Here is a 64,202-nt window from a genome sequence, read left to right on the forward strand (position 1 = left end):
GAGAGACAATACTCACTCACTCACTTTCAAGAACAATCGATGTTCCTTTCTGATCTGCTTCGTTAGTTTCACAACTGAATGTTCATCGCTCTCACTGAAGTTCCTTCCTTGGTTCATCGCTCTCACTCACCGACCCATTGAGAGACCCAACAACTGAAGTTCATCGCTCTCACTGAAGTTCCTTCCTTGGTTCATCGCTCTCACTCACTGACCCATTGCTTTCATTTCATCGCTGTGTTCATCGCTGAGAGACACAATCAATTCATCGTTGTGTTCATCGCTCACTGACCCATTGCTTTCATTTCATTCAAGACACAATCAATTTGGTAGAGTTTTCATCTTTCTTTAATTTCTGAGTTTCTTTCTTTCTTTAATTTCATCGCTTCCATTACTTATGCAATTTGTGTATTCATTGTTGATTTTCAGACTCTTTCATCCTTCTACTTTCTACCCTCTTCACTCACTCACTCTTACTTCCATTATTATTCATTACAATCCATTCATTCATTCATTATTCTATTTCATCCATTCATCGCAAATATGAACCATTTCACTACTAACAATCCATCATTCCCCGCTGGGCTTAGAGTACTTGCAATCGATCATGACACCTACGATTTCTACACTATTCACCACATTTGCAATCAATTACACTATCAAGGTACTTACTTTCTCACTCACTCACTCACACACCTTAATTATTATTCTAAACTACTTTTCATCTTTTTTTGTTCTAACTCTTAATATTTTTTTTTATTGCAGTTACATCATGTTCTACCATTTCTCAAGCAAAGCAGCTCTTGTCGACATCACATTTCGACATCATACTCGTCGAAACTCATATTCCACAGCAAGATACTTATGCACTTGTTCAACAAGTGACTTCACATTTGAAAATTCCGGTGATTAGTAAGTAGTTCTTCCTTAAACTCATATTGAAGTTGAAGTGATCGAATATTTGTTGTCAAACAGTCTAGTGACTAAAAATTTCACCCTTAAGATAGTTAAGTGGGCTTTGGGGTTCAAACTTCAACCCCAAAATATAAAATTTGATGCCCTTAAATATTTATTAAGTATTTAAATTTTGTTGGTTTTCAATGAGGTGAGAATTAAACCCAGAACCTATAGTATATTATCCAAATCTCTCACCACTAGACCAAATCTAGTGACTTTTATTAAGTATTTAAATGAAAATATATTAAGTAGTAAAATTTTTAAAAATATAGTATGTGTAAACCTGAAATCCACAATTTTTTTTTTCTTCAGTTCATCTATTACCCTGTTTTGCACCTAATGCTATAAGCAATAGATAAGTGCTATTTCAAGCGAACAAAATCATCACGAATTCATAGCGAAACATTCAGTACCGTCAGATTCTTATTTAGTCGAAAACATGGGTGGATGGATGAAAAGTTGAAAAAGCCAACTTGAGTTACACCACTATGTCGTGTTGTTTCACGACAACTTTTTCGCTACAAGTAGCATTAACCAAAGCGAAGAGAAGTGCTATTTCAAGCGAATAAAATCATCACGAATTCATAGCGAAACATTCAGAATCGTCAGATTCTTATTTAGTTGAAAACACGGGTGGATGGATGAAAAGTTGGAATAAGAGTATATAATAAACATTAAAAAAAAGCATAATAGAAAAATAAGGTGTAAAAATACATTTTTTTTAATTTTTAATTTTTTTCCTAAAACGACAAGTAATTTGAAACCGATGAAATAAAGTAGTAATAAAACGATATTTGTAGAAATAACAATAACTAACTAACATTAATAGTTAGCCTTTAGTACAAACAAACACTCTACATTTGGTAGTTATGTAGAGGGAGCTTAGGACTAAATTTGCTGTTTTTTTTTTTTTTTTTTTTGAGATGAGTGGTCACGCACATATTCAATTTCAAAATACATGTTGTATTATGTCATATATATATATATATATATATATATATAGAGTCAGGATCCGTTGACACCAACTAGTTTGACACCAAATGTTACACCTCTCAATAACATTTTAACCGATATAAATTTTATAAAATCCACCGTTGGATTGAAAGTTTACATCATATAGATCATTTGTGTAAAATTTCAGACAAATCCAAAATCATTTGATATGCTATTGAGACACATAAAGATTAACGGCATTTAAAAAAATACAAAAACCGTTAATTTTGATGTATCTCAATAACATATCAAATGATTTTGGATTTATTTGAAATTTTACACAAATGATCTATATGATGTAAACTTTCAATCCAACGGTGGATTTTATAAAATTTATATCGGTTAAAATGTTATTGAGAGGTGTAACATTTGGTGTCAAACTAGTTGGTGTCAACGGATCCTGACTCATATATATATATATCCCTTATTATAACTTTTAATTTTTTTTAAAGTATTCAATTTCAAAATACTTTTGTTTGATTGATAATTTCATTCTTATTAAAGAAATTATGTAGTATATTTAATATATTCACTTAATTTTATTATACATTAATATTTCAAAATTCTTCTTAAAGTAGTGTTTTATTTGAACAATAACACCAAATTTAGTAAATAAATAAGTGGTACTTTTTCCTTAAAAAAAATTAGCGGTTCTTTTCGTGAAAAAATATTTATATGATATATAGAGACATTTTATTAATTTTAAAAATAGAATAGTAGGTGCTTTATTAATATAATAACAATTAATTGAAATTTTAGTAAAAAAAACAATTAATTGAGATTTGAATATCTATAAAAAATTATTGTGACGATAATCCTATTCAAAATTATAAATTAGGAGGAAATATATTTTTTTTTATGAAAATAAATGTGTTCCTGAGTCCTAACATCGAGTTTTCCTTATAATTCTCTCTATCTTTAAAAACTGAGTTTTCCTTTAAAACATAAAATTTAGCTTAATAAAATTTTAATATTCCTATTTTTCACAAAACATAAAATTAGCTTAATAAAATTTTGGAATAAAACATAAAATCACTTATTTCCTTCATCAGGTTATCACTTTTTTATCACAATACCTCTCTTCTTCCATCTCCAATTTCATCTAGAATCAGTCCATCATTCATCACACACTTCACTTCTTGATGTCTCTTCAACAAACCAAACAAGTCCTTACTTTAAACCCTAAAAACAACACTCTTCTAGAATCTTGTATTCAAGAAAAACCCATTTCAAATTTCAAATTCTTCAACTTGATTCTCAATTCTCTCAATCACGGTTTTTGTTAACTACTTTGTGCTTTCTCACACTATGGTATTGTACTTTCAATATCAATAAGGAGTAGGAATTATGTGTATATATATTATTATGGCAATTGGTTTACATGGTTCGATTGTGACATAAACAGGAAGTGATGCAAATCCTGCTCCGATTGTTAACAACAATCCGACCCGACCCGATTTATGTCCCGCTTTCACGCGCATCACAGACAGCTGTTTAAATTCGCATCACAGCTGTCTGTTACCATTCATCATTTTCTGACCGTTGGGGAGAATGAAACCCTAATTCTTCTTATAAATACATACAAAGGCTTTTGCGCCGTTTTAATTTCATTCCTTAACTCTCACAATACTCACTTTCACAAAAATCGCTGTTCATCGCTGTTCATCTGCTTCGTTAGTTTCACTGAAGTTCATCGCTGTGTTCATCGCTCTCACCGAAGTTCCTTCCTTGGTTCATCGCTCTCTGACCCATTGCTTTCATTTCATTCAAGACTCAATCAATTTGGTAAAGTTTTCATCTTTCTTTAATTTCTGAGTTTCTTTCTTTCATTTCATCGCTTCGATTACTTATGCAATTTGTTTATTCATTGTTGATTTTCAGACTCATTCTTCCTTCTACTTTCTACCCTCTTCACTCACTCACTCTCTTACTTCCATTATTATTCATTACAATCCATTCATTCATTCATTATTCCATTTCATTCATTCATTCATCGCAAATATGAACCTTTTCACTACTAACAATCCATCATTCCCCGCTGGGCTTAGAGTACTTGCAGTCGATCATGACACCTACGATTTCTACACTATTCACCACATTTGCAATCAATTACACTATCAAGGTACTTACTTTCTCACTCACTCACTCACACACCTTAATTATTATTCTAAACTACTTTTCATCTTTTTTTGTTCTAACTCTTAATGTTTTTTTTTATTGCAGTTACATCATGTTTTACAATTTCTCAAGCAAAGCAGCTCTTGTCGACATCACATTTCGACATCATACTCGTCGAAACTCATATTCCACAGCAAGATACTTATGCATTTGTTCAACAAGTGACTTCACATTTGAAAATTCCAGTGATTAGTAAGTAGTTCTTCCTTAAACTCATCATTGGTTACACCTTTCCATTAATTAATTAACAAATGTGACTCACCCTGTTATTATTTTTATTTTGTAGTGATGTCGCTTGATAACCGAACCTGTTCTGTTATGGATTCCATTTCCAACGGGGCTTGTAGTTACTGGGCCAAACCACTGGATGAAAATCTATTCAAAAATATGTGGCAACATGTCGTGCGGCAACATCTAGTGCAAAAGGAAAGCGAGGCTAAAGGGCTTAAAAAGCGAGGAAGAGAACATCTAGTGCAAAAGGAAAGCGAGGCTAAAGGGCTTAAAAAGCGAGGAAGAGATGATGAGGTTCATGTTTCTAAACAACCTCCGGCAAAGAAAGCTCGTTTCTCTTGGACAGATGATTTGCACCAAAAATTTGTGTCGGTCGTGAATCATCTTGGGATTAAAAGTATGAATCTTTCCTCAGACTTTTTGTTTTTTGCATTTGTTTGTATTCTATTCTTCAAGAACTCAATAATGATAATCAACTTAATTATGTGCATCAGTTTTATGTTTGTTTTGTTCTGCTGCTTGTCGTATTTGTTGTTGTGTTTCTTTACTCTGTTTTTGGGTCTGTAACTTGCTCTTTGGTTAGAGCTCTAGCTCCACCTTTCATTGTTTTCCTGCTTCCCCCCTTTCTTGGCCCTTCATGTGCCTTGATCGGAGGCTTAATAAATTGTTTGCATTTCAAAAAACTTACTTATGTGCATCCTTTTCTTTCAGATGCAAAGCCTAAAAAAGTTCTGAAGATCATGGATTGTCCTGGCTTGGAATTACAGCATGTAGCTAGTCATTTGCAGGTTGGTTTTTATATTAGTTTCTTGTTTAAATTTCATACATTAGTGTTTTGTGTAATTTGAATCTGAAATTTATGAAGTGTTTTATCACTAACACTTCTGTACCTGTTATGTTGTTTTGCAGAAATATAAAATGTATTTAGATGGTGGGATAAAAAATTCAAAGATGAATCAGAAGAACAATGAAACACAAGCACAGGATCAAGAAATTGATGAAACCGAAGTATTTTTTAGCTTGACTGATTTTTTCCCCGATCTTAACGATGATGATATACACAATAACAACTATGCTGTTTCAGCTGAGAGCATTGATTCCCCTAGCACCTCTCTTCCACAGCTTGGGCAATATTCAATGACACCACCTGATCAATGTGACGATTCCGACATATTTTCTAATTTGACCGATTTATTCCCCAATCTTAACGATGAGATACACAATGGGATGTGGTGACTATAAAGAAGGCAACATTGAATATCTCATTCCACCTTCACGACATTTGTTTCTATTTTAGTCATAGTTAGTATATCAATTATGCTTTAGGCTTATGTTTTGTAACAAGGGCACTGTTATAAAAGGCCCATTTCTGTGTTTTGTTCATATTGAATCAATAAAAATATATTTTTTTTAATGCATTCCATTAAGAATTTTCAGCACCTTTTTCCATTCTGCAGAGTACTTTATTGATGGTTGATTGGTTGTGCTTTATTATAGTGTCAATTGATGGTTGATTGGTTCTGCTTTATTATAGTGTCAATTAATTGATTTAACCAACCAATTATTAACAATGTCATCCATATTCAGGTTGAGACTCTTTCAGCTTTTGCAGGTGTGTTAGTATACTTTCAGGTCCATTGTATTGTAGTATGTACCTGGGGCTGGTCCTGCTGATAGTTTCATTGGTAAGGCACCAGTGGTTGCAGTCGGAGAGGCCTGTGTGTGTATATTGGTCCGAGGCTGATTGTGTTCGGTGGTGCCACACTTACCCTGCACTTGAAGGCATCTATGTTGGAAATATGCTCAAACTTGAATGTAGTGACTAACGTCTTCTTATATGGACCTATTCGATGTTAATTTTTGTTCGAGATGAAAAGCAAGCATGGGCACACGCGGTTGCCATCGTATAGTCAACTGTAAATTCTGCATTCGGTTAAGTACAGATTTGCTTGGTTTTATTGTTTCAGGTTGATAAATGTAGCTTGGTTTTATTGCTTGGTTTTATTGTTTCAGGTTGATAAATAAGGTGTAAAAATACATTTTTTTTAATTTTTAATTTGAATAAAAATACAAAATTATCACGAGCATATTGTGTAAGTTAGACTTTGAGAAATTCAGTTTTGATTTGAATAAATTTTTGCCATCCGTCTTTTTCCTGTTTCATTTCGTACCAGTCATACGATTGTATTTTTGCTTTATTTTTCTGCTTGATTCATAATATATTGCTGTTATATTGTGGCCATCTTTATATATTGCCTTGTTTCATCAACTTGCTGGCCAATTGGTTGGTCTTTAGATCTGCAATCTGATAAATTAATCGTTTCTTTGATAGACTCATTATCTTGCCTCGCTTTTTTATGTTTCTTCATTTTTTTTAAACTTATAAGTGGAATATTAAGAGCTGGTTGTTTTTTGCAATTAGGTATAGCATGGCGATGGAAGTTACTCAGGCACTTTTAAATGCTCAATCCATTGATGGGACTGTACGTAAGCATGCTGAAGAAAGTCTGCGGCAATTTCAGGAGCAAAACCTTCCAGGTTTCTTGGTCTCTCTTTCTGGAGAGTTAGCAAGTGAAGATAAACCAGTTGATAGCCGAAAGTTGGCAGGTTTGATACTTAAAAATGCATTGGATGCCAAGGATGAAAACAGAAAGCGAGAATTGGTCCAGAGATGGTTGTCATTGGACTCTGCAGCAAAGGCCCAAGTTAAGGCATGCTTGCTGCAAACACTCTCTTCTCTTGTACTTGAGGCTCGGTCTACAGCAACTCAAGTTGTTGCCAAAATTGCTGGAATTGAGCTTCCTCAGAAACAGTGGCCTGAGCTGATAGGATCACTTTTATCAAATATTCATCAAATTCCTGCTCACGTCAAGCAAGCAACTTTGGAGACTCTGGGATATTTGTGTGAAGAGGTCTCTCATGAGGTTGTTGATCAAGACCAAGTAAATAAAATTCTTACTGCTGTAGTTCAAGGTATGAATTCATCTGAAAAGAACAATGACGTAAGACTTGCTGCTACCAGGGCATTATATAATGCTCTTGGATTCGCACAGGCTAATTTTAGCAATGATATGGAGCGTGAATATATCATGAGAGTTGTTTGTGAGACAACTATGTCTCCCGAAGTGAAAATATGACAGACAGCTTTTGAATGTTTGGTCTCAATTGCTGACATGTATTATGTAAAGCTGGCTCCTTACATCCAGGATATATATATATATATATATATATATATATATATATATATATATATATATATATATATATATATATATATATATATATATATATATTTACTTTCCTTGATTATTGCTTACGAACTATGCTCCAAACCTTTTGGATACTAGGGGTAGACTTCTTCCTCGATCATATGACGTGCTTGGTAATGCCTTAATCGTTTCTTTTTATCACTTTATTTCTTGTACATTTCTTTGGTTCACTTGTTTATGAAAATACTCGTGGGATTTTCCACTCCAATGCAGGTCTCTATACAACATTTATATTTCAAAAGCCTGACCCAGACATAACACCCCCAATTGCAACTCCAATAATGCAAGATACTAGTTATAATCTTGACGAGGTAATTAATGATTATTATGAGCTATTTTACCTCGATGTAGTACTACTTTTATGAGAATTTATATTTTGATCAGTTTTGGTTTTACTTTCCTAGAATCAAGAATGTATCAGGTGCCTGTTTCTTTTTATCATTTCCCTTAACCAGTCATATCATATGACATGTTTTTTAAACATTCTAGTCATTCACATCAGAATCTTAACATTCTAGTCGTTCACATTGTGGGCGACACTAAATATTGTTTAATTGTAAATAAACTAGTAAATCTTCCAATATATTGCTGAGTCATTTAAGAGAATAAGTGAAAAAGTCTGAACTCAGTGATAAATTTTGACAGATCAAAATAGTGGAAAAGTTTTTCTGAAGTGATATATAATAAGGTAAAAAGGCCATTATCAAATCATCAATCTAAAGTGGTTAACTTTAGGCTCCGCCCTTTTTCGTGTAACTAGCTTTCTTCGGGGAAAACCAAGCAACTAATAAGCTTGTTTCTTTAAGACTGACAATTCTGAAATTACTTCTCATTTGCCTGTTTGTGACGTTATAGAATTATTATACGCTAGTTTTGTGCAAATGCTTCTACCTGTTTCTTTTGTTTTGCAGAATTATTATTTTTTCAACTGTTTCATAAATGAAAAATTAAATTAGTTTGCGTCTAAATTATTTTAGTTTTTTGTGGATGGTACTCACTTGCATTTGCATGGTACATTTTTGACGGGGAATAATTTGGCGAGAGGATGAAATCAATAGACTTGGTGTAGTAGATCCTTCTATTGGGGTAGGCATTGGCAAGATAAGCGAGCAGAAAGGGATATTGGGCCCTGGTCCAGCAGAATTACGTTTTCCGGAAGTACTTTGACGTGGCTGTTCTAACGAAGCTATAGGTTACATTATAAAAAATGACGCTATAGGTTTTAGCTAGTTTTGCTGATTTAATGCTGTTAGTATTTTTCTGGCACCAGAAAAAGAGGAAGTTAGGCTCATACTTCTTCCCTTTGTTTTTCTAAGGTTTGGCATTTTATCTAAACATGTAGTCAATATTGAGAAGTTAAGTTATCTTATTTTGGCATATTTAGTCATATGCTTTTCTTTGGATCTTCTCTTACCTCGGTGTCGCAAACAGTATAATTAAAAGGAACAGAGGGAGTATCTTTTAAGATTGTTTTGTACAAACTGAAAGAGAATTTTGTTTAGTTATAGCCATTCTTAGTCATAGGAGAATCCTAACTATATTGTCGAGCAGCAGTACACTTTGATTTGTTGGAAGTCGCCGGAGTCAGGTTGGATTAAATTCAATTTCGATGGGTTAAGTCAGGGTGGAACGTGCGCACTGCGCAGGCTGTGGTGGTTTGTTGAGTGGAAGTGGTTTTTCAAAAAATAAATAGGCAATTGTAATGCCTATGTTGCTAGACTTTGGAGTTAATTCTTTATCAACTTTTCACTGGCTTATTCACCATAGAGGGTGCAAGGGAAATAATTTTTCACTGGATGGTTTGTAAGAGCATCTACTGTTTTCAATACACCGTTTTTATAATTGTAATTTATTTCTTTTAAACGGTCAAAGTTAGTAATTAGTTGAAAATTTTATATTTGGTTTTTTACCCAATGTCGATGATTTTGATGAACAATTTGTTGTAAAATAGATTCAATTTATATAGTTTGAAAACTTTTCTACTACTATTTTAGTTAGTGGAACATAATAAATTGTGTGTTCTGGTGCACCAGACCCACATTTTAGTTTGTGAAATCTCTTTCATTTTGAAAACCAGTTTGGTTCGAGTGATATAGAAATAGCTCGGTTTGGTTCAATGCATGTTAGAACGGTTCAGTCCGGTTCAAACAAAACCAATGAAATAAAAAACAGTTCGGTTCAGTTTTATGTATAGAACCGGTTCAACAGTTTAATGAACCAGTTTGGTTTGGTTCAAAAATTGAATGATGCTCTAACGAATTGAGAAAACAGTTCGCTTAGTTCGCATAAACTTTGTCTATCCCTACTCATTGCTATATAACACACAATGACACAAACAACATTTCTTGTCATGTCAACGGGATTGGAGTACTTCTTGTACTTTTCTTTATAGTTTTAATATATTTCGTCGTTCCCAAAAAAAAAAAGTGCAGTTCTTCCATAAAAGAGAGATTACAATAGTTGATATTTATAGAATGACAATTTTTTTGGCTGACAATTCGGAAGATATAGAGAAATAACCAATAATCATCGTGTGACCGTACTATACAATTTAACATATAATGATGCTCATAGATATGCACACCCTAAACACCATGTAGGAACTCTTCAAAGAGGAACTCTTCTAATAGCTTGAAACTCATCAAAAGAGAATCAACAATAAATATTCAAAAATAAAAGAAGAAAAAAATCCTCACTAGAAACACAATGTGATACTAAATTTGCATGATAATGAGTATGTAGTTATTTCTCCCATACTTCAAGTACCATTTCATTTGTTGATTCAGGAAGACGACGGTTGGTGTTTCAAGTCCTCATTCGAGTCCTTGACAAGGAGCTGAGAGCAGACTCCCTGGGAAATGGCCATAAGTTATTCCAAAGTGTTTATATATTCAGATTAAGATATTCATTGCCAACCCGAAAACTGCTACACTCTGCCAGAGTTTTTGCATTTAACTCCCTGCCATATTTGCAGACATAATTCAGACCCACAAGAAGCTCGGTGATTATTTCTTCTGTCTTTTCTTGATTTGCAAAGTAAAGGGTTTGTACTAGTAGCACATTCGTTCGCGAAACAAAGCTCTGCTGCTCAAAACTCCTCTCAGTTTGCCATCTTATCATGTTATGAGCAAGTGGTGCCAACCATTCCAATATGCTTGACATCGCTTCGTTCCATTCCCCTGCTAGACTCGGGTCATAGACTGATGACGATGCTATGGTCTTGGTAAAAGGCTTTAATTTGGCCTTGAGGGCAATTCTCACACGTCTTGGTAACATGTTGTACAGGTCATCTCTTGCATCAAGACCAATCAAGTGTGGAGAAGCTGCTAGCTTCTCAATCACAATGATAACATTTGCATAGTGCAGGGATAAAGCAGCAGCACCAAGGGTTTCAGGTGGAGGATTTAATAGCTTGCACAGGGATTTGAAGACCGATTGAGTATGATGAACTACTTTGCCAAGACCAAGAAGGTTTGAATTAGCTTCTCTCGGATTCTGAACTCCATAATGAACGCCACTTGCACTTGAATGACAGTCAATGACAGAGGAACTGTCCCAAGCCAGACATCCTTTGAAAGGTCCTACTTGAGTCATTCGATTATGTCTTGTGTGAGTTTCCTTCCCAGTTATGGCGGCAGAGTGTTTATAAAAGTTCAAAATCTTGCTCAATTTTTTTGTTCTAGTAAGTGGGACCGATTGATTCATGTTCCTTCCAAGGGGACCTGAGTAAAAATTGACATTTGTATGCTTTCCTAAAATTGGGCCTGACTTTGTAGATGAGTCACCAAGGGGACCTGAATGAGAAATGCTGGTTTTATTTGTTCTAGCCATTGGACCTGAATGAGAAATGTTGGTTTTATTTGTTCTAGCCATTGGACCTGAGTGAGAAATGCTGGTTTTATGTGTTCTAACAATTGGACCAGATCTAGCAGTAATAGTGTTAAGGGGTCCTGAAGAAAATCTGGCAATATTATTCTGTGATGATGGATGGAATGAAGATTGAAATAATGCAGAAACTGATTGACTTCTGGAAATGAAATCGTTATCTAAGACACTTGAGTTATTGGCTCCACCATCATCTACCATCTCTTGAATTCCGAATACATGGTTGATCTTACAGAATATTGTGAATAAAGATCTTGCCAAAAGATATATTGTGTAATCATATGTCTTGTTCCACAGAGACGCGTCCCGCAAGCTCTTCACCTCGTGCCTCTTCCATGCAACTTTCTTCTGATACTCACTTAGACTCACACCATCTGTCTCACCATTAGGCTTCACTCTTGCAAGAGTCTGCTCCAAATCAGTAAGCACCTCCATCTCTTGATACAAACTCGCATTAGTTGATATAAACTTTTCAAACTTTTTAATCTTTTTTTCCATCTTTTTGCAAGTGAATTCCCATCCATATGGATCCACACCGGTAGTGATAAACCCATAAAAGGTGTTTTCAAAACCTTTCAAAACTGGATCATTGCATTTCTTTGCAAGCCTAGCCACAGACTCGGCTACATGTGCCATATTTTCAACTATCTCCATACAAATCAATCGTTCAATGAAATGATCATCGTCTGAAACAAGCTTTCTTATGCCAATTGAATTTGCAATCTCCTCTCTCAACCTAACAATCTGTTTATCACTCAATGATTGCCATAAATTAACCAACTTGGACATCAAGCTTGCTATTTCAAATGCTAATACCCCAATCACCTCCTTCTCAGAATTAGCATCATGCTTCCGAGGAGTCCTCCACAGACTACGAAACCATGATTCCGTAACCATTGCTTATCTAGGAACAGCAAAAAAAAACTATGCTCTTTAAGGCAAGTTCTTCATAGCTCTGTAAATAGAACACAAAACAGGATTGTTAAGAAGGGTTATACATCTAATATAGATTTCAATGTGATATATCTCATAATAATATTAAAGAAGGTATTACAAACTACTTGTATGAAAAACCACATAATTGGGCTCAAGTGGTTAATGGACTCTAGTTAAGAACGAATCGTTCGGGAGAATCCAAGGTCGAATCTTGGCTTGAACAATCCTTGATCAGACTTTACTAACATCTCGGTCGAACTCTGGATTACCAGGACTCATTTCCCATAAAACCAGGGTCTTAAAAAAATAACTAGTTGCACGAAAGGAGACGGAATGAGTTTATAATGTCAATATACTTGTCAGTCAAAAAACAATCTAACAACTTATGCACTATCTTTTATTCTTTTACCATTTTGTCCTACACCAAAAAAAAGTGGAGTGAGTGGAATTGAACTTACATTGATTCACTTTGGCATGGTACATTCTGGTTAAGTCTTATTTTAGGCTGTGCAATATAGCATCATGATATCTTGTAGTCATGCAAGTTATTTGAATACTTTTAGTACAAAAGTAGATTATGTTATCTTCTTTCAAGTACAGACATAGATTTGGGAAATCAAAAGTATCTGTTTTGTTTCCTTTTTTACAGTTCAAATTTATTACACATAATAAGCATTTTGAATGAATGGATAGATGAGCCTTAGGTACACTAGTATCAAATCTTACAGATTACTGTTTTAGATATTACTTTGCCCAAATTTAGGATTATTCTGAAAATTATAGCAAAATCAAAATACTAAAATTTGAACTGAAAATAGCTCAATTTTAACTTCAAAATTTTAGATGAAAAGAGTTCTTAGACCAAAACATTACATTTAAGAAGACTTAATTTTATAAAAGAAAATATTCTTTATTATTTACCTTGGATCAATCATCAACAATAAACCACTAAAAACTGCCTCTGGTGGCTAAAAAAAAATTATGTAAATTCTTGTACAAGCAAAAAGTAATGCTCACATTTCTCCTTGTTACTATTTTTGGTTTGTCCTTGAGCTTTCTATTTTCTGATGGTAAAATTGCTTAATTAAGAAGCAACAAAGGAATACAAATTTTATCCACAAAATATTAATGAAGAATATATACTTAAAAAAGAAAGCTACATATCAAAAACCTAAATATTGATCCTATTCTACATTTTTCTGAATAAAAGCTCTAATGCAAATTCAAACTAAAATCACAACTAGACATGAAGGAAAAAAATTAAAAATTTACATGAATCTTAAAACCCCAGAGCTAAACCCAAATCTTAAAAACAAACCCAGATTCCAAAAACTTTATAAAAAACAAAAATTTAGAAACTTTTTGCATTGAAGATACTTTACAAGACATTATGATTATATGGGTCAAAAAGTTTGGCAGCAAAAAACTCAAATCTGAATAGCATAAAGTGATTATAAGAAGGAAAAGGCAAAAGGAGTGTGATAAAGCAGAAAACTCACCGATCAGAGAAAAGAAGAAGTGGCATAGTGGAAGATGAAGGGAATGAGATGGGAAGGTGCAAGAAGTGTTGGAGCACATGGAAATTGGAATGGAATGAATGAAAACAAAGTTGAGAAATTGTGAAGCAGAGAGAGAGAGAGAGAGAGTGAAAACCAAAATTTAATTATATTTTATTTTCAAATTAATAATACTCAACAATATTCCACAGCTCATTTTTTATTTTGTTTTTCAAGATTGGAATATTTTAAGATATAGCTAGCATTCTTTTTATAGTATTCTTTATCTTATATTTTTGAGAATTTTACTAAGGTTTCTTTTCTTAAAAGCATTATACAGTAGTTGATAGTTTTTTTTTTTTTTTTTTAAGAAATAAATAAGGTTTTAGGTTAATTTATAATTTCTCACTAACTTGACAAACCTATAAAATACATAAAAATTTATTTATTTATAAATAAGCCAATTCAAATGTGGCATATAAGTCTAATAACATATACTACATGTATGTTGCATAGGTGCGGGTACGGTACCGGTATCCGGTACTGGTACCGGTACATGGTACGGCATTTAAAAAAAATTAAAGTACGGGTACGCTCGTATAATTTTTTTTAATATAGTTATATAGTTAAAATAATAAAATTATATACTTAAAACAAATAATTAAACATAAAAAATAGCAATCTTTAAAAATAGTTATATTGTGGTTTACACGTTTAGGAAATTAGGAGTAGTAGTAAGACTATGCGGCTCTACTTTTAAAAATAAATAAAAAGGGAAGGAGACTGAATCGATTCTAATTTTAAACTAAAGTGAATCTTTATTAAAAAAAATAAACAAATAAAAAAAGAATGAGATTGAAAAGTGTTGCAAAAAAAAAAAATGAGAATAGTTTTTGATGAAATATGTACCACGTGTGTACCCTGAGAGTACCACGCGCGTACCCCGGAAGTACCATGCGTGTACCCGGATGAAAAAACAAAAAAAAAAAACTCGGTACTTTGAGGGTACGTACCATGGGAGTACCATACGCGTACTGGTACATACCCGGTACCGGTACTCTGTCTAAAACGGAGTACCCGTGCAACATAGGTAGTCACTCTAACCATTAATGAAGGATTTGGCTGTGTGTTTAAGGTAATGAATCGGGAAAAAATGTGAACCACCGTATGTGATGTTGGTTCAAGTAATAGAATAAAAAAAAAACTTACACAAGAAATTTGCCGAAGAAGAAGCACAAATATGAAGAGACAAAAAGAAGCAAAAACGAACAATGCAATAAGAGAATAAATCGGCAACAAGTAATCCTAAATTTGGCACCAATTGTTTATGAATGAATAGAAAAACAACCTAAATTTGTATGAAATAAGTGTTGTAATTTATTGGGTAGGACCATGTATTCTATTTCTCACTAAAAAATAAATAGCTTTTATAATTTTATGTAACTCGCGGGCCGATCCGTCTCACCTCGTACTCGCTCTGCTTTTTAAGTAAATTCAACGGGACAAGTCAATTAAAGGAGTCAAACTCAAAACTTAGACTCCACTCGCCAAAAATAACGAGATAAACGGGTTGGTCCGGCAGATTGGACCCATTTTACCATCTAATTTAAGTGAGTGTGACGAAGCACGTGACAAAATTTGAAGGAATATTTTATATTTTTCTATTAAAAACAAGGAAGGATTAATTTTACAAATGAAGTTGCATCAGAGGTGGTTAGTCCCGTCAGAATCATTAATGGAAACGACGCGGAATTGTGTCTTTTACTAATATACCCCTCCTTCATTTGCTCATTCATAATCATAGGGAGCGCAGTCAATAAAAGCCGTTAAACTAACATCCGGAACTCCGAACTCCGAAAAAAATAGTCTTTCTCTTTTAATTTTAATTTTTTGTGTGTTAAATACTCAATTCATAAGAAAATAGTTCGGCCCACGAACTTTAAATACTCAATTTAAAGTTCTGCGACGAGATAAGTAAAATTCGATAAAAATGGTTTCATCAATTTTTTTTTTTTAGTTTTAGTTGTTGCTATTTTTTTTTAGCCTGCTGGAAAAAAATTATTTTAGGATGAATGATCCTTTAGATCTTGTTTCTCTTAGTTAAATATATTTGTTTTAGTGTGGTTTTTTTTTATTTTTTATCTTAGTGTGATTTTTCTTCATTTTGGTGCGGTGTTTGCTTGTATTCAGGTTGAAACATTAATTTCAGCCAATAATTTTGGTGTCACATAGCTACAGCCTACAGATTTAGAAGCATGAATATTTCGATCAAAGATGATATGGAGGAGCATAAGATGTTTTCATAATCATTCAATTTTAATTTTAAACCAACAATTTAAAAACAACATAGAAGTGTGAATTAAAGTCATGTGCAGCAGTGTAAGGGACTTCAACCCTTTATGCAAGTGTTTGCTGGTATGGTTGTTTCTGGTATGAGAAAACTCAGTGTTTTATAGATTTTTCAACATAGATTTTTTTTTTTGACAATCAACATAGATTAAATGACCGTAGAAATTTCATATCTATTATAATTTGATAAAAAGAAAAAGCGTGAGCTAAAATATAAAATACTTTGAAGTAAAAAAAAAAAAAAAGCATACTATTATTATTAAAATTCTTATTATCATTATTATTAAAAATAAGGTATTAAGGATGAGATTCAAGATCGAGAAAGTTATTTTAAGTTTATGATCATGCACCATGAACTTAAACAAAAACAATAAAAATGAAATGGGAATTGGGGAAGAATGGAGCCTACTTATGTACTTGGTCAAATTCTCATGCTTTTCTTATGAGTGTTTATGTTTGTAATGATTGTTATCCTACAGCTGTGTTAGGATCACAATTTGATTAGATTTGACTAATTTGAAGGTTACTTAATTATTTTGTTGATTTTATTATTTATTTATTTTAGATCCCCAAAATTTATCTCAAAATGACCAACTCATTTCAATGTTCAGTATATTTTTTTCAATAGTATCATTCCTTGTATCGCCAACAATTCAATATCTTCCACATTTCATTTATAACAAAGGTGAATATGTCAATAATACATGATAAATGTACTTTTTTCTTTCTTTCTTGTTTACATGATAAATGTACTTTTGTAAAGGTATCTCTTTCGTTTGTATATATATATTTTTTTTTTAATTTGTGACACTAAGTTAGTTATATTGGGATTGACAAAGTATAAAATCATACATTTGTTTAATTGTTTTATGTTTTGCATTAAAACTTTCTCATGTGCAACAATTTTCACCAAAGCCACTAGATTTGGTCTAATAGTGAGGGGTTTGGGTACTACTATACTAGAGATCATGAGTTCGATCCTCAGCTCTATCGTAAACCAAAACAATTTCCACCCCTAAACTCGATCTCCTCTTATCTGTATATGTTTAGCTCTATCTCTCCCTCGACAATATAGTATCCTCAGCTTAATCCAACCGGACTCCGACGGCTTCCAACAAATCAAATTGTACTGCTGCTCGACAATATAGTTAGGATTCACCTATCACTAAGAATGGCTATAACTAAACAAAGTTCTCTTTCAGTTTGTACAAAACAATATTAAAAGTTAGGATTCTCCTATCGCTAATATTTTGGATCCCTGCTTTGGGCATGCAGCGACATTAAAACTCTTAGAGAGAGTTTGCCGCCCATTTGAGTTCCACAAGACTCAAGGGACTAGTCTCTGCAGTTGTGTGCAGATCATATTGGTTTTTATGCCATAAAAAAAAAAAAAACTTTGAGACATTCCCTCTGTTCCTTTTAATTATGCCGTTTGGGACACCGGGGCAAGAGAAGATCCGAAGAAAAGCATATGACTAAATCTGCCAAACTAGGATAACTTAACCTCTCAATATTGACTACATGTTAGATAAAATAACAAACCTTAGAAAAGCAAATGGAAGAAGTACGAGCCTAACTTCCTCTTGTTTGGGGTGCCAGAAAAATACTAACAGCATTAAATCAGCGAAACTAGCTAAAACCTATAGCGTCATTTTTTATAATGTAACCTATAGCTTCGTTAGAACAGCCATGTCAAAGTGCTTCTGGAAAACGTAATTCTGCTGGGCCAGGGCCCAATATCCCTTTCTGCTCGCTTATCTTGCCAATACCTACCCCAATAGAAGGATCTACTACAAAAAGTCCATTGATTTCATCCTCTCGCCAAATTATTCCCTGTCAAAAATGTACCATGCAAATGCAAGTGAGTACCATCCACAAAAAACTAAAATATTTTAGACGCAATAGAATTTAATTTTACATTTTATAAAACAATTGAAAAAACAGAAGCAACAGGTAGAAGCATTTGTGCAAAATTCGTAAAGTATAAGTAATTCTATAAAGTCACAGGAAGGCAAATGAGTAGTAATTTCAGAATTGTCAGTCTTAAAGAAAAAAGCTTATTAGTTGCTTGCTTTTCCCTGAAGAAAGCTAGTTACACGAAAGAGGGCGGAGCCTAAAGTTAACCACTTTAGATTGATGATTTTGATAATGGCCTTTTTAGCTTATTATATATCACTTCAGAAAAACTTTTCCACTATTTTGATCTAATTGTCAAAATTTATCAGAGTTCAGACTTTTTCACTTATTCTCTTAAATGACTCGCCAATATATTGGAAGATTTCCTAGTTTATTTACAATCAAACAATATTGAGTGCCGCCCATAATGTGAACGACTAGAATGTTAAGATTCTGATGTGAACGACTAGAATCTTTAAAAAACATGTCATATGATATGACTTGTTAAGGGAAATGATAAAAAGAAACAGGCACCTGATACATTCTTGATTCTAGGAAAGTAAAAACAAAACTGATCAAAATATAAATTCTTATAAAAGTAGTACTACATCGAGGTAAAATAGCTCATAATAATCATTAATTACCTCGTCAAGATTATAACTAGCATCTTGCAATATTGGAGTTGCAATTGGTGGCGTTATGTCTGGGTCAGGCTTTTGAAATATAAATGTTGTATAGAGACCTGCATTGGAGTGGAAAATCCCACGAGTATTTTCATAAACAAGTGAACCAAAGAAATGTACAAGAAATAAAGTGATAAAAAGAAACGATTAAGGCATTACCAAGCACGTCATATGATCGAGGAAGAAGTCTACCCCTAGTATCCAAAAGGTTTGGAGCATAGTTCGTAAGCAAGCCAGCCAATTGTGCTCTTGCAGCAACAATCAAGGAAAGTAAACTCAATAAAGTCTTGCAATTTACAAACTCCAAAATTGGTAATAATGCAAATTATATAATTGAAGGATTTAGCATAGAAGGATCAGTATCCTCCAGAGAAGGTGATACCAACCTGTTGTCATCATAAAATTCCGTTAAATTTTGGATCTCCACATACTCAAGTCCAGCTTCCCTAGCCAGCCTGTGTTTTATGAAGCAATAGATACATGAGATCTATTTTACAAGTCATGATGGAAGATACAAACCTAAACAATACAAGCAGACACCCATTCTTCAGAATTTTAAGTTTTGTTATCCATATCTTACAAAGTCAATTGCAGCACATTTGGAATTTCTTTATGTGAAATCTAAGAAAATCAAGCTTTATCATTTTATAAATCAGATTTGCTTGGTAACTATTTCACCAGAGTGGAATTTATAAAGTGCACTGGCCATGCCAGCAGATTAGAAGGATACCTGATTAAACTTGGAAAGTGAACCAAGCAATGGGTTTCAGCAGAGACATCATTAGCAAACTTCAGCTGATATTTCTTTCCAAATAATGGAAACCTGGAAATGTTATGAAGATTCAAATGAATAACAATAAACTGTAACTGAAAGCAAAGTATAAGCAACATGCAGTTAATACATTATGAAGATGTGTACTTTTCTTCTTCAACTTCAAAAGTAATCATGTAATTCTCTGTCCGGATGCTGCAGTTGGGAACAATGTTTGGCTTCATGCCGCTGCCTTTGTTGTGATAGGATTCAACATTCTTCTGATACTTTGCCCTACATGCGGATAATGTTAATATTGTTCGTTATATTCATGTGTAAAGATCTCATGCAGATTTTATATTAACTTTTGGAGAATAAATACTCAATTTGGTCCCTGAAATTGTAAGACCATATAAACCTAGCCCTCTACATTATCAGTATTCCAAAATGATCTCTAGAATTCCAATTTTGGAATATTGTTAATGTAGGGGACTAGTTTGATACAGTCCTACAATTTAAGGAACCAAATTGGGTATTTACTTAATTCTCAGAAAAATAATAATGAAGACAAAAGTAACAGAGCTCAACTGCAAAAGTGATGTGATGGGAGAATTCTAGTATGCAGAAAATAGAAAGAAAAAGTTACAAGTAGAAGCACAAGGAAAATTGCTTAAACACAACAAGATGATTCGCTCTAACACTGGACTTAATTTTATGTGGATTTCATCTGAAACCACTGGGCAGAAATAGATCTCGTTATTATTATGAAAAGCAGTCCACCTTAAAGACAGTCACTAACAGAAAACTCTAAACTAAGCTGAGGATCCATCTGGAGATCAGGTTTGACACTACTTTTTGAACATTATAGTTATAATAGGGTGAAAGACTGAGAAATTTAGGATACGGTGGTAAAAAAAGAAAAGGCATAGCTCAAAGATGTCATTCAGAAAAGAACTACTAGATTATTCCAAAAAAAAAAAAAGAACTACTATTCCCAAGACAAACAAAGCAAACACAAGGATTTTATCCAATCATGTATCAAATTTAAGGGATGAAACTGAATAAGAGGGACAATGTACTTGGACGTCTTCTATTCCCAAGACACGGTTTTTCAGAATAATGGAAACATTGTTCGTTGCAGTAACAATCTAAAAGCAGAAGAATCCAAGATAATTCAAATTCTAAATATTAAAGCAGACCTATACAGTGCCGTCGAAGTAGTTCATTCAAAATTGAGTGCACAACAACCCTTTTATTTGATGCATGCGATGTCATATGGGTAAACCCAACCCCAAATCTACAAAAACTTGTTTGGACACCATATGTTATGAATTTTCTTCCCCTAATGGAGAATACACACAAAAAAATATAGAGAACGTGGAACTAAACGGGTGAATAATATGCCTTTGACAATTGAGTCCCATACCATATAGTAGATGAGTCAGGAGTAATACCGAGAAAATATCCCCCTGGTTTCAGTAGAGATGACACGTTTAGAAGAAGTCTCCGCGCTTTCTCTTCAGTTTCAAAACACAACTGCATTAGAGATATTAATCAGAAGAGGACCAGCAAGCAAATCCGAGGGGACTAAATATCAAGAGAGCAAAAAAGTGTCAGAAATGATAATGACTGCAAGCAAATACTAGAATATCTCAAAAGGAGTTGTCGAGACACTACCTATCTGCATTTACTTACTCTATCCATATTTCTTAAGAAGACTTATCATGCAGAGTAAAAACAAAGGGTTATAAAATAAGACACTCTCAAAAAATGAATTAATAGAAAGTATGAGACCTGCAAATGCTGCAAACAGCAGACAAAATCAGCTGTATTGGTCTTCTCCTCCAAATGCACTTCTATATTTTCCTATCAAGAAAAATAAGTTAGTTATATACAAAACAGAATTTTATTGTATCAAATTCAGCGGTTTAAGGAGAGAAGACCCAAAAAATGAACGGCTCAACAGTGGAAAGGTGGTATCATAGGAAAACAAAATATTGGTTTAAATGAGATTTTGGTTTTAATCTCTGTAAGTATTTTTGTTCAAGTTCATTCCTTGCAAATTCAAAAACTATTGTTTTTAGTCCCTGAAGTCATATGTGGCTTAATATAATCATGCCATGTGGCCCGATAACCTGACATTATGGACTAAAAGCAAGAATTTTGAATCTGCATGGACTGAATCCAAACAAAAAACTAGCAGAGACTAAAACTGAAAAACGCTATAATTGTGAGGACTAAAATCATATTTAAACCGAAGCCATTAGGTTGGTCTAATGGTGAAAGGTCATGAGGTCCTAGCCCCTAGGTTCAATCCTCATTGGCTCCATTGTAAACCAAATAAAAAATAAAAAAATCATATTTAAACCTTTTGATTCATTTACATCAAATAAGCAACAAGTTCAATTTATAAAACCCTAAGTTGGTTAATGGTAATAGTTCCAAATAATACCAGCAACAGATTTTTAGCAAAAATGGTTAAAAATTGAGAATTTAACAGTGACTAACAGTTGAAGGGTCAAGCTGAAAGAAATCGGCAGAGTAAGATTTCCTATTGCTCTCCCAAGCTTGTCGAATTTGGTCTATCCCAGACGAAGAAACATCTGATACAAATACAATGCATTAATTAATTGAAGTTAAAGATAAATAATTGAATTGAATTGAAGAAGCATATGTTATGTTGTGTTACATACCGATACCAATGTAGTGGGCAATTTGGGCGTCGAGCCATTTATCAGCATCAGCGCCACCACCACAATACAACTCGCAAACGGTGGCGTAAGGGTGAGCGAATATCTTGATGAGAGACATTTTAGCAAAATCGTAGAGACGTTGATGGTTTGAATCGCTTTTCCCCACCAATTGATTACTCATCGTTCTCTTATTTTCAAGCTTGAATCTTGTTGGTGGAAGAATGCAAGTAGAGATGATTCGGAGAAGAAGAACAAGAAGAAGAGAAGAGAGAAGCTACCACCGTCTACCACCGCTATTGTCAAAAAATATTATGTTTATTTTTATTTTTTTTGGTGAGTAAAATATTATGTTTATATATTACTAGAACATCGACCCGTGCGGTGCACGGGTCTAATTAGCTATAAGATATATAATGATTAAATAATATATGATAATTCCAATAATGTAAGGTATATGAAAAAAGTTGAGTAACATTAAACGATAGTTCAATAATAATTTTGGATAAATATTCATACAAAGAAAATTATGTTATATTACGAAAGACTTCCTTATAGACCACATTCGAAGTCTTAGTCGTATTTCACCGTCGTCATCGATGATCAATATTTTTAATCATTTTCTAGAAGTAACTCTTGAAATTGCAACATACAACTGACCATGTGAAAACACTGGCGATGAAAGATATATCCCAACATGCTTTAAAGATTGCCTCTGACTCTTATTAATAGTCATCGCAAAAGAAATCATTATAGGAAATTGTCTCCGTTGAAATTTAAAATGAATTATCACGTCAGATGGTGTCAGAGAAAATCTAGGTATGAAAACCTGATTACCAATATTACTTCTTGAAATAAATTTTCCTTCAAGAGCACGTTTTCCCAATCTCGTAATAATAAATATTGTTCTATTGCATAATCCTAATTTTTAATTCAAATTCCTTAATAACATAACTGGAACTCCAACTTTAAGTCTCAACTTGTGATTTAGAAGTCCCGACGTAGAAATCGTGTTAAAAAAATCGGGAGTATGAACATCATCCACTGTTTGACCGTCTACATTTTGTGTGAGTGTAGTATCATAACTCAAGTATGTTTTTTCTTCACCAGAAATTAAATCCAACATATAATCATTTATTGTGTCGACTATTGAATTTTTAAGAGCTAGTATAGCTCTATTTTGGAAATACGTTATATCGTTCATGTTTTGTAAAAATTTGGGATATGTGCTTTCAACGATAGAAGCAAGAGGATCACCTGAATTTGGAATCAATAAATCTGATGGAATGTCAAGTTATAAATCATCGTCGTTTTCATCTCCAATTTCCCCATCGCCAACACCCAAAACCCATTCAGAAAACAATTTTCTTTGTTCAACGTCTGCACTCGAAATACCACCGAGAAGCCTCATGTTTTTACTTAATGTTAAAACTTCACAAAAAAAATTTAAGAACCGAAGAATTAATAGTAGCATGAACAACTTCTGACCTTGTACCTTTGGGTATTACTGGTAGAATTTGTCTAAAATCTCTGCCAAAAACAACTTTTCAACCGAAGGGAATGTGTTTATTGTTTTTTTATCAACAGACTTGAGAATATCTTTTAAAGTTCGATCAACAGCTTCGAAACAGTGTTTGTGCATCATTGGTGCTTCATCCCATACAATGAGGTTTGCTTTTTGTATTAATAGCGCCAAAGGGCTTTTAGGAACTATGATACATGTTGAAAACTCGTCAACATTTAGAGGAATACAAAATCTTGAATGTGTTGTTCTACCGCCAGGTATAAGCAATGTAGCGATCCCACTTGAGGCAACTGTTAAAACTATCTCACCTTTTGAGCGTAATGCGACTGACATGACCCTCCAAATAAATGTCTTCCTTGTACCGCCATAACCACAAAGAAAAAACACACCATGTTTGTTTTCGTTAAATCTTGTCATGATTGTGTCATATACTTTATGTTGCTTTGAAGTCATAGTTGACATCAATCTAACATGTTCCTCAGCTAATGATTGTTTGTTATAATTCAATTCGTCGTGTATTAAACTATTTTGTATATCAGGAACTAATGATGTGTCTGCTCTAGGCATTGGAGGATAATCTTTTAAACTCTTCCCACAACTACGTAACATCATCTCAATATCTCTTAGTGCATATTGTATCAATTGATCATCGGTTAATATTAAATCTGCAATGTTAAAATCAAAATAATGAATGTGATTAGTGACATGACTATGATTGTGTTTGGTTGTATTGCAAAAAAATTGATTTAACAGAATTGAGTTTGATAGATTTGATTTTGGTTAAAAGTGAGTTAAACAGAATTGATTTATGTTTGGATACATTAACGTAAAAATAAAGGGTATTTATAAAAAATATCAATTCTTTTTCCATTAATCTTTTTTGACAAAATTCTTTTTCCAATTTTAAAAAACTACAATTTAATAAACTGCATAATAAATAATTTAAAAAGTGATATAAGTAAGGTTACATGAGACATTGAAATGTGAAAGATGGTTTTTTTTTTAATAGATTTAAATATTGTTGAAGGTGTTATAGTATGAGAATATATATATAACTTTTCAAATCACACGTGATAATAACTTTCCAAATCTCACATGATAATTATTCTCTAAATTTATGATCCAGTAGAAAAAAAATCATTGATCAGGAAAGACATAAAAATATTTCGTGATGAATAATATAGTCAACAATAATTTTGATATGATATACTTTTATATATTATGTTAAAAAAAATGTCAAAAGTTGTAAACAAAAAAAATGTCAAAATTTTATCCATTATGGACCAAAAACAAAATAAAATTTCTTTTAGCGACGAAAGCATGCAATTTTATTTTATAGGGATAAAAACTAAATTTACCTAATTTTATAGGGATGAAAAATGGGTTTCCATGAGCATAACTCAATTGACGGACACATCTCATATATTTTTTTTTCCAAAATGATCATCGAAAGTTTGTGAAGACAAGAACTATGCGGTTTCATGGCACCTCGCCACTGAAAGAGGTTGAAGCTTCGACTTTAAGAGAGAGATTTTTTGACTTGTTGAATTAGAGTTTTCAAGACAAGAGTGGTCATTGAGCTAGATTGTTTGCTTATAACTCTAAATGAATTTAATTATATCATAGAGTTGTCACAAAATTACCAAAACTTGAGATAGTAGTTTTTGACTTTTTGTAAAGTGACAAACAAATTTTATTGCTCATTCATTAACAAACACATCAAATATTATATTGCTACTATTTTTGATGAATGAAATAATGAGTTTTTGTGTGTATTTTTTTTTTTTTTTTGGGATAAAACAACTTATATGTTATTAATTAATAATAAAGGCATAAGCTGTATTAAAAAAAATTCAAACAACATGTATATTTTAAAAAAGAAAAATGTTTAATAGTGCTCCTCTATCTTCCGAATATTCTTTAAACATCTTAAATAATAAATTTTTTTAAAATTTTATTAAAATATGTGTATTGAAAATTAAAATATTTCACTTTTTAAATAAATTATTTATTTAATACCGTCATTTTAAAAACAAAAAAGAATTCGAACATAATTGGATGAATCGAGTCCAGCAACCAAATATCGAGAAATGGGGGCCCACGAAGAAACCTTGGTGGAAGCAGCGCTCCGAGTTCTGAACACCGCCGACCCGTTCGAGAAGGCCAAACTCGGCGACACGGTGGCATTACAGTGGCTCGATGGCACCATCACCGAACCCTACAACTCTTCTATCGACCTTCACATCCCTGATCGCCCCGCAAGGCTCTCCAGTGTCTCTGCGTTCTTTCCATTTACCGCCTTTGTTGTGTTCGATGAAATTCCTCACTGACATGAATTGCTTGTTTTGTTTTTGCAGGTGAAGTTGGTAGCTCCGAGCCTGATGCCGAAGCTGGGTAAAGCAGGAAGCTTGCAGAGTAGGGTAAATATTGTGCATAGTCTTGCTCATACCGAAAGCTGGGCCATTGACTTATCTTGGGTACTCTCTTTTTTACACTTTGTGTATCTACCTATGTATCTATTTTGCAGTGGCAATGATTGAAATACAAATGATGTGTGATTTTGAATCGGTTCATTGGCACATGTTTTAATATTTGGTTTATGGCTGTGTTCCCACAATTATGTTCTAATTTCTAACAACCTTGTTTCAGTATATAGATTAGGTGGATCCCATAATTAAAAACCTCTTTTTTTTTTTTTAATAGAATTTTCCTCCTTTTTGTCTCTGTCTCCACGTTGAAGGAAAAACTGCAAATTTCTATTTGGGATTTTGGTTTAAAATAAGTTTTGTTTAGGGCAATGTGCTACACTCTAGCAATGGAGCTGGAGAATTTTCAGCAATGGCATTGTTTGATATAAATAATTTAGAGCTAACAGCTTCAAAGCACGCGCTTTTGCATGTGGAAAGAGTTTTTTTTTTTGTTTAACCTCTAATGATCACGTGGAATGTGTTCAATGCATACAGTGCAATTTGAAATATCATTACAATGATGCAAAGTACGAGGAAATTTAAGAGAGTAATAAGCAGGTTTGGGGACTGCTAACTATAGTCTTGCCTTACAACGGTTTTCACTGTTTTATGTTATGAACCACGGATACCCCAACACTGTTATAGTATCAGTATCGTACATGTATCATTGTTCAACAAGGAGTATCCTCCATTTTTTAAACAAAGTATTAATTGATACATTTGAGCAGAATTAGAGTCCATACTCATTTATTAATCTTTGATGATATTAAAAAAATAAAAATAAAAAAAGAGAAGTGGGAGAGAGATATGGTTGTGTCATGACTCATGAGATATTATTGCAGATGTACATATTCTATTTTGACCCTGGTGATGACTGACTTCTTGAATTGACAGAGTTGTCTCTTCCCGAGTTAGACTTGGGATTATGCTTTCTTGAATCATGAGAATGAGGAGATGAAAATGATACTTTGTGACATTGGTTGAGGAAAAATGCATTTGTGACATATTTAAAAGGATAGGAATACATCTTTGACATGGATAAGAGAAAGATATTTGTATATGCTCTTTTTTGTAATGATCACAGATTCACAAGTATCTTTTTGCACGTTTTGATCATCATCTACATATATAGTTATATATTAATAATAGATACCAATGTCCCTTTGGAAATATTATGTGTCATACCGTACTAGTCCATGTCATATCTTTAGTTTTTAAGAAATCCTTGTATCTCTGTATCTATGCAAGTATCGTATGCATAGCGTATTAGGTAAACGGGCTTTGTAAGTTTTATATGAGGTCTTCATCTTTCCTCTTTGCACAAAATAATGAAAAAGGAATTTGATCATTTTATATTCCCTTTGGCTTTTAGCTTATCTGTGACTAAGCTGTGGTCTTGACATAAATCTTCTTTGGTGGCAAAAATATGTGATTTACTCTTGTTTCTGCATAGTTTTCTACAGTACCTATTTTCTAGTCTAAATTAAGTGTTCAGGAAAGATTTAACTTTTGTAAGCCAAGCCCCCTAAAATTTGAGTAAGTTGCACTTTTAGACGTAGAGTATGAACTAAAGTTTAGTTGGTTCTTTTACCTGTGCATTTGTTATTGTCCGTTTGGAAAACATTTAGTTTTTCCATACAGTTCATATGCTGTTAGCCTGTTACAAAAATTTACTGGTTAAAGTATTAAGATGTATAATAAAATCTTGCAGGATATAATAGCTCGTTTTGGTAAGCAAGAGGCAATGCCTAGAGAATTCTTTACAGATTTCGTGAAGGTAGCACAGGATGAAGGGAGACACTTCACTCTTCTTGCTGCACGACTTGAGGAGCTAGGTTCTTATTACGGAGCATTACCGGCTCATGATGGTCTTTGGGATTCTGCCACTGCCACTTCCAAAGATTTATTGTCTCGAGTAGCAGTTGAACATTGTGTCCACGAGGTGTGTCTTACGTTGAGCATTTCTGCCATGACTGATTTTATGTTTTTGCTTTATGATGAATTGATGCAATGCAATGCAATTAACCTGATTAGATACCTAGATCTCTTTTTTTTTTTTGTGAAAATGAAGACTTAATCAAGAGGGCTGCTTGTCAATGCTGGATTTATGGGTTTTTCAAGGGGTGGAATGGGAGTGAAGTGCTTAAGAAATTCATGGGGAAAATGAATAGACTTTCAGAAGCTTTGATTTTTCAAAAAGAAATCAGTGTTCCATATAGTTACTAGTATTTTTGAAATCATTTTCCTTTGGTGAACTGAAGAGTGAAATTTTCGAACCCGAGTTGCAATGACATGTTTTATTGGTAAAGTTTTGAAGCAAATGAAGATTTGTCAACAAGTTTTTTTCCCAATAGAATTTGAAACTAAATAAATTTAAAATGTCAGCAAGTTAATTTAAGTTATTTGGAATTTTGTTATTGTGCATAAACCAATACATAAATTTAAAATGTCTAAACGGAAGTCAAATTAATATTGGAAAATCCGGCATTGTGATTGGTGCATTCAATTATGTACATATGTTAATCAGTGTAAAAAGTTTTATACTGTCACTCAAAAAGTTTATCGGGTCATTTAACAAGTTTGACATATTTATGTAACTTTTAGCTTGCTCAAACTCATCATTTGAAGTGTGAATGTAACTTTGGTTGATTGTAATAAAAAGTTAAACTCAATGTTCATTGTTTTATTGGTCAACTACTTGAATTAACATTAATGGTTTCCCTTTTCCTGCAAATAAATTTCAATTTGATTTAGTATTTAGTATTATTATTGCCAATTCTCTTTCACACACATTGGTCTACATCACATCAAAATGGTCTTATCTAAAATGTATCCATCCCTTGGTTGAGTATGAACACAGGCCAGAGGACTTGATGTGCTGCCTACAACAATCTCACGTTTCCGCAATGGTGGCGATAACACTACAGCAGATTTACTTGAAAGTGTAGTTTATCCAGAAGAAATTACACATTGTGCTGCTGGCGTAAAATGGTTCAAGTATCTATGCCAAAGGTCTAGAAATATTCAAGCCTCAGATCAAGAAATTTGTGCAGTGGAAAATGGAACAGCAACGGAGGGGAATGAAGTGATTCCAAAGTTTCACACAATAGTGAGGACATATTTCAGAGGACCTTTAAAACCACCTTTTAATGAGGCAGCCAGAAAAGCTGCTGGATTTGGTCCTGAATGGTATGAACCTCTTGCTGTTAAAGTGGCCAATGCACAATAACCAACATGGTAGCATGTTTCTTTGATTGTAATTAGGAATTTAGGAGTTTCTTGATGCACATATCTTGTGCAGCTTTGCATTGAATATCAGTTTTGGCATTTTGGGCCTTATATTAGTTATATATATTTATATTTCAAAATTTTGTTATTTATTCTATTTCAGAATATTGATGTTTTAATTGAGATCTAATACCATCTTGTATTTTTCCTACTTTGATGAATGAAAGGGAATGGATCATCTCATATGTGATTCAAACATGAGAGAAAGTAAAGTGTGATCTCTTACCAATTTCAAACCCACTTATCTAAATTATTTGTGTGATGAGAGATTGCACTTTATTCTCTCATGTGTAAAATCATACGGATCAATTTCCGTTTTATTATGATGTCGGAAATTCAAAATGTTACTTCAAATCAAATAAATTTCACCAAAATACCATGAGATAATAAAATTATACAATAAGAATTATCAAATTATTAATAATTAAAACCATATTGATCTATACTACTTCGTATATTTATTGAAGTACAGTAATATTTATCCAATTTATAAATACATTTTATTATATTATTCATAAGGTTTTTTTTTAATCAATTGCTTTACATATCTTATGTTTCTCCACAATGCCAAAGTTTTTAAGTGATTAGAAACACAACTTTAATATGTCTAACAGCCTTTTTACTTGTGCAAATTTTTTATTTATAAATACCTAAAAAAAAATATGAGTGATTTTAACTTGTAATATTTAATTAAAGGTTGCTATTTTCTGTTATATTCTTTTATAGTTAAAAACAAAGCATAAAAATCATGTATATATAATTCCTTGTTTTTTTTTTTTTAAAAAAAAAAGGTATTAAGGATGAGATTCAAGATCGAGAAAGTTATTTGAAGTTTATGATCATGCACCATGAACTCAAACAAAAACAATAAAAATTGTAACCAAAAAAAAAAAAAAAACAATAAAAATGAAATGCGAATTGGGGAAAAATGTAGCCTACTTATGTACTTGGTCAAATTCTCATGCTTTTTTATGAGTGTTTATGTTTGTAATGATTGTTATCCTACAGCTGTGTTAGATCACAATTTGATTAGATTTGACTAATTTGAAGGTTACTTAATTATTTTGTTGACTTTATTATTTATTTATTTTAGATTCCTTCATTTTAAAATAAGGAAAATGCTAACGAGTGTCCCTGAGACACTCTTTAACGCGTTGCAATAAGGATATTGATCGATCTTTATGCTTCCTAGCAGCTTTACAATTAAAATCAGCTACCAATACCTATTAAGTTAAGACCGCTCAAGTTCTTGAAACCAGGGAGCTCCAATGCATGGCCAATTTCAGTGAAGGTTGGAGACCTAGTTCGAGACGCATATCTTGAAAGAGAGCCATCACCTCGCCCAACTAATTCAATGGAGTGAATCCAAATCCCCGTATTGGTGAATAAGCCAGTGAAAAGTTGATAAAGAATTAACTCCAAAGTCTAGCAACATAGGCATTACAATTGCCTATTTATTTTTTGAAAAACCACTTCCACTCAACAAACCACCACAGCCTGCGCAGTGCGCATGTTCCACCCTGACTTAACCCATCGAAATTGAATTTAATCCAACCTGACTCCGGCGACTTCCACCAAATCAAAGTGTACTGCTGCTCGACAATATAGTTAGGATTCTCCTATGACTAAGAATGGCTATAACTAAACAAAATTCTCTTTCAGTTTGTACAAAACAATCTTAAAAGATACTCCCTCTGTTCCTTTTAATTATACCGTTTGCGACACCGAGGTAAGAGAAGATCCAAAGAAAAGCATATGACTAAATATGCCAAAATAAGATAACTTAACTTCTCAATATTGACTACATGTTAGATAAAATGCCAAACCTTAGAAAAACAAAGGGAAGAAGTATGAGCCTAACTTCCTCTTTTTCGGGTGCCAGAAAAATACTAACAGCATTAAATCAGCAAAACTAACTAAAACCTATAGCGTCATTTTTTATAATGTAACCTATAGCTTCGTTAGAACAGCCACGTCAAAGTACTTCCGGAAAACGTAATTCTGCTGGACCAGGGCCCAATATCCCTTTCTGCTCGCTTATCTTGCCAATGCCTACCCCAATAGAAGGATCTACTACACCAAGTCTATTGATTTCATCCTCTCGCCAAATTATTCCCCGTCAAAAATGTACCATGCAAATGCAAGTGAGTACCATCCACAAAAAACTAAAATAATTTAGACGCAAACTAATTTAATTTTTCATTTATGAAACAGTTGAAAAAATAATAATTCTGCAAAACAAAAGAAACAGGTAGAAGCATTTGCACAAAACTAGCGTATAATAATTCTATAACGTCACAAACAGGCAAATGAGAAGTAATTTCAGAATTGTCAGTCTTAAAGAAACAAGCTTATTAGTTGCTTGGTTTTCCCCGAAGAAAGCTAGTTACACGAAAAAGGGCGGAGCCTAAAGTTAACCACTTTAGATTGATGATTTGATAATGGCCTTTTTACCTTATTATATATCACTTCAGAAAAACTTTTCGACTATTTTGATTTGTCAAAATTTATCACTGAGTTCAGACTTTTTCACTTATTCTCTTAAATGACTCAGCAATATATTGGAAGATTTACTAGTTTATTTACAATTAAACAATATTTAGTGTCGCCCACAATGTGAACGACTAGAATGTTAAGATTCTGATGTGAATGACTAGAATGTTTAAAAAACATGTCATATGATATGACTGGTTAAGGGAAATGATAAAAAGAAACAGGCACCTGATACATTCTTGATTCTAGGAAAGTAAAACCAAAACTGATCAAAATATAAATTCTCATAAAAGTAGTACTACATCGAGGTAAAATAGCTCATAATAATCATTAATTACCTCGTCAAGATTATAACTAGTATCTTGCATTATTGGAGTTGCAATTGGGGGTGTTATGTCTGGGTCAGGCTTTTGAAATATAAATGTTGTATAGAGACCTGCATTGGAGGGGAAAATCCCACGAGTATTTTCATAAACAATTGTTGAAAGTGAACCAAAGAAACATGCAAGCAATAAAGTGATAAAAAGAAATGATTAAGGCATTACCAAGCACGTCATATGATCGAGGAAGAAGTCTACCCCTAGTATCCAAAAGGTTTGGAGCATAGTTTGTAAGCAAGCCTGCCAATTGTGCTCTTACAGCAATAATCAAGGAAAGTAAATTCAATAGTCTTGCAATTTTGCAAATGCCAAAATTGTTGTTTTTTTTTTTTTTTTATGATATCATGAATGCAGTATGATTTTGACCTAAGACACTGACGGACATCAAAATAGAAATGCATAACGCAAGTAGGAAGCAACCTTTTGCTATCCTGGGTCAACAATCACAAATGATTCCGAGAATAGAAAAGCAGTTACGTGTAGAAAAAGTAATATGGATGATAAACAGACTATGAATACACAGTGAGGTGATCAGGTGATGAATAAAAATGACTCAAGAAGATGCAGAGTTAAAAGTCAGAAAAGGAGAGTATCTATTTAGAAACAAAGCACTTGTGTGGTGGTGTTGATGAAAACCAGTTCAACCTCGGGAGTTCATCTATTCCAATAACCCACGACCAGATCAGAAATTAAAAAAAAAAAAAAACATTTTTAGGATAGAACGGGTTTATCTTAACTTCAAACTCGACATCCAAGTCTGACTAAGAGTAGAGTAGTTTCTCAGTCATGAATCAGTTACCACTGCTCAGCAGCTCAGCAATTCAGCTTACACTATCTAAACCCACATTTGAAATCTCGGTGCTAAGTTCTTCCTCTTGAGTACTGGACTTAATGGTGCTCATGCAAAAGTCAGTGATGCATTCTTGAACGTACCGGACTTAATGGTGCTCATGCAAAGGGACGTGATGCTTTGGAATTGATGCATGCAAGAGTTAGTGACAACTTGAAGACCTTCAAAAAGATACCTTCTGTTGTCTGACCATGGAGACAATTTGACACATGCAATCCCACGACCCACTTCAACACACCCAAATGCATGCAAGTAGTTTATGACAGGATATGCTAACTGAGGTGAACCTCAAACAGATATAGCGCGGCTGATAGCCAACTTGGCCCATTCAGCAGATTCTTTAATCATATGATCGTCTGAGGTCAAACATTCATTTAAAAAGTCTCTGCTTGACAAAGACTGTTGAATTAAAGAACCGGCATTGCTTCCAAGTGTATAAGCTAAATCTCCAAGGACTCCGATAGCTGTTTTCATAACCACGTCATCCCTACAGTAAGAAAAGTCAATGAAGTCACTAAAACAAGGAATATATCACAATTGAAAAAATAACTTTTGTCCTTTCTCACATGTCTTTTTCCATGTATATGATATCCAAGAAGTGGAGGATGTGGGAAGCATAAGGAATCAAGAACTGCGTTTTAGATGAATTCTTAAACCCTTGGAAGATCCCAGAATATGCCTCTAATATCCCATTTCTCAGATTGTTAATGTACTCTGTCATTTCCATGTCAAAGCCTGATGTGTGTGCGTACATCTCTGCAGCAATTTGTAGTGTGTTCATTGCGTACGTTAAGTACTTATTGAAGTTGTCTCCTATAGCAAGTGCTATATCACCAATGCATGAAAATAGTGGGGGCTTCACAGAACGGTGCAAGTTATCACTTGACAAATTTTTGAGAAGTTGTGTCATAATCCCATCACAGTAAGGCAGTATTTTATCCTCCAATGCCCTGCATATGTCGCCTACTACACCAACAGTTACGGCACAAACTTGGTAATCCTCAAAATTCTGAAGGTTAGCCTCCAGAAACTGGTAAAATTCAGGCAGGTATTTAGCAAAATCAGGGCCTATTGCATAAGCAAGGGCTCCAATAGCTAGCATGGCTTCCTCATGGGTGGTGGCATTTCTACGAGCAAAGATTCTGATGAATAGTCCCATTATATGATCAGCATAATGCAAGAAAACATATTTGGTAGGTTCTGAAGAACCTAGCTTCTGAATAATTACTTGCAAACAGCCACAAAGAAGGCCCGTAAGTTCACTCTGTTTTTCTCTTTCACCAGAAGAAAGATTTTGTGCTTCAAGACATTTGTGCAGCTCCATCATGATGACAGCAACTAGTTGTAACACCAAAGGCGCTGTTTCATCTGTTGAACATCTTACTACTTCATTCAATGTTTCATATGCTGCCGTTCTTAATCGTGATTCTGTAGCATCCTCTCTCTGGGTAACAGTGAGAAGGGATTGGACAATTTCCTGGAAAAAGGGAGTTATAGGAGATGTTAGCCCACATCCTCGTAATCCTGGGCAAGAAAATACAGGGCTCCACAGGCTTTCTCAGCAACATTAGGGACATCCTTCATGCATGCTCTGAAGGAGAACTGTCATAATTTGTTGGGCATTTCCCTCATTAATAATAGTTGTGCCAACAATTGAACTGTGAAGAAATTCAAACATTCGTCCCAAAGTCCAAGCAGTGGTGTCTTTAACATGGTTACTTGGATCCTTCACTAGAGCACTGAGCATAAACGGAAGAGCGTGATTAACAAGAGGTACTAATTTGTCTGGGGAAGGCCCCTCCAAGATAGAGCCAAATGTATAAGTGGCTGCTTCCCTCTGTCTCCAATCTTGTTTTGTAATGTTCTCCGCAATGAAGGGCATTACTAGTGGAACAATATCATCTCCGGTAGTACGAGCAACTAAACCAAGGCATGTACCACCTGATGTTGCAATATTCTATGCACCTTCATCCAGATCTTGATCCTCTTCTTGTTTAAGTAATGTTTCCAACAGCATAGGGACGAGTGCAGGAAGGGCTTGCTTAATGAAATAAAAACAAGGTATATCAGAGTCCCTGGTGGTATCACCCACATATTCTTCCAAGATATCAGTCATCTCATCACAAACCATGCTCCAAAATTCAATGGCTTGGAGAGCAACAGACTCCTCATCACCCCTAACAGCCTTTGCTGTGATGTTATATATATATATATATATATATATATATATATATATATATATATATATATATATATATATATATATATATATATATATATATATATATATATCCTGGATGTAAGGAGCCAACTTTACAGCTTTACATAATACATGTCAGCAATTGAGACCAAACATTCAAAAGCTGTCTGTCATATTTTCACTTCGGGAGACATAGTTGTCTCACAAACAACTCTCATGATATATTCACGCTCCATATCATTGCTAAAATTAGCCTGTGCGAATCCAAGAGCATTATATAATGCCCTGGTAGCAGCAAGTCTTACATCATTGTTCTTTTCAGATGAATTCATACCTTGAACTACAGCAGTAAGAATTTTATTTACTTGGTCTTGATCAACAACCTCATGAGAGACCTCTTCACACAAATATCCCAGAGTCTCCAAAGTTGATGAGCTCAGGCCACTGTTTCTGAGGAAGCTCAATTCCAGCAATTTTGGCAACAACTTGAGTTGCTGTAGACCGAGCCTCAAGTACAAGAGAAGAGAGTGTTTGCAGCAAGCATGCCTTAACTTGGGCCTTTGCTGCAGAGTCCAATGACAACCATCTCTGGACCAATTCTCGCTTTCTGTTTTCATCCTTGGCATCCAATGCATTTTTAAGTATCAAACCTGCCAACTTTCGGCTATCAACTGGTTTATCTTCACTTGCTAACTCTCCAGAAAGAGAGACCAAGAAACCTGGAAGGTTTTGCTCCTGAAATTGCCGCAGACTTTCTTCAGCATGCTTACGTACAGTCCCATCAATGGATTGAGCATTTAAAAGTGCCTGAGTAACTTCCATCGCCATGCTATACCTAATTGCAAAAAACAACCAGCTCTTAATATTCCACTTATAAGTTTAAAAAAGATGAAGAAACATAAAAAAGCGAGGCAAGATAATGAGTCTATCAAAGAAACGATTAATTTATTAATAAATAAATTATCCAGATTGCAGATCTAAAGACCAACCAATTGGCCAGCAAGTTGATGAAACAAGGCAATATATAAAGATGGCCACAATATAACAGCAATATATTATGAATCAAGCAGAAAAATAAAGCAAAAATACAATCATATGACTGGTACGAAATGAAACAGGAAAAAGACGGATGGCAAAAATTTATTCAAATCAAAACTGAATTTCTCAAAGTCTAACTTACACAATATGCTCGAATAAACTATCGATTTCCTCCTAAACTATCACTCTCTCTCTCCAATTTAGTCCATAAACTATATAAATAAAATCAAAAATATCTAAATTATATGAAATCCATCACTTTAGTCACTAAACTATATGAAAACCCGTCAATTTAGTCCCTAAAATCCTAATAAGTTAATAGCAGGGACTAAATTGACCGAGTGTATTCTTCGAGGACTACATATTACATTTATATAGTTTAGGGACTAAATTGAAGACAGAGTGATAGTTTATTCATTCTCTAATGATAGCTAGTTCATATGAGTCAAAAATTAATTGAGTTTTTCACTATCCGTAACATTTATCAACCTGAAACAATAAAACCAAGCAAATCTGTACTTAACCGAATGCAGAATTTACAGTTGACTATACGATGGCAACCGCGTGTGCCCATGCTTGCTTTTCATCTCGAACAAAAATTAACATCGAATAGGTCCATATAAGAAGACGTTAGTCACTACATTCAAGTTTGAGCATATTTCCAACATAGATGCCTTCAAGTGCAGGGTAAGTGTGGCACCACCGAACACAATCAGCCTCGGACCAATATACACACACAGGCCTCTCCGACTGCAACCACTGGTGCCTTACCAATGAAACTATCAGCAGGACCAGCCCCAGGTACATACTACAATACAATGGACCTGAAAGTATACTAACACACCTGCAAAAGCTGAAAGAGTCTCAACCTGAATATGGATGACATTGTTAATAATTGGTTGGTTAAATCAATTAATTGACACTATAATAAAGCAGAACCAATCAACCATCAATTGACACTATAATAAAGCAGAACCAATCAACCATCAATAAAGTACTCTGCAGAATGGAAAAAGGTGCTGAAAATTCTTAATGGAATGCATTAAAAAAAAAAAAATTTATTGATTCAATATGAACAAAACACAGAAATGGGCCTTTTATAATAGTGCCCTTGTTACAAAACATAAGCCTAAAGCTTAATTAATATACTAACTATGACTAAAATAGAAACAAATGTCGTGAAGGTGGAATGAGATATTCAATGTTGCCTTCTTTATAGTCACCACATCCCATTGTGTATCTCATCGTTAAGATTGGGGAATAAATCGGTCAAATTAGAAAATATGTCGGAATCGTCACATTGATTTTCTTAATGGAATGCATTAAAAAAAAAAAAATTTATTGATTCAATATGAACAAAACACAGAAATGGGCCTTTTATAATAGTGCCCTTGTTACAAAACATAAGCCTAAAGCTTAATTGATATACTAACTATGACTAAAATAGAAACAAATGTCGTGAAGGTGGAATGAGATATTCAATGTTGCCTTCTTTATAGTCACCACATCCCATTGTGTATCTCATCGTTAAGATTGGGGAATAAATCGGTCAAATTAGAAAATATGTCGGAATCGTCACATTGATCAGGTGGTGTCATTGAATATTGCCCAAGCTGTGGAAGAGAGGTGCTAGGGGAATCAATGCTCTCAGCTGAAACAGCATTGTTGTTATTGTGTATATCATCATCGTTAAGATCGGGGAAAAAATCAGTCAAGCTAAAAAATACTTCGGTTTCATCAATTTCTTGATCCTGTGCTTGTGTTTCATTGTTCTTCTGATTCATCTTTGAATTTTTTATCCCACCATCTAAATACATTTTATATTTCTGCAAAAGAACATAACAGGTACAGAAGTGTTAGTGATAAAACACTTCATAAATTTCAGATTCAAATTACACAAAACACTAATGTATGAAATTTAAACAAGAAACTAATATAAAAACCAACCTGCAAATGACTAGCTACATGCTGTAATTCCAAGCCAGGACAATCCATGATCTTCAGAACTTTTTTAGGCTTTGCATCTGAAAGAAAAGGATGCACATAAGTAAGTTTTTTGAAATGCAAACAATTTATTAAGCCTCCGATCAAGGCACATGAAGGGCCAAGAAAGGGGGGAAGCAGGAAAACAATGAAAGGTGGAGCTAGAGCTCTAACCAAAGAGCAAGTTACAGACCCAAAAACAGAGTAAAGAAACACAACAACAAATACGACAAGCAGCAGAACAAAACAAACATAAAACTGATGCACATAAGTAAGTTGATTATCATTATTGAGTTCTTGAAGAATAGAATACAAACAAATGCAAAAAACAAAAAGTCTGAGGAAAGATTCATACTTTTAATCCCAAGATGATTCACGACCGACACAAATTTTTGGTGCAAATCATCTGTCCAAGAGAAACGAGCTTTCTTTGCCGGAGGTTGTTTAGAAACATGAACCTCATCATCTCTTCCTCGCTTTTTAAGCCCTTTAGCCTCGCTTTCCTTTTGCACTAGATGTTCTCTTCCTCGCTTTTTAAGCCCTTTAGCCTCGCTTTCCTTTTGCACTAGATGTTGCCGCACGACATGTTGCCACATATTTTTGAATAGATTTTCATCCAGTGGTTTGGCCCAGTAACTACAAGCCCCGTTGGAAATGGAATCCATAACAGAACAGGTTCGGTTATCGAGCGACATCACTACAAAATAAAAATAATAACAGGGTGAGTCACATTTGTTAATTAATTAATGGAAAGGTGTAACCAATGATGAGTTTAAGGAAGAACTACTTACTAATCACCGGAATTTTCAAATGTGAAGTCACTTGTTGAACAAATGCATAAGTATCTTGCTGTGGAATATGAGTTTCGACGAGTATGATGTCGAAATGTGATGTCGACAAGAGCTGCTTTGCTTGAGAAATGGTAGAACATGATGTAACTGCAATAAAAAAAAACATTAAGAGTTAGAACAAAAAAAGATGAAAAGTAGTTTAGAATAATAATTAAGGTGTGTGAGTGAGTGAGTGAGAAAGTAAGTACCTTGATAGTGTAATTGATTGCAAATGTGGTGAATAGTGTAGAAATCGTAGGTGTCATGATCGACTGCAAGTACTCTAAGCCCAGCGGGGAATGATGGATTGTTAGTAGTGAAAAGGTTCATATTTGCGATGAATGAATGAATGAAATGGAATAATGAATGAATGAATGGATTGTAATGAATAATAATGGAAGTAAGAGAGTGAGTGAGTGAAGAGGGTAGAAAGTAGAAGGAAGAATGAGTCTGAAAATCAACAATGAATAAACAAATTGCATAAGTAATCGAAGCGATGAAATGAAAGAAAGAAACTCAGAAATTAAAGAAAGATGAAAACTTTACCAAATTGATCGTGTCTTGAATGAAATGAAAGCAATGGGTCAGTGAGCGATGAATTGATTGTGTCTCTCAGCGATGAACAGCGATGAACTTCAGTGAAACTAACGAAGCAGATGAACAGCGATGACAGCGATGAACAGCGATGAACAGTGAAACTAACGAAGCAGATCAGAAAGGAACAGAGATGAAGCAACAGACAACGATTGTGAGAGTGAGTATTGTGAGAGTTAAGGAATGAAATTAAAACGGCGCAAAAGCCTTTGTATGTATTTATAAGAAGAATTAGGGTTTCATTCTCCCCAACGGTCAGAAAATGATGAATGGTAACAGACAGCTGTGATGCGATGCGAATTTAAACAGCTGTCTGTGATGCGCGTGAAAGCGGGACATAAATCGGGTCGGGTCGGATTGTTGGTAACAATCGGAGCAGGATTTGTGTCACAATCGAACCATGTAAACCAATTGCCATAATAATATATATACACATAATTCCTACTCCTTATTGATATTGAAAGTACAATACCATAGTGTGAGAAAGCACAAAGTAGTAAACAAAAACCGTGATTGAGAGAATTGAGAATCAAGTTGAAGAATTTGAAATTTGAAATGGGTTTTTCTTGAATACAAGATTCTAGAAGAGTGTTGTTTTTAGGGTTTAAAGTAAGGACTTTTTTGGTTTGTTGAAGAGACATCAAGAAGTGAAGTGTGTGATGAATGATGGACTGATTCTAGATGAAATTGGAGATGGAAGAAGAGAGGTATTGTGATAAAAAAGTGATAACCTGATGAAGGAAATAAGTGATTTTATGTTTTATTCCAAAATTTTATTAAGCTAATTTTATGTTTTGTGAAAAATAGAAATATTAAAATTTTATTAAGCTAAATTTTATGTTTTAAAGGAAAACTCAGTTTTTAAAGATAGAGAGAATTATAAGGAAAACTCGATGTTAGGACTCAGGAACACATTTATTTTCATAAAAAAAAAATATTTCCTCCTAATTTATAATTTGAATAGGATTACCGTCACAATAATTTTTTATAGATATTCAAATCTCAATTAATTGTTTTTTTTACTAAAATTTCAATTAATTGTTATATTAATAAAGCACCTACTATTCTATTTTTAAAATTAATAAAATATCTCTATATATCATATAAATATTTTTTCACGAAAAGAACCGCTAATTTTTTTTTAAGGAAAAAGTACCACTTATTTATTTACTAAATTTGGTGTTATTGTTCAAATAAAACACTACTTTAAGAAGAATTTTGAAATATTAATGTATAATAAAATTAAGTGAATATATTAAATATACTACATAATTTCTTTAATAAGAATGAAATTATCAATCAAACAAAAGTATTTTGAAATTGAATACTTTAAAAAAAAATTAAAAGTTATAATAAGGTATATATATATATATATATATATGGGGTTTTCTAACTTAGACCCTAGTTAGGTCTAAGTTAGCAAGGTGCACCTTTTCAATTGGACCAAAATACCATTCTTTTAATTTTTGAAAGAATAGAGCAACAGGGGCATTTCTGTAATTTTACATAAAAAAAAAATAATGACACGCGCCCCCACCTTCTTAAAAATTAATAGACGTGGATCCAGTGTCGCGCGCGTACGGAAGGACCATGGTTACAGACCGTTGATTTCCATCAGACAGCCAAGATGTGATCTCATTAAGGCTGTCTGATTGATCAGACAGCCCAGATCATCCTACCATCCTGTCTGCGCCACACTAGATTATAAGCTGGAGAGAGAAAATTTTACTTTTGAAAAAGGCAGCCACGTGTCAGCATATGACTGGGTCTGCCTGATTTTTTTCATTTTATGCTTTAAACTCGATTATTTCGTCGTAAATTAATTTTTTATTTTTTAATTTTTATACCAAAATTCATAATTTTTTTTTCTCTACAAATAGAGACTTGTTTTGTTTGATTTGGACACCGAAAAAAAAAACGCAATTTTTCACTACTTTAAACTCGATTATTTCGTCGTAAATTAATTTTTTTTTTTTTTATTTTTTATACCAAAATTCATAATTTTTTTTTCCTACAAATAGAGATTTGGTTCGTTCGATTTGGACACCGAAAAAAAAAACGCAATTTTTCACTACCTTAATCTCATTTTATTGTTTACTAAATACGTTACGTGTGTGTTCTAAACTCAACCAACCCACTGAAACCATTATACCAGGAAAATAGTAGATAATATTCTGGAACTTTTGGTATATTTTATAAAATTTTTGGAGACCTGAAACTATTTTTGGTTAATTAAATGAGATAAAACGATAATTAAAAACTAATGTTTGCTTCTGAAACCATTTATCTGGTACAATGGTGTCAGAGAGTTGTAATCTGAAACCATTTTGCTGGTAGAATGGTTTCAGTAAGTTGATTATTAGTTATTTGCTTCTGAAACCATTTAGCTTGTAGAATGGTTGCACATAGTTGTATTCTGAAACCATTTTACTGGTAGAATGGTTTCAGTGAGTAATTTATTAATTGTGTTTGCTTCTGAAACCATTTATCTGGTACAATGGTTTCAGAGAGTTGTAATCTGAAACCATTTTGCTGGTAGAATGGTTTCAGTAAGTAGATTATTAGTTATTTGCTTCTGAAACCATTTAGCTTGTAGAATGGTTGCACATAGTAGTATTCTGAAACCATTTTACTGGTAGAATGGTTTCAGTGAGTAATTTATTAATTGTGTTTGCTTCTGAAACCATTTATCTGGTACAATGGTTTCAGAGAGTTGTAATCTGAAACCATTTTGCTGGTAGAATGGTTTCAGTAAGTAGATTATTAGTTATTTGCTTCTGAAACCATTTAGCTTGTAGAATGGTTGCACATAGTTGTATTCTGAAACCATTTTACTGGTAGAATGGTTTCAGTGAGTAATTTATTAATTGTGTTTGCTTCTGAAACCATTTATCTGGTAGAATGGTTTCAGAGAGTTGTAAACTGAAACCATTTTACTGGTAAAATGGTTTCAGTAAGTTGATTATTAGTTATTTGATGAGATTAAGGTAGTGAAAAATTGGGTTTTTTTTTTCTGTGTCCAAATCAAACGAACCAAGTCTCTATTTGTAGAGAAAAAAAAATTATGAATTTTGGTATAAAAAATAAAAAATTAAAAATTAATTTACGACGAAATAATCGAGTTTAAAGTAGTGAAAAATTGCGTTTTTTTTTCGGTGTCCAAATCAAACAAACCAAGTCTCTATTTGTAGAGAAAAAAAAATTATGAATTTTGGTATAAAAATTAAAAAATAAAAAATTAATTTACGACGAAATAATCGAGTTTAAAGTATAAAATGGAAAAAAATTAACGCAGCCAGTCAGATCATGACACGTGGCCTGCCTTTTTCAGAAATTTCTCTCTCCGCGTCATCAAGCAACTACCACGCGCGTCTGTCGGTGCGTGTGATGCACGCGCCCTGCTTTTGGCCACTAACACGCTGCCACGTGTCCTGGGGGGGGAAAAAGAAGTGGGGGGTGCGTGTACTGTTGCGTAAAATTACAGAAATGCCCCTGTTGCTCTATTCTTCCAAAAAATTAAAAAATGGGTATTTTTGTCCAACTCAAAAGGTGCACCTTGCTAATTTAGACCCAACTGGGTCTAAATTAGCAGCCCCCTATATATATATATATATATATATATATATATATATATATATATATATATATATATATATATATATATATATATATATATATGACATAATACAACATGTATAAACAGCAAATTTAGTCCTAAGCTCCCTCTACATAACTACCAAATGTAGAGTGTTTGTTTGTACTAAAGGCTAACTATTAATGTTAGTTAGTTATTGTTATTTCTACAAATATCGTTTTAGTACTACTTTATTTCATCGGTTTCAAATTACTTGTCGTTTTAGGAAAAAAATTAAAAATTAAAAAAAATGTATTTTTACACCTTATTTTTCTATTATGCTTTTTTTTAATGTTTATTATATACTCTTATTCCAACTTTTCATCCATCCACCCGTGTTTTCAACTAAATAAGAATCTGACGATTCTGAATGTTTCGCTATGAATTCGTGATGATTTTATTCACTTGAAATAGCACTTCTCTTCGCTTTGGTTAATGCTACTTGTAGCGAAAAAGTTGTCGTGAAACAACACGACATAGTGGTGTAACTCAAGTTGGCTTTTTCAACTTTTCATCCATCCACCCATGTTTTCGACTAAATAAGAATCTGACGGTACTGAATGTTTCGCTATGAATTCGTGATGATTTTGTTCGCTTGAAATAGCACTTATCTATTGCTTATAGCATTAGGTGCAAAACAAGGTAATAGATGAACTGAAGAAAAAAAAAATTGTGGATTTCAGGTTTACACATACTATATTTTTAAAAATTTTACTACTTAATATATTTTCATTTAAATACTTAATAAAAGTCACTAGATTTGGTCTAGTGGTGAGAGATTTGGATAGTATACTATAGGTTCTGGGTTTAATTCTCACCTCATTGAAAACCAAAAAAATTTAAATACTTAATAAATATTTAAGGGCATCAAATTTTATATTTTGGGGTTGAAGTTTGAAATGTCGAAATGTGATGTCGACAAGAGCTGCTTTGCTTGAGAAATGGTAGAACATGATGTAACTGCAATAAAAAAAACATTAAGAGTTAGAACAAAAAAAGATGAAAAGTAGTTTAGAATAATAATTAAGGTGTGTGAGTGAGTGAGTGAGAAAGTAAGTACCTTGATAGTGTAATTGATTGCAAATGTGGTGAATAGTGTAGAAATCGTAGGTGTCATGATCGACTGCAAGTACTCTAAGCCCAACGGGGAATGATGGATTGTTAGTAGTGAAATGGTTCATATTTGCGATGAATGAATGAATGAATGAATGGATTGTAATGAATAATAATGGAAGTAAGAGTGAGTGAGTGAAGAGGGTAGAAAGTAGAAGGATGAAAGAGTCTGAAAATCAACAATGAATACACAAATTGCATAAGTAATGGAAGCGATGAAATTAAAGAAAGAAAGAAACTCAGAAATTAAAGAAAGATGAAAACTTTACCAAATTGATTGTGTCTTGAATGAAATGAAAGCAATGGGTCAGTGAGCGATGAACACAGCGATGAATTGATTGTGTCTCTCAGCGATGAACACAACGATGAAATGAAAGCAATGGGTCAGTGAGTGAGAGCGATGAACCAAGGAAGGAACTTCAGTGAGAGCGATGAACTTCAGTTGTTGGGTCTCTCAATGGGTCGGTGAGTAAGAGCGATGAACCAAGGAAGGAACTTCAGTGAGAGCGATGAACATTCAGTTGTGAAACTAACGAAGCAGATCAGAAAGGAACATCGATTGTTCTTGAAAGTGAGCGAGTATTGTCTCTCAGTGAGTGAATGAGATTGTGAAAGTTAATGAATGAATGAATGAAATTAAAACGGCGCAAAAGCCTTTGTATGTATTTATAAGAAGAATTAGGGTTTAATTTTCCCCAACGGTCAGAAACGCGTGAAACCGGGACAGCTGTGATGCATTAATTTAACAACTGTATTTTTTATTTTTTACATAGGTTTAAATAAATATGTCTATCTAATAGGTCTAATGAATTATTTCATTTTTTTAGTAGATTTATTTGATTTAATTTTTTTTATAAGGGTGCAAATGAAATTGTGTATTTAATAAATAGTAAATTTATAGTGTTTCTTATAAAAAACCAATTTTTTTTAAATATTCCTTATAAAAAGGACAAGAGGGACTAATAATTATTAAAATCTTGAGTTAAATAAGATTTTTTTCCCTAAAAATATATAGGGAGTTTTAGTTTTAGTCACTAAAAATAAAAATGTAATGTTTCTTGTTAATATTATTACTGAATGTCCATCTAGGTTATTTGCCTATGTAATTAGTCCATATGTTTGCCTATATATATATAATATATGTATCGGTGTAAATCTTAATTCCAGTGGCGAATAGCATAAACTCTATTCCTTCTCTTTCTCTCTTCATCTCTACTCTTGTTTAATTTCATTATTTTGGGTCGTGAAGACTCAAAATAGAGATATACGATTAGGTAGAAGAAACACATATATAGAAGCTTTGACACTATAACTGATCATTCAGTCAACACATCCAGGGACGGAACTAGAAGGAGGGCCATCAGAGTCCACAGTCCCCCCCCTAAACTTAGGGTTTAATTTTCCCCAACGGTCACAAACGCCGCGTCAAAGCTGACTGAGTGGAGTGAAGGGACTATTTCAAGTTAACAGCTGTCATGCGTTAAGTTTAACAGCTGTATTTTTTTTTACATAGGCTTAAATAAATTATTTCATTTTTTTTAGTACGTTTATTTGATTTTATTTAATAAGAGGGTGCAAATGAAATTGTGTATTTAATAAATAATAAATTTATAGAGTTTTTTTTTCAAAATATTCCTTATAAAAAGGACATGAGGGACTAATAATTACACATTTAAATTTAATTCAATTATTAAAATCTTGAGTTAAATAAGATTTTTGTCCCTAAAAATATATACGAAGTTTTAGTTTTACTTCACTAAAAATAAAAATGTAATGTTTCTTGTTAATATTATTAGTGGTTGTCCATGTAGGTTATTGGCTTATGTAATTTTATTTTTTTTGAATTATATTGACCTATGTAATTAGTCAATTATGTTTGCCTATATATAAATAATATATGTATCATTGTAAATCTTAATTCTAGTGTTGAAGCATAAACTCTATTCCTTCTCTTTCTCTCTTCATCTCTGTTCTTGTTTCCATTAGTTTCATAAAAATATTCTCTTTTTATATTTTTTTTATAAAAGAGGGTTGGGAAGACTCAAAATAGAGATATACTATTAAGTAGAAGAAGCACATATATAGAAGTTTTGATACTATAACTGATCATTCAGTCAACACATTGGTTATCATCCTCAAAATTATCAATAAATTGAATTTATCAATCTCAACCGATCATAGGAATCAATTTACCAGTATCACCACTCAAATCAATTAAGACTTTTGGATCACTTTTCAACCACCACTTTCTTATAACTATACTACAAAACTAATTTCAACATATGATAAATACCTCACATTTCAGCACAAACCACATTACATTTGCCAAATTTGCAAATAAATCCAAACATCCACCTTTAATTCAACTATTATGATTTTTTTATAAGGAAAACTCAGTTTTTAAAGATAGAGAGAATTATAAGGAAAACTCAATGTTAGGACTCCATAACTACATATGCCATGCTCTATAACTCTTTGGGATAAGACTTGATTGTTGTTGTAATCGAACGTCACATAAGCACAAGGAAACGGCGATATCTAAATAATCATGTAAATGAAACATAACAAAAGGCTATCGAATAAGTTTATCTGCATAAATAATAATTAACATCGCCAATCTTATCGACTGAAGGAGCTCATTTACGGTCTACTTTTTGTTTGAGGTCGACAAGTCCAGTTTAAGCAACTTGGTGAACTACAAAACAAGTATACATACATTCAGTATCATTCAATTGCATATCACACAAAATAGTTCAAATTTCGCTAAGCTGTTGTGCTATAGCACCACAAAATCGACTGACAAGACTTTGTACTAGATAGCATCCAGGAATAATAGCGATTAATTTGTTCAAAGTCTGCTATGCTACAGCCACTATTTGGATTTGGCAACACTGTCGGAAATAAAGTAGAATAAGAAATTTGCTAACAATCGTTTGCGGTGAATGCATGCATTGACAGACAAACACACCAAGTATGTCTTGAGTTCTTACCAATGTTATGATTCATCATGCAGTGTTGCATTATATAGTCCACACTTCCAAGGTCGAATATTTTTTTTGAAATTTGGAGGACCAAAATTGTGGATTTATAAATGTATTGGGAAGTGTATATACTTTAATAAAGCAATTCATGCTAACAAATCGTAAAACTTGCCTCTAATTTTCTTCTTATGGTCTCTCTTACTATCGTAAACTCGATGTCGTCCTTCAGACTGTATGACCAAAACCAAACAGAAAACAATAAGAAAAAATTACAAGCGTCGATGAAAACAACCATTAAACAACAGTATTTAAATCAAAGCCTACAATAGTTTTGATCGTAACAGAAAAAGAAAGGAAAGTACAATACCTTTAAGCAAGCTAACCACGTTAGAGGATCGATAATAGCAGTAGGCACTACTCTAGTGCTCCGTGCTAGAACAACCTGAGTTTCCAATATGGAAGAAGAAATTGAGCTTTTCAAATGATTTCTTGCAACACAAGGAATGATGCAAAAACTAAGAAGGAAGCAGTAGAGAAACAGTTTGGACAAAAATAAGCAGCAAGATTGAGATGACCAACAAAGTGTCAACATCTTAACATTGAGAACATTCTATAATATTAAAAACTAGAATTTATTAAATGACTAAATAATATCAATTTATCTAGGCCTAACAGTTCTAATTAATACCGCCCATTCTATCAGAATGATTGATACCAACTCACGTGGTAGCCGCTGCTGCTCCATGCTTGCAATTGCATAATTAATCTCTCTTTTTGGTCTTTGAACTGTGACTAACCATGCTAACACACAACTTCTCCAAGTATGCATAGGAGGTAGAAGGATTCAGAACAGATTACAAAGCCACACTATTAGTTATAACTATTGTTTCTCTGGTTGCTCGCTTACTCCAAAAGCCATTTCATAGTACACTTGCAACAACTAGGCTATGCGACACAAAATAATAAACCTAGGTCCAATATCTAGAGCAGTTGAGCGCTACCAATACCCCCCTCCTGAACAGCAGCTTTATCCTCAAGGCTAAGGTTTTGTGTTGACTTGTTGAGCTCATCCAATGGCTGGCTGCTGCTGGCATGAGGCATCCAAGGGCTTCATATCATTTTCATAGTTGACCTGAAAATACATAATTCAAAATTGAAGCTTAATTTCTTATAAGTAAGGAAAGGATAAGAAGACAGTCCTAGAGGGCATTGCCTAAGGCTCTCTCCATTTGGTGTATTAGTAAGAAGTATCCCAATTTTAAAGAAAAGCTATGGCTATGTTTTAATCACTGAGTACAAAGATAAGTTAACACTGACTCGAAACTCGAAATTAATCCACATCACTTCTTTACTTCGTATTTGTGGTCAAAATCGCTCAAGGAGTTAAGGTCGAACGCAACTATCAAGAGGTTAGTTCAAATTTTCTCGAACCAACTCTGTCTACATAGCGAACATGTTTTTTAAAATGTATGCATGCAACTGGGGGGCGTGGAGTGAGTAAACCGTGAAAAATGATTGATTCGAATCTTAGATAATGAACATATGGTTCGTTGTCTAAGTAACGAGGGGGTATTATTGTCATTTCTTGGACGAACATGATATCCTGAAGGGCGCGTAAAGTAATTCTCTTCAATAAATAAAGTTAACAGGTAATTCAGAGCTGGGTACCCACTACGGGTACCCCCTACGTACCCAACCATATAATATACTCATCGTTCAAATTTTTTTATTCCCAATCTGTGATGACTTGTCAATAGTCTCATGTGGTTCGATAAACAGACAGTTGAACATTGAAATGCTCATTTGTGTAATACTAATACTTCTATTTTTTCTTGCTGCATATACTTTGTGCAGCTTTGAATTGAGTATCAGTTTTGACATTTTGGGCCTTATATATATTTATATTTCAAAATTTAGTTATTTATTCTATTTCAGAATATTAATGTTTTAAATGAGATCTAATATCATCTTGAAAGAAAGGGAATGAATCATCTCATGTGTGATTCAAACGTGATACGGAGTAAAGTGTCATCTCTTACCAATACTATTCAAATCCACTTATCTAAATTCTTTGCATGATGAGAGATCACACTTTACTCTCTCATGTGTAAATTATACGGATCAATTTCCATTTTATTATGATGTCGAAAATTCGAAATGTTACTTCAGACAAATCAAAGAAAATTCACCAAAATAATACGAGATGGTAAAATTATACAATATAAGAGTTTTTAATCAAATTATTAATAATAATATAATTAAAACTATATTGATATATACATCATACATACTATTTAGTATATTTATTGAAGTGTACGTATGAATATTTATACAATTTATAAATATATTTTATTATATTATTCATAATTTTATTTTCCAAATTTGCTTTACATATATTATGTTTCTCCACAGTGCAGAAGATTTTAAGTAATTAGAAAGACAACTTTAATATGTCTAATAGCCTTTTTACTTGTGCAAATTTTTTATTTATAAATACCTAAAAAAATTATGAGTGATTTTAACTTGTAATATTTAATTAAAGGTTGCTATTTTCGGTTATACTCTTTTGTAGTTAAAAACAAAGCATAAAAATCATGCATATATAATTTTTTTTTATAACTATATATAATTCAAGAATAAAGGCAGGAACCTGGAATTATATGCTTTTTTGTTTTGTTTATTATGATCATCTAAAATCTGCATTTTAGGCCATCCACCTAACAGCATCTGGTGCAGTTTATAACTTTTCAGTAATCCAATAATTTTCGATCAAAAAGAAAATTAAATAATTTTGGAATAAAATTGGTATAGAATATTAGAACGATAGAATTAATTATTCTAATTCTAATTTATTTTATTAAAGTAAATAAGTAAAGTATTTGAAATTCGAATAAAAGACACGCAATAATGTTACCCAAAAATCATCCATGCCTTTCAAGCCTTCTATGTAACTCGCGTCATCAATTTTTTTTTCCTGAGAAGGTGGCGATGTTACGACGCAGTCACGCAGGTGGTACTGTTGGAGGAGACATTGCAACCACGATGAGTTTGTCATTCTTCAGTTTCCTTCTCTCTGTTTGCTTTCTTCACCGAAAAAATTCATACTCTTGTATCAATTATTGAATTGAATCATCGAATCAATAGAGAAGAGTGTATCTCTGCCCAAATTCTACATTGTAGTAACAATTCGGTATTAAATTGTGAAGACTGTTTTTATCCTGGAGACTTCACGGTTGATAGTCTACTCTGCACAATTTTGAGTAGTACCGTGAAATGTCTTAAAGAGAGCGTATTCACCCGCAACTCAGCCGATAATATTTTTACAGTAGTAGCATTTTCGAAATTTTTCAAAATCAAAAACTACAATTACTGTTAAAACGATTGTGTTAAAATGTTGGATTCAAACTGGTTGGAGTACGTGAAATGTTGTAATTTCGGAAGAAGAAGCACCATGAATGTTTGTTTTTTGGACGGGAAGCAATGGAATTTGGGGATTATGGAATTTCTGAATTTTGAAATTATTATTTTGGTTTTTTAGTTTTGTGTTTTTATTTGTTTACAAAAATTAAACTTTAATGACATGCATGTACGTGGGTTAAGAGTTAAGACACATCTTTGGAAGAAGAAAAAAAAAAAGTTAAGACATATCAGCATAAACACCACCATGTCATTAAAAAAAATATACATCACCTAATTTTAGTTCAAATATCTGGAAGGGCAACCAAAATTGTGTGATTTTGAAATGTAGGATTAGAAATAGGAGGACTAGAATTGTAATTTTTTTAAAAAAAATCATTTTTAAGGTGTCATGTTCGGGGTTGAAACTTGGACTCCTATATATACAAATGCAATGTCCTTCTAATTAGTTAAACTCATATGAACTAATTAAACCTAAAATTAAATATGAATAATCAAAACAAATGATGACACCTACTAAGTTGACTAATTAAACACTATGCGATGTAAAGTTGTGGGACCAAAACAAATGTGGTACACATTGAAGTAAAAAATGAGAGATCTAAATCATCTTTTATTAATCCACTTATGTTCTTTGTTATGTACCAATTATACTCCCTCCGGTCCTTTTTATAAGGAACACTTAGGGCAAAAAATTTGGTCCTTTTTATAAGAAACTTTGACCAATTTTCAAATGTTTTAAATGTTCAATTTCACTTATGCCCTTATTTATTATGAGAGAGAATTTAAAAATAAGTAAGTGAGTTGAATAAAGAGTAATTAAATAAGGGTATACATGGAATAAATTTAAATTTATAAGTGTATTAAATGAAAATAACTATGTTAAATGTGCTTCATTGGTCTGTGTAATTTTTTCAAAGTGTTCCTTATAAAAAGGACCGGAGGGAGTACTAATTAGTATAAAAATTGAATTTATGTTGTTGTTTCTCTCTCCAGACCATTTTTTTTTACGATCTCGGCCATTAAATTAAGGCATGAGAGATGACATATTCATTAAGGTAGAAGAGGATATAAATTCAAAAATGAGTGAATTATCTTAAAATGACATGACTCTAATAAGACCCACAAAATACCATTTGTAGGGCCAAGTCTATTGTGAAAGGGTGCATAAGTCGTGAATATTATTATAACAAATACAAATTTTACAAAATTCATCATTGGATTAAAAGTTTATATTATATAGATAATCCATAAATCGTTAATTTTGATGAGTCTCATTAACATATCAAATGAATTTTCGATTTCTTTAAAAAAATATGGATGGTCTATATGATAAAAGTTTCAATTTAATGATGAATTTTATAAAATTTGTATTCATTATAATAATATTCATGATTTTGGTAAAGTATCCTATTTATAGAATTCATCATTGGATCCCGTGAATACACGTTATAAAGACTTTTTTCTTTAAAGACTTTTTTCTTTTTTGAAAATATAAAGTTTTATTTCATTTAGGCCTATACATGATACATGTTCTCATTGTTTATGATTGTATCTACGAAATAAAACAAAAAAGGAAAATATATGACACGTTTTTTCATGATATATATCAACTTGTTTTCCTTTTCTGACAATCCATGATGTATATCACTTCCACGTAACTATTATTCCAATTTTGTGGACACATTTTTTGTTGTTGGTGAAGATTGTAGTCACATTATATAGACATCTTTAGCTGCGTTTTCTTTTTTGACAATCACATCTCAACTGCTTTTTCATTTTTGGTGTTAATTGATAAAAAAAATTGTCCATTTGATTTAGGGAAAGTTCATTAATGATTTCAATCTAATATAGTAATATGGTGATTTTTTTTTAATCAAACAAACTTAATTCACGCCATTAATTAATAAATATTCAATACATAAGGGAGTAATATCAAATTTATGAAAACTAACTCAAGCATTGACTGCCCTAGCAATAGTACGAGCAATCAAATTCGCTTGTCTCCTAACAAACTTAAGTTACTTAACCTCAAAGTTTACACAAGAAAATGACATAAGAAGAATAATATTGTTAACAATTAAATGAAACTCCGAATTACCACGTCTTCTTGAGTGGACAACGTCAACCAACATATTTGAGTTGCTTTCAAATTGAACTAGCTCAAATCCACAATGAATAGCCTCTTTCATAGCATGTAATAGAGTCTATGATTCGCCTTCCACTATAAAGTAAATAGGTTGTTGCCATTGAGTCAAACGAGCCACAAACTGCCCAATGGTATCGCAAAAACAAAGACCCGTAGAAGTCACATCGGAACCAACTACAAACGCAATTACTGTATTACTTTTTATCCATCTCACTCTTGATTTCTCCCATCGGTGGGATCCTCAATAGGAATAACATTATGATGCTGCAATTGGTGGACATTAACTCGTTCAAGACGACGAACGTCATTCTTCCAACTTGTCTCGGTGGTTGAATATTGTCATTTCAGATCTTGTCGTTTTGGTTATTACAAATGCACCAAAATAACGATGTTACTCTCCCTATTGTCGCATTGTCCTTGTTTCTACGCATTTCAAATACCATGTCTGCGACTGTCCCATTCTAATATACCGTAACATGACAGAGACACTCATACAATATCCCTACCAATTTAAGCATAGAGACACTCATTAGACCCATCTACAAATTATAGCATTTGCTATTCGTGGTGATAAATGGTTTGGAGGATTTCTTGCACTTAGCGGAGGCTTGCACATATGTGCAAGATGTGCGATCACATCAGGCCTTAAAATTTTGAGGGTCTTAATTCAAAATTTTGAGGTCCTATAACATTACTTATATATTATTTATATTTATAAAATATTATATGTATATTTATAGATTAATTTTTAGGTCCTGAAATAATAGTTATATATTGTTAATGTTCATAAAATATCATATGAGTATCAATAGATTAGTTATCTATACTCGTAAATATAGTTCTAGTCCATTTTAATCTTTGCATAAAATTTAACCTTAGATTAGGAGGTTCCTTTTTGACGTTATATACAAAAATAATTATTTTGTATTTTTTGTCTCATTTGATTTAATTCAATTGGTTTAATATTGATAATTTATATGTTTACAAGAATAAGAATGATTTTTTTTTTATATTATATGCAATTTAAATTGAAAATTTTTTTATATATTTTTTTATTAAAAGACCACTTTTATATTTTGCACAGAACCTCCTAAAACTCGGAGACGCCTCTGCTTGCACTCAATTATTTGTTCACGTGTTGCATGTGTGCAGTTGATCAAATGTTTTAATCAATATATGCACCGCCAGTATTGCTGATTATAATTGTTTGATCTTGAAAAATGTTTGAATTTTTTATACAAAATAACGTTTGAATTTTTTTTTTATTATCATATTTTACTTAAAAATCATCCAAACGATGTATCCGAAAAATTTACAAAGACAATAACATCAAAATTATTTTCCTAATCAATCAAATTAAGTGTATCCGAAAATTCGATGTTGGACTGGGCAATGGGCTTAAGAAAATATCCAATAAGCCCAATTAGAGTAAAAAGGATGATAAGCCCAAAGCAGGTAAAACACAAAACAGGCGATTAGAAGCTAGGGCGCGACCATCAATTCTAAGACAACGCCAAAAAAGGATTGGATTCTGCGTTACTGAAAATATCTTCTCCTTCCTTGCATCAACCGCTAACTTAAGAAGGAAGAATTAAACTTCTCGCAACTGCCATAGCTTGGAGACCAAGATTCTCATCCCTATTTTCACGCCACACCACCGAAGAAGATGCTAAGGACCGGATTTTTAGGAACCCTTGCTTGGAGAAGAAGACTGGAAGCTCTATAAATAGCTCCATACTCTCATTTGTAAAAGGAGGAATTCTGACTTATTAAACTCCCAGGGTTGTTGGGATTGAACTGAGTGTATTCACACCATTTGATCAATAATACAAACCCCCCTTGTTTTTTACCAGAACATTTTGGCGCCCACCGTGGGGCTGCGGTAAAATCATTTGATCCCAGCCTATCACAGCAACTAGACGAAAAATCAAACATCTTCACATGGCTGGAGAACACGAAAACCACGACAACTCTAACGTTAACACCCTGCAAGCCGCCGTCGTAGAGATTCGGCGCTTACAAACTCAGATTGCGGCCATCGAAGCCGAAAGAACTAATGAGAAAGAAAGAGCGAAATTGATTTTGGAGGAGGAGGAGGGAGAGGGCGTCATGGACGTACAACCCTTAGCACAGCACTTGTGGGATGCCCAAGTGGTGGAAACAATCAAGGTTCCTCACCTTCCTACCTTCGACGGAAAGACGGATCCAAGGGAGCACCTGATGGCAATTGGGACACAAACTGCCATAATCAATGCTCCGGAACATCTAAAGTGTAAATTACTAGCCGGCACCTTCAAGGATGTCGCCCTGCGTTGGTACATGAACCTTCCAAGAAACTCAATTGAGAGTTATGCTGACTTTCATAAAAAATTTATTCACCAGTTCGCTGGATCGAAACACGTTAAAGTCACATCAACCAGTCTTTTCTCCATCCGCCAAAACCATGGCGAGTCATTGCGTAACTTCCTCGCCAGATTTAGCGAAGCCACCATCAAAGTCTCAAATCCAAATCAGGAGATGTTCGTGGCAGCCTTCCACAATGGGCTAAGAGCGGGACATTTCAATGAGTCCTTAGCCCAAAAGCCAGCCTCGTCGATGCAAGAGGTGAACAAGAGGGCGGAGTGTTATATTAAGGGCGAAGAAAGTAACGCCGAGAAAAGGCAAAGAGACGTTAAGGAGAAGGAATACGTGGGCCGTGCCGCTAGAGCGCCCGAGCACCCACGACCAAAATCAGGGGGCCACCAAGGAGACCCATGGCAAAGGCATCATGGGAAGCCCTACCGCCAACCGCTCAGAAGAGAATTCAGGAATCATCCCGCCAATGAAGACCTCACGCCATTAAACGCCTCAGAGGTTTACGTCTTAAATGAGATTCTGGCCACCGGTTTGGCAAACCTCCCCCCAAGGAGAACCAGTAACATCCCCATGGGGCTGGACGATAACGCCTGGTGCGCATATCACAGGTGTAGAGGTCACTCCACAGAAAAATGCTTCCGCTTAAGGGATTTAATCGAAGAACTAATAAAAAGCGGACACCTTCGAAAATTCATTGACGACGCCGCCCAAGGGCGGGTTGTCGTGCCAAAAGTTCCCCGGCAGGAGCCACGAGACCCTCCTGGGCCAAACAGAGAGCCTCCCAAGGGGAGAATCTCCGTGAATACAATAGCGGGAGGATTCTCAGGCGGGGGCGAATCAAGCTCAGCAAGGAAAAGGTATGTACGCCGAGCCATCTCGGAGATATACCTCGTAAGTCAACCTCAGCCATTAGACGTACCGGATTTGGCATTCACGGCAAAGGATGGTTTGGAGGTAGCACCCCATGACGATGATCCCTTAGTGATACAAGTCCAAATTTTGAACTGTGATGTAAAAAGAGTACTGATAGATTCGGGGAGTTCAGCAGACATTATGTACTGGGAAGCTTTCAAGGCCATGCAATTAGCAGAAGAGCAATTGCAACCATACTCCGGAACCCTGGTTGGGTTCTCTGGCGAACAAGTGGACGTAATGGGTTACGCCTCCCTTCTTACCACGTTTGGAGAAGGCAGCAATGCCAAAACTATCAAAGTGCGATATCTGGTAGTTAAAACTCCTTTTACCTCCTATAATATTATTATAGGAAGACCCGCCTTTAACGCGTTAGGGGCGGCCATGTCCACTTTATACCTAGCAATAAAATACCCCCTCGAGAATGGGGGAGTAGGAACAGTAAGGGGCGATCAGATTCTCGCCAAGAAGTGCTACGAGTCCAGCTTAAAGATACGACACCGAACTTCCAGCGCAAGCGGGAAATTCGAAAGAAGACAAGCCGCAACTCCAGGCGGCATAAACATGATAGAGAGCGCAGATATGGATCCAAGGGAGGAATTCCAAGATCGAAGGGTAAGCCCTATAGAAGACCTGGAGCAGGTTCAAATTGGCGATTACCCTCACCAGACAACTAGCTTGGGAACAGCGTTGCCCAGCGAGGAGAGGAGACGAATCATCAAAATCTTGAAGGATAACGCTGACCTATTCGCATGGAAACCTTCAGATATGCCAGGGATTGACGAAGGGGTGATAACACATAAACTCTCAATATCACCCAGCACAAAACCAGTTTCCCAAAGAAAAAGGAAGGTGGGAGAAGAAAGACGAGTCGCTATAGCAGAGGAAGTAGAGAAACTAAAGGAAGCAGGATTCATCGAAGAAATAAAATACCCCTCATGGTTGGCAAATGTCGTCATGGTGAAAAAGGCCAACGGGAAGTGGAGAATGTGCGTGGACTTCACAGACTTAAACAAGGCGTGTCCCAAAGATCCATATCCCCTACCTAACATAGACAGGTTAATCGATGGCGCCTCGGGGTGTAAGATGCTGAGTTTTATGGACGCCTACTCCGGATACAATCAAATAAAGATGAACCCCTCAGACGCCTGCCATACAGCCTTTATGTCGAATACCTGCAACTATTTTTACAACGTCATGCCTTTTGGACTGAAGAATGCGGGAGCAACATACCAAAGGTTGATGGACAGGGTTTTTGCTGAGCAAATAGGGAAGAATTTAGAGGTATATATCGACGACATGGTAGTAAAAACTTTCGAGGGAAGTCGCCATGATGATGATCTGTTGGACATCATGGGATCAGTAAGAAAGTACAACATGAGACTAAACCCAGCAAAGTGTTCTTTTGGGGTACAAGCCGGAAAATTCTTAGGGTTTATGCTCACCAGCAGAGGAATAGAGGCTAACCCCGAAAAATGCCAAGCCATCATAGACATGAGGAGCCCTACATCCGTGAAAGAAGTACAGACCTTGACAGGCAGAATAGCCGCACTATCCAGATTCCTATCATGTGCGGGAGAAAAGGGTTTCCACTTCTTCGCATCTCTGAGGAAAAATGAGAGGTTTTCCTGGACGCCAGAATGCGAAGAAGCCTTCAAACAACTAAAAGAGTTCCTGGCATCACCGCCCATCTTAACACGCCCATTACCAGGTAACACCCTTTACCTATATCTCGCAGTTTCGGATAGAGCTTTGAGTTCAGCTCTAGTTCAAGAAATAGAAGGCGAAGAAAAACCTATATATTTTGTAAGTAGAACCTTAAGGGGAGCAGAAACAAGGTATCAAAGAATAGAGAGGTTATCTCTCGCGGTAGTTGTCACAGCCAGAAAGTTAAGGCAGTATTTTCAAAGCCACCAGGTAGTTGTTAAAACAGATTACCCTATCAAGAACGTCCTCCGAAAGCCAGACTTGGCAGGAAGGATGGTGGCGTGGTCCGTGGAATTATCGGAATTTGACATCACCTTCTCACCTAGAGGGGCCATTAAGTCACAAAGACTAGCTGATTTTGTATTGGAGATGTCTACTCCGCCAACAACAGAGAAAACGGCGTTTTGGACACTCTCAGTTGACGGGGCCTCCAATGTGCGAGGAAGTGGAGCCGGAATAATACTGGAAGGACCGGATGGCGTGATGATAGAACAATCACTACGTTTCGCCTTCAAAGCTAGCAACAACCAAGCGGAATACGAGGCTTTGATAGCAGGAATGAAGTTGGCAAGCGATATGGAGGTAAAAGAGCTAAAGGCCATGAGTGATTCCCAGCTGGTAACCAACCAAGTATCAGGGAAGTTTCAAACGAAAGAGCCGCAGTTAATCAAATACGTGGAGAAGGTGCAAAACCTAGCTAAGCATTTCGATTCGTTCGAATTAGTTTACGTTCCCCGCGAACAAAACATGAGAGCAGATCTATTGTCAAAGTTGGCGAGCACCAAAAAACCAGGAAGCCATAGAACCGTTATCCAAGAAACCATAAAAACTCCCAGCATCAACGGGGAAGAGGTAATGATGGTAATAGAAGAAGAAGACTGGAGATCGCCCATTATCCGGTACCTCCAAAAGGATGAGCTCCCGAAAGAAAGGGAAAAGGCTTTTAAATTGAGGAAAATGGCGGCATGGTATTCAATGGTAGGGGATAAGCTATATAAGAGAGGATTCGCGTCCCCCCTCCTTTTATGCGTCAGTACTGAAGAAGCCAAGCGCATCATGAATGAAGTACACGAAGGATCATGTGGTAGTCATATCGGTTCAAGAGCATTAGCAGGAAAGATATTGAGAGCAGGATTTTATTGGCCAGATATACATGATGATACCGCCATGTATGTAAGAAACTGTGACAAATGCCAAAGACACGCCAACCTGCATCATGTTCCGGGGGAGCCACTGAAGTCAGTGTTATCCCCTTGGCCCTTTTTCATGTGGGGTGTAGATATCGTTGGTCCATTTCCGGTTGGCTATAAACAAGCGCGATGGATCATCGTCGCCGTAGACTACTTTACAAAATGGATTGAAGCAGAGCCGGTATCCAGCATTTCGGCGGAACAGGTAAAAATCTTTTATTGGAAGAAAATCATCTGCAGATTTGGATTGCCCAAATACATCGTATCCGACAACGGTACACAATTCGCTAGCGAAAAGGTCGTTGAATTCTGTCGAAGCAAGGGAATCAAAAACACCTTTATATCAGTGGAGCATCCACAAGCTAACGGACAAGCAGAGTCAGCAAATAAGGTGATACTAAGAGCCTTAAAAAGAAGGCTAGATAGTAAAGGCGAAGCTTGGGTAGCCCACATCTCACCCATCCTCTGGTCGTATCACACCACTCCCCAATCCTCGACAGGTGAAGCGCCATTTACAATGGTCTATGGTTCGGACGCGATGATCCCGGTGGAAATAAATCCTCCTAGTTGGCGCAGAGAAACCACGACGCAGGAAGAGAACGACAGAGCTCTGGAAGAGAACCTAGACATGATCGAGGAAAGAAGAGAAAGAGCGCATTTCAGGGAATTCGCCATAAAGCAAAGAGCCGCTAGGCGTTATAATACGAGAGTCAAACAAAGGAGTTTTCAAGAAGGCGACCTGGTGCTGAAAAGACCTATGGGAAAGGATAAAGGAGGAAAGTTCGCAGCAAACTGGGAAGGCCCCTTTCGGGTGCAAGAAGCTTTCGAAGGAGGAGCATATCGCCTAGAGACCATGGAAGGAAAAATCCTCCCAAGGACATGGAACGTAGCAAACCTAAAGTTCTACTATAGCTAATCACGGAGCATCACTTTATCGGTGGAAGAATAAGTAAAACCATTCTCTTCTTTTAGCAATATTTTTAAATGATGTATGAGAACCGTTTTCATAAATAAATAAAAAACAATGAGACACTCTTTTCCCCTGTTTCAACGGGGGTTTTTATCGAGGCTCATTGAATTTCAAAATTCTAGTAGTTTATATCTTCCTGCATATCCCAAATAAAGGTCAACCTGATTAAGTTACGGGCTCTGAACCAACAAAAATGGTTATCTCAAACTTGAGCTCTGAATCTTTACTTAAAGATCAACTCAGATGTGAGCGCTGAACCAAAAACAAGGGTTACAGTGCCTTGGCGTCACCTACGAGTTGGGTACGTCAGGAAAAAAAAAAAAATTATTAAACAAGGGTTACAGTGCCTCGGCGTTACCTGTAAGTCTTACGAGTTGGGTACGTCAAAAAAAAAAAATTATTAAACAAGGGTTACAGTGCCTCGGCGTTACCTGTAAGTCTTACGAGTTGGGTACGTCGGAAAAAGAAAAATTAAACAAGGTTGAAAAGCCTTGGCGTTACCTGTAAGTCTTACGAGTTGGGTACGTCAGAAAAAAAAAAATTATTAAACAAGGGTTACAGTGCCTCGGCGTTACCTGTAAGTCTTACGAGTTGGGTACGTCGGAAAAAGAAAAATTAAACAAGGTTGAAAAGCCTTGGCGTTACCTGTAAGTCTTACGAGTTGGGTACGTCAGAAAAAGAAAAATAAAAAGGTTGCAAAGCCTTGGCGTTACCTGTAAGTCTTACGAGTTGGGTACGTCAGAAAAAGATACAGTGAAGAAAGGCGAGATTATTGACGCCGCCAGAAAAAGCTTATACATAACCAAAGCAAGGCGATTCATCACAACGCCAAATCATTTGCAACCACCAAAAAACAACAGGTATAAAGTTATTTGTATCAATTTACAATTATTATAGAAAATCGAAGATGTCGCAGGTGCAAGGATAAAGTTTCCTAAGCGAGAACGACAAAAGGCGTTACCTCTCAACGTAATGCAAATCCATAAAGTTATGAAGAGAAGAAATCAGGCAAATAAAGAAATTTATAAAGGACCCAGCCAAGGGGTAAATTGTTCAAAGCCACAAAAAGGGCATACAAAATAATTACAAAAAGCCACAGAAGGGCAGAAACAAAATCATTACAAAAAGATCATTCACTGAGGAGGAACATAGGGAACGAGCTTGCCGTCAACAATTTGATTCATTGCATCAGCTTCGCCAAGGCGCTTAGCATCGAGATCCGGAAAAAGAAGCTTAACCTGTTCTATAGCAAAAGAAAAGCCCTCGTCATATTGGTTGGCGGCATAGAGCTGAAGCTCTGTGACATCACTCTCCAATCTAGCTTTCTCATCAGCTAAGGTCCCTACAGACTGTACCGCTTCATCCTTCTCCTCGGATAGCTTGGAGAGTTTCTCAGCCTGGGCAGCAGCATTCTCTTTGAGTTTGGCCTCCGAAGCGGCATAGCTTTCTTTAACTTTGGACAGTTTTTCCTCATACTCTTTCTTCAGCCTCTCTGTCTCGCCCTCCTTCTCTTCCTTCAACTTTTTAATGTCACCCTCCAGCTTCGCCTTGGTCTCAGAATACCTCTTCTCAATATCAGCGAGGTTATCATCAACCATCTTCACTTTTTGCCTCGCCTCTAGAACCTCTTGCTCTTGGCGGTTTGTCAGTAGATAGTTAAGAAGAGTACCCTTGACTTCATACTCTAAGGCCTTCTTCCTTAGGTCTTCCGTCGAAGTGTTGGTGAAGCGAGTCATGTCACCCACCATGGTTACCCCTCTCTCAATAAACTCCAGAGGATCGAAGGAGCTCCAGGAAAGAGGCGCAGCGGTTTCAGCGTCTTGAGAAGGAGGCTGAGAAGAACTGGAAGCCGCACCTTTGCCCTTGTCAGCGCCCCCAGCCTTCTGAGTAATCTTCTCAACTTTTTGCTTTTTGGGAGGAGGAGGAGCAACACCCTCAGTCTCCTCTACTCCAGAGGCCGTCTTTCCCGGGATCTCGACACGGATACGCCCCTCATGCTTCTTCTTGCTCCGCCCTTCCTTCATAGCAGCTTCCTCCACTTGCAGCTTTTTCAGTGGATCAGTCACGGCGACAACAGGATTGGCCTTTTGCTGGCGAGCCTTAGCCAAGAATGCCAGCCTCTCCTCATTAGAAATAGTCCTCATTCTCTCTGCAAAAGTAAAAAGAGACAAAAAAAAAACACAAGAGTTAATAATGAGGCGAGATCAACATTAAACAGAAGTAGAAAAATACCAAATGCGCTACTTACGTAAATACTCTGTCAGGGCTTCACTATTACCCTCACACCTAAGGATATCGGCGGTATCCATAAGGGCATAGGAGTCAAGGAAGTTGACGGTATCTTGCTCAAAATCGCTTAAGGCCTCAAAGATAGCACCCTTGATAAGCCTAGGGTTATCAGTCCAGTAGAAAGGGAATAGAGGATCATCAACCTCATCATACATCAAGTCAGAAAATTTCTCAGCACTACGAACTCGAAAGAAAGAATCCTTAAAGTTCTTGAAGTTGGAAGCGTATAGACTCAGAAGGCGACGGTTAGGTTGACTGCTAAGAGAGACCAAAGTTTGCGGCTTCAAGTTCTTTATGTGGTAGAAAGAGAAAAAAACGCCAATTGAAGGCTCCAATTCGAAGCCAGAACACATTACCTCATAGGCTTTGATAAAGGCCCAACTATTAGGATGGAGTTGGGTGGGGGCGACGTTGAGAACCTTCAATATCTCCGCCTCAAAGGAAGTAAAAGGTAACCAAATGTTAAGGGGTTGTATTACGCCGGTATAAAGATAGAAATAATGCGGCGGGTTGTCATTCTTGGAAAATACAAACTCGTCCTCTCTGACGGGTTCGGTTATAATAAGGTCTTCATGAGAGGGGTCTGAAAGCTTGACGGCTTTCCTAAAGCTCCTCACCATTTCCGTGTTGGTATACTTTGAAGAAACTTCCATGGTGACGGGAGTATAACCAGCAACAACCAGATCTCGACAAGGATTCTTCCGCTTTCCTGTGAAAGAGGAAGGGGAGATTATGACGCAATCACTGTCATTACCACTATCAACACTACTACTATCACTATCACTATCACTACTACTACTCCCAACATCAAAACCCCATAATTCCGAGTAAAATCCTCGGCTATTAAGTACACCATTAGCCCTAGTATAATGGGCGCGAACTTGTTGCGCCCATTCGAGATAACTAGGAGCAGAAATAGGAACCCTCCCCTCATTATCGTCTAACTCTCTCAAAATAACCATCTTCCTAAACCTAAATCAGAAAACTAGGGTTCCTACGCAAAACAGGCCAAATCGGCGAAAAGGAATAAGGTATAAAAGAAAGAATACCTCAAAGAAATTGACAAAGCTGGGAGCGTCCTAACACGTAGCGTTGAACAAAGGCTTGCTGGAGAATCGAAGAAGGATATGCGAAAAAGAGTACGGATTTGCGAGAAGAAACAAGCAAAGGGAAGGAAACAGAGGTACTATTTAAAGAGAAAAACCTTTTCGGTTGTTCGAAGTCCAGAAGTTGAAGCAAGAGGTAACGCACGCGTCGTCGGATTAAATACGTGTCAAAGCGCGTATCTCGAGAATAAACCTTAGAAGATTTATCGTCAGATAACTAAACACGACGCCTACAGGCGGGGAGAGTGGCGCCATTCTTTAAAGTTTGATTCGCCTTAGGGGCGCGACAAAGATATCCAAAACAACGCCAAACGAGAAAAAGCCAAAAATCAAGGAAAGACAAGACATAAAATAATGCATTCTACTCAAAGCAAGAAAGAAAAATCTTTATTATTAGCAGAAAATGGAAAGTACAACGA

The 64,202-nt window shown here is 34.7% G+C and overlaps 6 protein-coding genes, 1 long non-coding RNA gene and 1 pseudogene across 9 annotated transcripts; 2 read left to right on the forward strand and 6 right to left on the reverse strand.

Annotated features, from left to right (window-relative positions):
- Positions 1-2,985: 2,985 nt before the first annotated feature.
- On the forward strand, positions 2,986-5,777 carry LOC123909276 (two-component response regulator ARR14-like). Of its 2 annotated transcripts, XM_045960092.1 has the most exons (6): positions 2,986-3,732; positions 4,007-4,069; positions 4,171-4,317; positions 4,412-4,753; positions 5,068-5,144; positions 5,266-5,777. In XM_045960092.1, the coding sequence occupies exons 1-6, from the start codon at positions 3,408-3,410 to the stop codon at positions 5,590-5,592; spliced, it is 1,281 nt and encodes a 426-aa protein (XP_045816048.1). In that variant the 5' UTR covers positions 2,986-3,407; the 3' UTR covers positions 5,593-5,777. The 2 variants fall into 2 exon arrangements, with proteins under 2 accessions (XP_045816048.1, XP_045816049.1); XM_045960093.1 differs by having other exon boundaries at positions 2,998-4,069; positions 5,266-5,773.
- Positions 5,778-10,038: 4,261 nt separating this feature from the next.
- Positions 10,039-14,199, reverse strand: LOC123909277 (protein PSK SIMULATOR 3). Its single transcript, XM_045960094.1, has 2 exons — positions 13,946-14,199; positions 10,039-12,465 (listed from the first exon to the last, which is right to left on the reverse strand). Exon 2 carries the CDS (start codon positions 12,405-12,407, stop codon positions 10,509-10,511), a length of 1,899 nt encoding a protein of 632 aa, XP_045816050.1. The 5' UTR covers positions 12,408-12,465; positions 13,946-14,199; the 3' UTR covers positions 10,039-10,508.
- Positions 14,200-17,773: 3,574 nt separating this feature from the next.
- On the reverse strand, positions 17,774-22,642 carry LOC123909279 (mRNA cap guanine-N7 methyltransferase 2). The gene is made up of 10 exons (XM_045960095.1): positions 22,315-22,642; positions 22,130-22,224; positions 21,416-21,487; positions 21,048-21,157; positions 19,790-19,915; positions 19,601-19,693; positions 19,257-19,325; positions 19,030-19,118; positions 18,832-18,929; positions 17,774-18,124 (listed from the first exon to the last, which is right to left on the reverse strand). Exons 1-10 carry the CDS (start codon positions 22,493-22,495, stop codon positions 17,984-17,986), a joined length of 1,074 nt encoding a protein of 357 aa, XP_045816051.1. The 5' UTR covers positions 22,496-22,642; the 3' UTR covers positions 17,774-17,983.
- Positions 22,643-22,927: 285 nt separating this feature from the next.
- Positions 22,928-24,448, reverse strand: LOC123909280. The gene is made up of 2 exons (XM_045960096.1): positions 23,941-24,448; positions 22,928-22,983 (listed from the first exon to the last, which is right to left on the reverse strand). Exons 1-2 carry the CDS (start codon positions 24,446-24,448, stop codon positions 22,928-22,930), a joined length of 564 nt encoding a protein of 187 aa, XP_045816052.1.
- A 1,429-nt stretch (positions 24,449-25,877) lies between these two features.
- On the forward strand, positions 25,878-29,673 carry LOC123909281 (uncharacterized protein HI_0077). The gene is made up of 4 exons (XM_045960097.1): positions 25,878-26,109; positions 26,194-26,313; positions 28,016-28,246; positions 29,165-29,673. Exons 1-4 carry the CDS (start codon positions 25,927-25,929, stop codon positions 29,531-29,533), a joined length of 903 nt encoding a protein of 300 aa, XP_045816053.1. The 5' UTR covers positions 25,878-25,926; the 3' UTR covers positions 29,534-29,673.
- A 3,678-nt stretch (positions 29,674-33,351) lies between these two features.
- Positions 33,352-36,346, reverse strand: LOC123909282 (annotated as a pseudogene).
- Positions 36,347-37,705: 1,359 nt separating this feature from the next.
- Positions 37,706-40,693, reverse strand: LOC123909283 (two-component response regulator ARR14-like). Of its 2 annotated transcripts, none has more exons than XM_045960099.1 (6): positions 39,576-39,884; positions 39,328-39,474; positions 38,892-39,233; positions 38,501-38,577; positions 38,119-38,379; positions 37,706-37,838 (listed from the first exon to the last, which is right to left on the reverse strand). In XM_045960099.1, the coding sequence occupies exons 1-6, from the start codon at positions 39,694-39,696 to the stop codon at positions 37,773-37,775; spliced, it is 1,014 nt and encodes a 337-aa protein (XP_045816055.1). In that variant the 5' UTR covers positions 39,697-39,884; the 3' UTR covers positions 37,706-37,772. The 2 variants fall into 2 exon arrangements, with proteins under 2 accessions (XP_045816055.1, XP_045816056.1); XM_045960100.1 differs by lacking the exon at positions 37,706-37,838 and adding an exon at positions 39,913-40,693 and having other exon boundaries at positions 37,879-38,379; positions 39,576-39,816.
- A 3,800-nt stretch (positions 40,694-44,493) lies between these two features.
- On the reverse strand, positions 44,494-44,986 carry LOC123909284. The gene is made up of 3 exons (XR_006809860.1): positions 44,977-44,986; positions 44,655-44,728; positions 44,494-44,554 (listed from the first exon to the last, which is right to left on the reverse strand). It is a non-coding gene; the product is annotated as an uncharacterized LOC123909284 (long non-coding RNA).
- Positions 44,987-64,202: the final 19,216 nt, after the last annotated feature.

The sequence above is a fragment of the Trifolium pratense genome, linkage group LG2, assembly GCF_020283565.1.
Source record: "Trifolium pratense cultivar HEN17-A07 linkage group LG2, ARS_RC_1.1, whole genome shotgun sequence".
NCBI classification, from domain to species: domain Eukaryota; kingdom Viridiplantae; phylum Streptophyta; class Magnoliopsida; order Fabales; family Fabaceae; genus Trifolium; species Trifolium pratense.

Coding starts and splice junctions, on each gene's coding strand:
- LOC123909281 (XM_045960097.1), top strand. CDS start 25,927: ATGGGGGCCCACGAAGAAACCTTGGTGGAAGCAGCGCTCCGAGTTCTG. Junction 26,110..26,193: donor GCCCCGCAAGGCTCTCCAGT/GTCTCTGCGTTC, acceptor TTGTTTTTGCAG/GTGAAGTTGGTAGCTCCGAG. Junction 28,247..29,164: donor TTGAACATTGTGTCCACGAG/GTGTGTCTTACG, acceptor GTATGAACACAG/GCCAGAGGACTTGATGTGCT.
- LOC123909276 (XM_045960092.1), top strand. CDS start 3,408: ATGTCCCGCTTTCACGCGCATCACAGACAGCTGTTTAAATTCGCATCA. Junction 4,070..4,170: donor CAATCAATTACACTATCAAG/GTACTTACTTTC, acceptor TTTTTATTGCAG/TTACATCATGTTTTACAATT. Junction 4,754..5,067: donor GAATCATCTTGGGATTAAAA/GTATGAATCTTT, acceptor CTTTTCTTTCAG/ATGCAAAGCCTAAAAAAGTT.
- LOC123909279 (XM_045960095.1), bottom strand. CDS start 22,495: ATGAGTAATCAATTGGTGGGGAAAAGCGATTCAAACCATCAACGTCTC. Junction 21,158..21,415: donor GCTGTTTGCAGCATTTGCAG/GTCTCATACTTT, acceptor TCTCTAATGCAG/TTGTGTTTTGAAACTGAAGA. Junction 18,930..19,029: donor TCGATCATATGACGTGCTTG/GTAATGCCTTAA, acceptor ACTCCAATGCAG/GTCTCTATACAACATTTATA.
- LOC123909283 (XM_045960099.1), bottom strand. CDS start 39,696: ATGAACCTTTTCACTACTAACAATCCATCATTCCCCGCTGGGCTTAGA. Junction 39,475..39,575: donor CAATCAATTACACTATCAAG/GTACTTACTTTC, acceptor TTTTTATTGCAG/TTACATCATGTTCTACCATT. Junction 39,234..39,327: donor TTTGAAAATTCCGGTGATTA/GTAAGTAGTTCT, acceptor TTTATTTTGTAG/TGATGTCGCTCGATAACCGA.
- LOC123909280 (XM_045960096.1), bottom strand. CDS start 24,448: ATGATGTTACGTAGTTGTGGGAAGAGTTTAAAAGATTATCCTCCAATG. Junction 22,984..23,940: donor ACCAATGATGCACAAACACT/GTTTCGAAGCTG, acceptor TTTCATCGCCAG/TGTTTTCACATGGTCAGTTG.
- LOC123909277 (XM_045960094.1), bottom strand. CDS start 12,407: ATGGTTACGGAATCATGGTTTCGTAGTCTGTGGAGGACTCCTCGGAAG.